The following is a 53,630-nucleotide window of genomic DNA, read 5'->3' as shown; positions in this document are numbered from 1 at the left end:
GTCCCCAACTAAAACCCTCCGATGCTTAAGTCAGTGTTTGGTTTTGAGGTCGTAAAAGCAGGTCGCTTAGCAAACTGAAAAGCTGAAGCGACCAGAAAGTGAAAAGTGGTGAAGTCAACGTACCATTACTGCACTGACTGTAGGGATATTTATAGAGAGAAGTTGGGGGTCTTCCACATGTCTCAGGTTCGCCCCGACCCGGTAAAAAGGCGCGGATCCTCCTGGTAAAATTATAATTTTGTGCCCTTTCAGGGGCAAAATTGTCCTTCTGTGATAATTTAGAGTTTTACCCACATCATTAAATTATTTACTTGAATGTCATGAGTCTGAATTTTATTGAAGACGATGTGGATTGAGCTCTCTACTTTTATGTAGATGTATTTTGGAACGACGATAGCCGACATATAATGTTTCTTTTAGTGAAAGTTAAACTTGGCTTACTAGTATATATATTTGCATTACACGTACCCCACATTCGATGTGTGTGTAAAAATATTTAAAAATTTTAAATTGGTAATATTTTTTAATGATAAGTCGGTTAATAATTACGGGTTTGTAGCTTCAGAAACATAAAAGTGTTGAAAGCTGAGGGCTATTTTAGTAAATTCATTAAAACAATATTGAAATCACTGTTATGGCCAAATTCTGTTGAAGAAAATGAATGAACTAAAGGGTAAATTTGGATATTTAAAAGTTGATACAAGAACAGAGTTTTCTTTAAATCAATTCATGCAGAATCAAAATACCGACTTTCTAAATCACAAGACTAAAATTGCAATTTAATTGGATCGTGTGCAAGTAATATGCAACTTCTCAATCTATTGGCCATAAAAAGACTAAAATTGTCAAAAATTTAGAACTTACAAGATTAAATTGCGAAACCAATTTGTACAGAACTAAAAATACAACTACCCATTAATTAATTACAGAACAAAAATTGCATTTTCTCCTTTTCTTGTAAAATTTTAAGAATTATATATAGGAGTACTCATCATTTTAATAAAACAAGCAGACAAATAACTTGAAATTAATGGTAACTAGACTTACATTGGAGATCAGTATCAACTTACTAGCAATACATTGAAAGACCTAAAAACCAAAATCAAACCACGCGGAAATCAACACGCATAGGTTAGTATGTAACTTTGCTAGGGTTTCGATAATTGGATTAAATTTTTTATTATAATTTATGTTGCATCTTCAATTTTATTTATTGCTTAAATATATTACAAACTAGCCAATCTAATTGAGTTTCTAATCTCTCATTCTAACATAACCTATACATGTCATGTGGATATAATATTTTCTTAGATAAAATTGATGACGTAATATTTGTACACATGATATGTATAGGTAAAATAAAATAAAAAATGCAATAGAAAATTGGATCCGCTATAGCTAATTGATAGTCATAAAAAATTAAAGTTTAATCATATGAAATTCAAGCACACATATTAGTATGTACGATTAGCTCAAACAAATATTTCGATAATTAACGATCCAAACTCAAAATACAGGTGTGTCAACTTTCGACTGTATAAACTATTTTAAGCCCCAAATGTATATTCCATAGAAATTGTCGTTCTTTTAAGAAATAGAATTGGAAAATAAAATGACTTCTAACATACTTATTAAAAAAATAAAAATGAAAATTAAGTACTGTACCCAACTTTTGGATATGATAAAATAGCCCACTTCCCACCAACCACTTATTAAGAAATTATTTGCACCCGTCTTGGGCGAGCCATAAAATTAATTTCATATCAATATACTCTACTTGTCTTATAATTAATAAATTTAATTGATCTATAAATTCTAATTAGATCTCAGCAAATTGAGTTTAATATATATATATATATATATCCCAGACTGAAATATTTTATAAACAAGTTACTATTTTACGTTTCATCAATTAAACCGTGGAAATTTTGGAATAGTCAAAATAGCTATCGTAGTGTTTGGATTCATTTTCGGAGTGTGTGTTTTATAAAGATAGAGAGAGAAAAATAAATATAAATAAGTATGTGTTAAAAATAGTATGTATGTTTGGATTTATTTTTAGAGATAATTTAAAATAAGTATTGTATGTTTAATGTTGTGTTATGGGGGACAAAAATTACTGTTAATTGTCAAATCATTGCCTTTTTTATGTATATATTTATGTATATGTGTGTGTGTATATATGTATATATTTATGCCAAAACAGTTAAAAACACCCAAATAAGGTGTTTTTGCAGATGACAATCATTGGGTATGTTTTGACTTATCCCGAAAATAACTTAAAAATGAAAACAAACATACTGTATAATTTTAATAGTTCTCAGCAAACAACCCAATGATTCTGGCAACAAATTGTTTTATAGGAGGTTTCGTGTTAAAACCTTAAGTATATGTCTGTGCTGGGTGCGTCAGTATAAAACAAAAAATTATAATTTTAAAATCGATAGTACGTATCAAATTAAAACAACTGTAAGACAAAAGGAAGAGGTACAGCTAGTGCATGGGATAGGCTTGTGTAATTTTCAGCGTCTATCAAAGTATCCTATGTCTTAATACTGTATCATCTGTGCCCAACAGCTAATGATATTGGCTTTTGCAAGAAATTGGAATAAACATGACCCTTGTATGAAACCATGATGTCATAAATTTAGCCGGATCTGAATTAATGTCTAAAATTGCATTTTACAACTAACATTAAGCTAAGCCCTTTGATCAGCACATACACAATGAATAATCAGGTGGTTTGATAGTGATATTTTATTTTTGTGAGTTCTCTAATTAGTATATACACGATGAACGATTAAGTGGTTCAATAATGACATTTTATTTTTGTGAGCCCTCTGATCAACATATTCACGATGAATGATCAAGTGGTTCAATAGTGACATTTTATTTTTGTGAAAGATAGGTTATAGATAAGGGTGCAAGTAAATTTCATTTTCATCCCTGACTTTTCAAACTAACTTCAGAATCATCTATATAATTTCTATTAACTTCAAATTAGATCTTCCAACGGTTTTCGACATTGTTATTTTGTCAAATTATATGATTTTCCTGAATTTCCCTTCTAAAAGTTTTAGCTTAAATCATTTTGGTCCCTCATATTTTTATTTCAATTATAATTTAATCCCTTGCATACAAATCTACATGTAAAATGTAATATTTTTGTCATGTAAATCTATATACCGCAAATCTACATGTAATATTTTTGTCAGATCTATATACCATTGTATATATAACAACTCTCAATTAACCAAAAGTAGCAATAAGAAATATGTATTTATTTAATTTTTAATTAATAAGTTATTTAAATTATTAACTATTTCGCTAATATAGGATTTCTCAAGTACGACAATATAATTTGTGCATCAAACATATTTTGTTAAAAGTTCATTTTAAAAAAGTACATTACAGCATGCTTTTTTTTAAATATGATTAAAAATAAATATATTTTCATGAAGTTAAAAGTTAATTTTGAAAAAAAAGGAGCTATAAAAAATATATATAATTGTTAGAAGACTAAATTATTTCATAAATAAGTAAGTCATAAAAACTAAATATATATATTTGTACAAAACTATTAGTCTTTTCTCCATACAACAGTATATTTCAAAAAAAATAATTTCTTAATATAAAGTATTTTGACAAAAATATTAAAATTTTGATAAAATATTCTTTTTTCTTTGCAAAGTATTCAATTTTTTCTTACGCAAAACTATTTTGACAAAAATATTAAGTTTTTGCTATACAAATCATGTGCAAGGGAGTCGATTACACTAGAAATTAATTAAAAAAAATAGAGATAGTTTTGAAGTTGATTTTTAAAAAGTTAGGGATGAAAACGAATTTTACCCGTAAGAGTACTAAGTTATAAAATTAGAAAATCGACTTTAATCCTCCACTAAAAATTAAAATTAACCGTTGCTTCTGTATATGAGTTCAATACATTAACTACCGCTAAACATGATGATAATTTTTTTTTTTATCTTAGGTAAAATAATTGCAAATATTGATTAAACTATAATAAAAAATCTCAGTTTGGCGTCGATTTTATCTGATTGTGGTAAATAATATTAATTTATTTTTGATTTTTAAATTATAATGATTATAGTATAGGAAATAATTTATTTTGTTTTGTAATATGTTACTTATGTTTTGTAGTATATTAAATGATAATCATATGTACATGCACTTGATATCTGCATCTATTTGATTTCGGCTGCAGATTGGTTTTATTAGTCGTAAAATAAACTTTGGGCTTGAGCCATTATTTTGTGATTTATTCGACTTATGTAGAAGATGAACCGATCTAAGTAAATTATAGCACGAATGATAATATTCATTATAGTTTAAAAAAGAATATCTTTTAATTCTTCAAAAATTTTAAATCACGTTTAGTGTGTTTAGACTTAAATATATTTTAGGTCTGTAATGTTGAACTTTTGCATTTTTATACTTTATCTTTTTAAAATTACAAAAAAAGTTCTGTAATTTTTTGATATTTTGCATTTTGGTGCTTCCGATGCTTGATTTTGCAAACGTCATCAGAATAAATCATGTGCGCCTCACGTGGTTCATTTAAAATTGGGGCTTTGTTATGATTGGTTCATTTTTGCCGACATGATTTATTTCCCCATTTTATTGCAAAATTCGGCATTGAAAGGATCAAATTGCGAAATACTAAAAAGTTATAGGACTATTTTGCAACCTTAGAAAAATAAAAATACCAAAATTATGAAGGGCACATGATTTATTACGACAATTTTTGCAAAATTCAGTAATTAAAAAATCAAAATAGCAAAATATTAAAAAGTTACAGGACTATTTTACAATGCTAAAAAGAGAAAAAATAAAAATTATGAAGTACCAAAATTACATGACCAAAAATATATTTAAACCAATGATCTAACTCGTTTGGTCGGAAAAAAATCACTCCATTACCTAGATGGGATTTGCCGAATCGGGAAATTGAGGGGTTTATCGGCTAATTCCGCGTATTCAATCCTTTTTGTTGAACTTTTCTGGACTCTTCCCTTTCCTTTGATCAAATTACTTGTGGCGGGTCGGATCTGGAGTCAAAAAATTCTTAATGGGTTGAATTTCGTGTTTTGACAAATCTACTCCAAACTCGATTAGTTATCATTTTTATATTTTATGATGGGATTTGGCTGGACTAATACCTCATTTCTTATAAGGCGTATTTTTAAAATAAATTTGTGAAATTTTTATAGAGCCAAAATGAATAATATTTCAAGTAATATGACACCCATAAAATCACAAATTGTATCAATATTATATATAGCATTCCATTCTATGGGTGTGATTGAACAAAGAGAGAATGGTCAGAAATGTGAGAGTGATAATATTCCAAACTAAAACTTTTGACATTATCATCTCATGATGCCCATACTTGAAACATTAATTTCAGTTCCAGTCCGAATAATGGGCTGAATATTTATACCACCTGCACTCTGCACACATTCACAACTTTATGGATATATATATACCAATTTTCAATTTTCTAGATAAGGAAAAATTCAGATGTGTCGCACAAGGCAAAAAATAGTAAGAATTATATCGAAAAGATTATATTATAGTCATTTGATGTTTAAATCAGTAAAGTTTGAATGATAGTGAAAGTCATAAGAAAATATATATAGGGTATCAAAAGTTGTACTTGGGGCATGAAAAACTAGTATTTATAGATTTCTTGAAACATACGATGTTACGTTAGCCAAAGATTAAAATATGATTAGATAATTAAGGAAAATATTAAAGACTACCAAGAAATGTCCTGCAATTGGATTTTTCTCCCCATTTTAGTCTATGCACTCATCATTTCTCTAATAAAGATAATTAAGGTAAGGCAAACAAATTTATACTATACTTGAATTTTCATATCATTTTTACTTTGTAATAACGAAGAATAAGTTCAGTTTATTATAAGGGTTAATTATACATCGAGCCCTCTTAATATTTGGTATATATAATTACAAGTATTTTTTTTATTGTTCACTAAACTATCTTGATATTTGATATAACTACATAATATTTTTTTTATTGTTTGAGAAATTGTTAATACACCTTTGACATGTAATATAATTATGTAATCATTGGATGGTAAGGTGTAAATACCAACTTTATGCTTGCTAATTTTTTCTAAAAAAAAAATTGATAGTGGACATATATTACAATAGAAAATGTAAAAATCAGACGTTGAACGGATATTATTTATCAAAATACTACAAAGTTCTTAAAAATATGTAAGCAATCATGCATGATTCAGTATAGTTCCAACAATTTAATAGAAAATTTGAACAAAATTTTAATGAAAACTAACAAAATGCATTAATTATTAAATATACATTATTTCATGAGGTATCAATAATGTTTTAAATAACAAAAGAATATTTATAATTATATTAAATTTTATGACAACTCGACATGATTTATTCTTACCTTAATCAATGAAAAAAAAAAGTTGAAAATAGTCATTTCTGTGACTAAGCTCAACAGCATAGAATGATGGGGTCAAATAGTTGAATTGGTGGTCCAATACTTCTCCATAACTTGTGAACTATTTTCTAAAAAGATGCAACTTTTGTCTAACCCCATACAAATTAAAGTTTGATTTTCCAATTCACACATAGAAATGCCAACTTTAGGTTGACACGTTACCAATCATTAGTGGTAACGTGCATGAATAGAATTAACTTTTACACAATATGGCCTATCGACGTGACTGTCTAGTTATTCATGTTGTATTGTACCGATATACTACTATTTATTTAATGAAATTTACATTTATAAAAAAAAAATTACATGATATGAATAGTTTTGTGATATATTATAATAAAAAATTAATTAATAATACAGACAAATGTTTCATATTGATGACAGTCGAAAATATTGTACGTCTTATAAATATAACTTTTTTTTCTTCTTTGTAAGATATTTTTTCATTATAAAATTATGAAACTTGTACTAATTAAAGTAAACAATATCTATGTGATAGAATAACGATTGAATTACAAGTCACGTTAATAATTTGATTATAAGACACAAAAATTACGTAATTTGAAGAATTCTCTTATATGCGTAGTGGCGTAAAATCGACTTCTTACTAGAATAATTCTCTTTGAATTATATTAGAAAAAATTATTATTGGCAACAATATTAATGATTATGGCTAAAAATCGTAATAAATAACTATTATTAACTACAATTGAGTAAAATCGATGCAAAAAATTAATTTTTTCACAATGAAAAAATTATGCTAAATATTTTAGATACTCTCGAAAAAACTACGTTCAACAACTATTGAATGACCGTGATTAATGACTATTTATTACGATTATTTATTATTAATCATACTTTGGTTATTCTTTTAATATATGTTTTGATTTCAAATTTGTAATATGATGATTAATTTTGGTAGCAAATGTATGTATTGAGAAACATGCATCCAAAGAAATTAATATGAAAAAAATTATTTTTTTTCTTCCGTTAATTTTACCCTCTATTAAATTTAGTTTGATAAGTATACTCATTAACTAATTAGTTCTGTAAATTTGCAAAATGATGAAATTAATTCCGATTTAGGATTTTTTTGTGAATTTTTTGCCAATTTTTAAAATTTATGTCGGAAATTGCACGCGCTGAATTGCCCAACCACTTATCCCGTTGTACCTTCTACATGTAATAAGTTTTGGAGGAAAAAAGGTGGTTTCTTCCCCGCCAAAACTTGTCCTACATGACTTCCAAATCATATTCAAGACCACATAATATTAAAATCTCCAAAAAGTTTATATAACTCAGCCGCCTATCACTTTTTTCGAGCAAAAATACAAATTTTCGACTATAAAAAAACTATTTGTTATCATTTTTTAAACTCACATGACTAATTAGTTAATAGGCATACTTACTAAATCTAATAGAGGGTAAAATTGAAGAACGAAAAAAATAATTTTTTCAATTAATATTACCGAACATATAATTATCTTACTTATATATGAATGCATGCAATTGATGAAGCGGATATGAAGTTATAAAGGATGATCAAAGCGAATACTACATAAATTAATTAAATGAATTGTATCCGAATTTACAATATTCCAGGACAGATTTTTTTATGTAAATACAGTATCCCCCTGATATTTCAGGGAGGTGAAAGGAGAGTGGATATATATATTAAAAAACAAATATTGGTCGGAAAAATATTACTTTCGAACCAAATCAATTATATATTAATTACATGACAAATGTATTATCATTTTACGTATAATTAATTTCTTTCTGCCAAATCTAGCAAGAGATAGAATTTTCCTGAGAAAGATTAATATGACCAACAAAGAGAAAAAAAGAAAATTCAAGGAAAAAAGACTGAGCGGAGTCAAACAGGCGAGTCGACTCGGAGCGAAGCCCGACAAAGTGGGCAGCTGGACTGAGTGGTGAGCCACTTATCCACACACTCTGAGTGAAAGCAATGGCGGCATTGCGGCAGCAATTTCACTTTGTCTCCATCTCCAAATATCCCGAGGCATATGCAGCACTCCGCTTCGCTGCCGGCGACGGGAGTCGAGCTCTTGTGCAGCACAATCGGCAAGCTGTTAATGGTAGCCGTGTCGAGGCCCCGGGTTCTGCGCTGCGGCGCGTGGGCCAACTGGACGGTGGAAGTGGGAGAGGGCGGCGGAGGAGGGTCGAAACGGCACACCCACCTGGCGTAGAGGAAGAGAAGCGCCACGAGGAGGATGACGGAGAAGAGGACGATGATGAAGAAGAGGGTGCGGCCCCGGATTTGGAAGTTGCTGTCGTCGAATTCGGCGTAGTGCCACCGGAATGGTTGCGACGATTCTTGCTGGTACGACATAGTTATCGGCCGGTGTTTGTTTTCAATGTCTGTTATTAGCTATAATAAACGAGGTGATTGTTTTACTTGGCGGAGGCGGAGGCGGAGTTAGTGGGGGAGGGAAGTCTGGAGTGGGATTGGATCTGAAGAGGGATAGGTTCTTGACAGAGTTCAATTTTCACTTGTACAAGTAGTTGCTGGAAGTTGTGCCCGAAAGAAGGGGCAATTGATGTTTCATAATTGTAATGAAGGGGAATAGAACAGTCGCTTTCGGAAGCGCGTTACGCGCGTGTGCTATGAATTGGGACTGTGTAGTCTAGAATCAAAGTGGCCTCGTGTCAATTTCTCACTTTTCCAATTAAATATCACTAGTTCAAAGTTGAAAACTTCACACACTGGGTACGATTATATGAGTGTAGTATGAAATGACGATAAATTATAAAAAATATTGGGATTGGCTGATTGGTGTTTTTATGAATTACAGTGATCAAATTGACTAACATCTTACGAGCTTAGGTAGCATATTAGTCAATTTCGATTAAATGGAGTATTTATGATGATTAGGTTTTATTAATTGAGATAGCATCCGCAAATTTATTTAATTTATAATTTAAATTTGAGTTAGAGATTATGATAAGAGATCATTCAATCCTAGAAAGTGTTGGATTTGATAAAACGAGCAAATATAAGGCTTGCAAGTAAGCCCACCAGATATTTAAGTTAATTATGATGCGAGATCGAGAAGAAATTTAAAGAGCATTATCTCATCGAATTAATGACGTATCTTGGTCTCAAATGACTAAAATATTTATAGGGTCAACTGTCTATACATATAGGGATCCATGTAATATAAATATAGTGATTCTAGAGTCCTTGAATCATGATGAGTCGGATGCAACTCAATCTCAAATAAAAATATGCGGATCTCAATCTTATTTGAGCATTTAAAATTCTATGAAAGTATTTTTTGCTACTTAAACACCTTTCTTGTCAATTCCATCACAATTCATTAGAAGAAAAAAAAAAGAAAAAAGAAAAAAGTCTTGTACCAACAATTTGGGGCGAGGTTTTTGTTGTAAAAATTGGATAGTAAACGCGAGGATTGACGAACTACTTTTTGCAGCATGTGTTAGCCAAAAACCAATGATCAATCCATGTCTTTTAAAAGGATGTCATACCTGTTCGGATGCTCTTTAAGTATATATTCCATACTTGACGCCCATTCAAAATATTAAAAAGTATACATTTAAATATACATATATATATATATGATACTTTCGACACATTTAAATAACATATATAGCACTATTAAAACATATATAGTACAAATAAAATAGTAAAAATAATATATATGAAGTTATATCATTTTAATAATATTTTTTGTGCACACAGTTCATAGTTTAATTTTGAATAAATTACAACAGGTTTTCTTTAAGTTTTTATAATTACGAATACCTTCTCGTTGTTTAAAAAATTACAAATATCTTTTGTGACAACTCATTGTAGGGGAGTATTTGTTAGGATATTTGTAATTTAAGGGGGTATCTATAACTTTTCAAAAATTGAGAAGTATTTGTAATTATAACAAACCTTAGAGGAGTCCATTGTAAATTATCTTTTAATTTTCTTCTTATTGTATGGTTATGTTGTTTCGCATAAATTATTAAAATTATAGTATTTTCTCTTAATCTAAACAAAATTAATTAGGATAAATTACAATAATTTCTCTTAAAATTAGACCTAATTATACAAATCTTCTTGCCCATTGTAAATTACACGTAAAAATCTTGAGGGAGCATTACACTGTACCTTAGTGGGATGGATTTGTACAAAATTTCGCTCTAAAAAGAAGATGTACTTATAATTTTATAAGTTGTATTTATATAATTAATCATAATATCAAAAAACGTCAGCATAATTTACTCAATTAATTTGTATATTTACAGTACATATATTACGATCTTTCCGTCGCATCATATATGTTTTAAATAAAAAGAAAGGAGCTAAAATGGAATATTACGTGAAAGCCTAAAAGTAAAATTTGATAGGAAGCGTAAAGGACATGATACAAAGAGAAAACAACTTATAAACTTTTACGATAAGATATTTTCTGAAGAAATTAGCAAGCAATATTTTCTGGGTAGATATTTTTAAAATATAATAAAGACAGCAGTGTGAAATATCTTGTTTTTGCCAATTAAAAGGACTTGGGATATATATGAAAAATCCTAACTTTCGTGTTTTATTGGTGAAAGGTGCAAATGAATACACAGAGTGAACTGTTCTGATTGGTTCCCTCTCCAATATCCGTTGTACTCTTTTTCTTTTTTTTTTTTTAAAAAAAACAAGTCGATCAAAACACCAACATATTATATAATAATCAAATAAATAATAATAATAATTCACATAAATTGAGACAATACTCACACATCTCGCAAAACTCGAACATATACTTGTGAACTTGTGCATAAATTTTCCATCACATTTTTAGATAATTAACACGTCACAATAAATTTTATTGAATGAACAAGATTTCTTAATTTTATTTGTCGTATTTATAATTAAGTCAAGACCAATAAAATATTAATGAGATACAAATTAATTTTAAAAAAATTGAAAATAGATGTGCCTCAGCCCGAAACAAGTACTGAATGTTGGGTGATCTGCATCCTGAGTTGATGGCCTGTATTAACAAATCATGATGGCACATCATGTTGTGACTAGTTTTAGGCTTCCATTTATATCCTCATCTTTTGTAGCATTGTGTCTATTTTGCCCCTCAATTGAATTAAATTCCCTCAACAAATCACCTATATGATGTGATTGATAGTGGCTTTTTTTGTTTTTTTTTTTAACAAGGGTAACATAGTCTTTCCACTACTTACATGTATGTTGATTGATTGATCGCAAATAATACAACAACTACAGTCAAGTCTTAATCCCTAGTTCAATAATATACCGTAAATAAAACATTAACCAATCATACACCTATCATAGCTTTAATCATATCACAAGAAGTAAAGGTGGCGTAAAAAGAACAAATCCCACACAGGCAATTCCACTTTTTCTTATGTCTTTCATGAATTAAAATGAAATTCCAACTTCTATTACTATATACTTGACAAAGATCAATTGCTTTTTCAACATATACGATGAACAAATTTTAGGTATAATTTATTATATTATTAATACATTAAAATATAAAAAATTGATCAAATACATCAATAATTTTAAATTTAAAAATACATTTGAAGAAAAAATGAACTATTATAAAGATAGATTTAGACACATATTCATAGGATTTGATAGACACAACTTTTATGATTATTGGTAAGAGAAATTTAAAGGATATGATGATGATAGTTTCTTTCATAGTAAATGAATTTTATTTAAGAATGTTAACTTTATCTCTCACTAATTATCTTTGTGTGAAGTAGGCTATTAAAAATGAGGAAAAATTATTTTTAGTACCCGAGCTTTAGTGTTATTGTTAAATTGATACATGAAGTTTTGCAAATGATATAATGGATACGATTTTTTTAATAAATATTGAATTGATATACGAGTTTTTATAAAAGTCGTTGAATTTTTACATAAAAGTAAAATAAATGCATATCTTTATTGAGAATATTTTATAATGACAAAAATTAACCTTTTAATCTAACTTGATTTTTATATATATATCCATTTATTTATAGCATTATATAGTCCTATAATTAAATAAACTATACTATTATACAATTTAAATGATAACAATAAGTAATAGTAAACTAGTTTAGTATATAAGAATATTCATTCAATAATTAAAATTAATATTTAATAGATTGGGTAGGAAGTGATGTTCTTAAAACTTAAAGTTCAAGACATTTTAAGCAAAAAGTAATTTTTTGGATTTAATATCTAAAACATTATAATTTAAGAAAATAAATATATTAAGATAAGACTATAACAAAAAAAATAATTTCACCAGTCTTTTCCTTGAGTTCTAATTTTTATAAATTAAATATAAAATTTCTTCTCCCATACCTATTCTTTTGTTTTTTTAATAACTATCTACCTTATTAAGGTGACTTTATTTTTATTTATTATTTTAAATTATGAACTTTTACACTTCTCAATATAATTATTTATTATTGTGTATTGTTTATAATAATAAATTATATTCTTTTTAGTTTTAAAATTGTAGCCTTTTTGTTATAAAATTAATGGCTCCAATCCAGTGTATTTTTTATTTTTTGTGTCAGTAAAGGACAAAATATTTATATATTACTATTTATTAATACTTTTATTATTACAATTGAACCGTGTTATTTATTTAGTCATAGAATGTACCATGGTAAATAAATAGATACTTAGGACTAATTTTGATTCAAATGAAAAAGCGAGAGAGAATATTTTAAGATAGACATAGGTATCTATTTGACAATTATGAAAAAACCCAAGTATCAATTCAAACATTTGCAAAATTTCATGTATCAATTTGAAATTATATAAAATTCAAATCATTTATAAAAATTCATGTACCAATTCGATAATAATACAAAAACTTAAGTATCAAAATTTTTACTCTATTAAAAATTAAAGAATATCGTTTATTCAATTTTCTTGTGATGTGACTATCATCTAAAAATATATGGATGGAAATAGAGTGAAAGAATGTAATGAAATATATATATATATATATATATGTGTGTGTGTGTATATATGAGCATTATCCATTTGGTTTTGATGCTCAAGAGATAGCATGGACCCATTAAAAGTACTTTCAAGTAAAGTTCGAAATAATCTTATTCAGCATCTCATCATATCATATTTATGTGAAAAATGCAAGCCACCCTTGTGATATGAGTAACGTAAAATAAAAAAATTTATTTTATTTTTATTATAGTACACTCTCATGCTATTTGAAATGAAGCGGAAACACCCAAGAGCCCCTAAAGTGTGATTCAAGGGCCCCAACTGCAGCTTGTTTAGCATTTGGGTTAATCACGTTTTGCTATCCGAACTATGATTGTTTTTATACTTTGACATTTAATTGTGTCAATTTACCATATTAACTTTGCAAAATTTTGCACTTTTCCATTTGTAACTATTTTTCAACCAAAATTTTCGTGGAAAAACATAACACGTAGTGCACATATGATATTTATGTGCTATGTGATGTGATATTTTTCGCATAAGCCAGTATGTGATGTTTTTCGGGCATAAAGATCAACAGAAAAAAATAGTTATTTATATGAAAAAGTGCAAATTTAGCAAAGTTGAAATAGTAAGTTGACAAAAAAAAAAATTGGATATAACAAAATATAAAAACGGATATAGTTCAAATGAAAAAATATAATTTATCCTTAACTTTTTTTCTATCTTGTGTTTTGATTATTTTGCCCCAACTGTTATTTACTTAAAATTGTTGAACCACTCCCATTTGTTTTCCACCTTTTTAGTTGAAATAAGAGAGGAGAAATGTCTTAGTCAAAATATAAATTGTATTATTATTGCAGATTTCAAATTTGTAACTTCTTTTATTAGGTGAAGTTTGAGAGAGCAACATAAGCACCAATCTGTTATTGTTGAGCCCAAAGAAGAAAAATTAGGACAAAAGTGTTAACTTTTTGGATAGGGGTTAGCAGTTTTCTTGTTAGTCTTAGTTTTGTCAATTAAGTCAAATTGATACAATTTTAAAATGAATGATGTTATGATGTGGTTGAGATTCTTATGAAAGGATGAAAATGAAAATTTTACCCGCGACACAATAACTCATCAGGTGAAAATACGATTTTTGAGGGGGTTTCTTAGTAGGTGTGGTCACTATCAATGAATAGTAGTTGGGTTAAAAAATAATATTCTTTGGTATTTATAATGGTGTTGGAAGTTATATTGTATGGTGGGTTGCATTTGTTTACCATGCGCCTCATATATATTAAATCACTTTTTTACCCTTGCAGGTGAATAGTTTTTACCAATATACATCATGTTAGTATTTTAATTTTCATTGCTTGTAACCTCTGGATATTAAGAATAAATTTTCACAATTGAAGTTAAGTTTAAAACTGGTTGTTGTTGGTTTGTGATGTCTTAACTTTTGATTTGGCAACACAAATGAAAAGAAATGAACTCAATACTGAGTAAGGAAAACTAGAATCTTCATTGAAATAAGAGATAATTACGCTCTCCTTTCTTGAAATTTAATATAATTATACATAGATCTTTTATAATTTGGGAAATAACGTAAACACCTTAAGGTTTGTTTTCATCTAATAAATAAGTCCATTCGTTACTCAAAATTCGCTGAAGTTGTTGATATTAACAAAAAAAATTGAATTAAAATTGATACTTATCTTTGATTGATTTATCACTAATTTATTGCAGGTCAAATAATTTTTTCTCGACCAAACTACCCTTACAATGTTGAAAATATACCTCCACATTTGCATTAACGCATGAAAACGTATGAGGTTAATTTGGTTATGAAAAAGATTTATTTGACTAACGAAATATAGATTTTTTTCCTGATTTGTTGTTAATATCAACAGATGAATTTCGACTAACCAAGGGATTTATTTGTTAAATAGAAGCAAATATTAAGAGTGCTAAAAATATAATTTTTTCAAATCACATCAAATTTACGTGTAATTACACAAAACCTTGATTTTCCAACACATCCAAAAACTTCATCACTATGATTTTTATGGCCTTCTCTTTGATCTTTCTTTGATTATGATGAAGAGCTGGGATATTATCCGTCTTTTTTTGTACGTTCTATTTGCATGAATTGAAGGAGCAGGGCCTTCAGTATCTGCATTTGTCCCTAGATTTTAACGCCTTCGTGTATCATTACCAAGAGTGTGCTATGTTGCAGTTGAAGTTCTTGCAGTCCTGCCCAAATAATCTAACTTTTAAACAAAGCTGACTTAGTTTCTCAATGTCATATCAATTTTAAAAAGAAACATTACATAAAAACAGGCCTCATATATGCTTTAAAGTTTAAACTCCATCAAGTGTTAGGTGTCTCCTTCAGAATTGCCAGCATGGCTATGTAGTTAGTCCGTGGGCCATGGCTTATCTTGTCTGTAATTTAAACGGTATTTTTTTTAATAATTCGTACGTCACAAGTTATTTAGAGAGTGTTTGCGAGTGCTTTAAAAAAGTATTTTTCAGCTTCTGGCTCTCTAAAAGCACTTTTGAAGTATTTGGAATGTCAATTTTTGTTTTTAAAATGGCTAAGAAAAATGTATTTAGATCAAAAACTGGAAGCACCTTGGGGGGTGTTTTTAGCTGGTTTGGTTTTTTTGTAAATAAATTCAACTTTATTTTTTACTATTTTACTCTTGTTATAATAATCTTATTCAACTTTACCCTTTTTAATTTATTTTTAAAATTGTATATTTAAAGTTGATATAAGGGTTTTCAAATAATTTAAATTTTAGCAATAATTAAATTTACACGTCTATATATTTGATTTGTTTAAATTTTTTATATTTTATGTGCTATATCATCTTATTATATTATATCGTGCACATATTATTTGATTAATTAATAAAATAATTACTTTTCGCAATCATGTAAGTTTAAATATTGTGTATGAATGAACGATTATATTACTTAGTGAGAGCATTGTTTAACTAAACATATTTTTAAAAAAACATAAATAGGAAATACTAATCGAAATAAAATTTATAATTTTTTGTGCAAAAAATAATTATTAGTGACAAACAATAAGTAAAATAATAAACAAAAAAAATAGTTTCTTTTTAACGCATAGGGACAAAATAGTCTTTCATCGATTAAGATTATTTTAGAAGTGATTTTTCTCCTAACACTATTCAATTTAATTTTTATCTGCTTTTCGCTTTTTTTAGAAACACTACCCACTTTTAATTCTGTTACAACTTTCGACTTTATCTATAAAAATTACTTTTTTTAAAAGTAGAAATTTTTACAAACACTTCTTAATCAAAATTATCAGAATTCTCTTATTCGGAAACATTTCTTCCAAGCATAGTTTCATCAAGAAACCGATTTTATATCTAAATTCACATATCTTTCATAGAAATCCCTAAAACAACCATTTAAGTTGTCAAACGAAAAGAATACTGACAAGAAGTAAGTCATACAAATTCATGCTATTAATAGTGGTCTGCAATTACGTGTACTCTTTTTCCACAAACCCCTCCTCTTTTTCTCCTCCTTTTTATCTCTTCAATGTGTTCAAGACATGGAATGATCTATAAAAAGAAATACTATATACAAAAGCAAAGTGCTTTGATGAAGCAAAGGTTTGGACAAAGATTTGGCTGTTCTTGCTGATAAAATTTTTGCTTGCAAATCAAGTTTGATCGAACCAAATTATTCACAGAAAATACATTTGCTATGTGATTGATCACTTTTCTTAAACTGTACATCAATCACACGACAAGTGTCTTGCACTTGTTATATAATTAATTCAAATTCCATCTAATCGGATCTGAATTAGAATTTTTTATTTTTGCTGCCAAACAGCGCACAATAATTTCACAACCACCTATTTTGGTTTTGCTGATCCATCAATTTCTATTTTTATTGGTTAGATCCATTAGTTGATCTTTGTCCGATTCTAAGAAACACTATTTGGATAAGGTTGTTTTTCCTCGTACATCTACCGGTCAAGTTCTGAGCACACTTGCCTCATGTCGTATGCCGGGATAGGGGGGGAAAGCTGCGGTGTTAGTTGTATCCTGTGCGATTACAAACCATATTTCCTAGTCGAAAATTTCCCTTAAACTTTTAAAAGTAATGTTAAGAATTTTAAATTTTATAATGTTATATTTGGACTGATAAATTTGAAAATATGAATATTAAATTTATAGTAATAATTTTTTTGAATTTGTTTGGATATTGTAAATTCAAAATATTTCAAATACTTAAAGTCTAAATTTAATTTATATTTGATTGAATATTGATGAATTTCAAGATTTTCTAATATCGAGGAATGTGAAATTAATTTCTCCAAATCCATCGATCTAAATTTAATATAAGTTCATTTCTCAGAACTTTTTAATATATACATATATATATACACACACTCTAACATGTGTGATGAATTCTCAACTATTTTGTAAGACATTTGAAAAGTTTAATTTATCAACCATTCCAATGGAAAAATTAAATTTGTTTATGTCGAGCCAAAATAAAAGAGAATTTTTTAAAATATATATATATATATATATTAAGTGATAATAATCTTAATTTTTAACATAATATAATTTATTAATTTTGAAAAATATTTGAAACTAGTTAAATACCTAAAATGATGATTCAGCAAGGACACGTATATAAAGTTAACTACATTTATTGTCAATAGATTATCATTATACACATCTCATTACCAAAAAGAAGATTAACGACAAAAAATCAAGACAAGTTCAATTTTTATCATCAATTATGTGTTCTAAGAGACATGTTTTCATTTTCTCATAATAATGAGTTCTATAATTTTAATAATGACTTCTCAATAGTAAAATTGTGTACAAAATTGACATAATCTAGTTACGGACAGCCTAAACATCACTATATATATGTTATCACTAAGTTGTCGTTATAGATATATTACTAATGATCTATATTTAACGGCAACATTATGTATAATCTTTATTACTATTAAAATTATTATATAGTATATATTTTAGTAATGAGTTTATATATTTTGCCACAATCTTTATATATTTTAGTAACTATAATGATATGGGACATAATCAAGGGACGTTGGTTGAATATTGTATTGCCGGGGGGTGACCTGGAGACATTAATACAAGGATTTGGGGCTCTGATCCAACAAGAGCTCAAGTTCAAGGTTAGGAAAATAATATTTTTTTATTCCCTAATTTAAGATTTTCTTTACTTTTAATCTTATAACTATGAGATTTTTAATTTTAATTTCATAACTTCTAAAAATGAGTCCTTGTGGTTTCATGGTATTTTTTCGCTAGATATTTTAATGAAAACATAAACACGTGGCGCATTTACACTTTTGGTCCTATTGTACGAGAGTATTACTTTTTGGTCTCATAACCCTAAAAAAATAACATTTTTTTTCTCATAATTCTTAAAAAATTACATTGTTGGTCCCGCACTTAACTATTACACGATATTTTTCATTAAATATTTAATGAAAAAGTGTCATGGGATAAAAAAATATTTTTTTTGTAAGTTATAAGATCAAAAATAAAAATTTCATAATCAGTAAAACTAAACACTGCCTATGTTGTTGTCTCATACTTCTCGGACAAGCCTCCACTAACGGCATATTTATCAATAATAAATTAGATTTCCTTTTGCATTTCGCCCAATTAAATTTTACGATAGGTGTATAGAACATTGACAAATACCCTTTAATTTGAGGAGATTAGTCGTTGTGGCACATCGTTTTTGCATTTATATAACTGTTTTAAAAGATATTATAAATAAGAGTAGAATATATAAATCAATACATTACATATTTATTAGTTATGTCAAATTTGAAAAGTTGAATAAGTTAGTTAGGGCATTTTTGATTTCATAAAAAATTAATGCAGCAATATCATTAATCGTTGTTGGTGAGTATGGAGTGTCTTTTCATTTTATATTAACTAGTCGTTATAGCACGTTGTCCCTGCGTGCATATAATAAATAATTGTTACGCTCTAAAATATATTTTAAATAAGAATAAGATATATCTTACATCTAAGAAAAAGAAATAAATAAACTAAAATAAATTTAGAGATATAATCGACACAAAAAATTGGTGTCAGTGATTTTTATATTAGTATAGATAGAAAGTATAAGTCATAAGATGGGAAGAACAATTTGATATGGGTTGGTGAAATACATAAGAACATTTTTAGTAATTTAAAAAATTGGTGTTGTGGTGTAAGTAACCCCTATTTATGAGTGAAAATATAATTTTTTTTATATATAATACTAATTATGTGGCACGTCGTTTTTACTTATATATAATAAATAAATTTTTATATTTTAAAATATATTATAAATAAGAGTAAATTATATAAATCAGTACATTACATTAATAAAAAGAAAGTAAGGACAAAATAATAATTCATCAATAATGTAAATTTTGAAAAATTGAATAAGTTAGTTATTTTTTCATGAAGGACATTTTTTATTTCACAAAAAAATTAGTATGCTGGTGTCATAAACCGTCATTTGTGAGTGTAGTGCGACTTTTTGTTTTATATTATTATAAATATAAATGTAGATATAGATATAGATGAGGTATGTATCAGTTTTCCACCGTGGATGGTACTTGACCCTTTTGCCCCCATATGGCCATACAAGTATGACTTTCGAGTACAAATTAAAGCAATTTCTTATAATGTTTGTCCATTTTCCAATTATTACTTTTTCAATAATAAATTTAAATAATTATTTAAAAGAAGCCTCAATTTTATTAAAAAGAAAAATAAACAGGCACATCTGGTTCGGGTCCAGTTCGGCACGATCCTGAGTTAAATTTTTTGAATTGATCCGTATTGATCCTTAGTCACCTCGGAACCACTCTGCACATTGAAAACTTTTTAGATTCTTGGAATTGTAAGCAAACGAAGAAGGGAAAAACATAGTAAAAACAAAAGGAAAAAAAAAGGAAAAAGCTCCTAGGCCTCTTGTTCCAACTTGTTGCTTTGCAATTAAGCTGCTATCTCGAATTTCCTGGCCTTGCTTTCTAATTGCGGGCTTATGGAACCAATTAACCCATGGACATTCAAATTTGATTGGAGCTGCAACTGGGCGATCCAACATAGCTGGGTTGAGAAGGTACAGGAACCTGTGGGCTGGACCTTTTTTCTTTTTTTCTAGCTTGTTTTTTCTTTTGTATTATTTTCAACAGTCACTAAAAGAAAATTTATTGTGGCTATGAATTAAAATTATGATAAAAATAATTATTATTTATGACTAAAAAAATCAACGCAAAAACTTAAATTATTCATTATTTAAAACTATTTTTTCCATTGCTCATTTTTTTGTTATGGTTTAGCCATAACAAATACTTTAGCCACACTCATAAAAACTACGGCCAACAACTGCTGCGTGACTGTAATGAATGACTATTTACTACATCTATTTATTTTTCACTGTGATAAAATGGTCCAAAAAAATCAAGTTCCCATCAACTTATGCATCAACAAATTGTGCATGGCTTTAGAGGCAAAATTCGTTATATATATTTTTTGTACAATTAATATTTTTCCAACTATTGGTGATTAGAGATTTTTATAAATTTGTATTTTATTTTAATTTATCTCCTTATAATATTGCATATGAGCAGATTATCCCTTATGGCAAAAAGATAGCAATTTATCCCCTGTCTAGGGAGGTAAAGTGTTTCATTTTAAAAAAATACATGGAGATAAACTATTGCACTTTAAAAACACAGGGGAAGATAAATTGCTAATTTTTTTTAATAAATGGATAATTTACTCATTCACAATATCATAAGGCGTTATTTGCATTTTTTCCTAAAAAAATGGGTTATATGCATAATTTTTGTTTTTTTGCGTTGTTGATTGAACCTATTGCACGTAAAATAAAATAAATATATTTATATTTTTTCGAATATCTCTAACCTTTTCTTCTCTTCAACTAATTTCTAAAATATATTTTTGCCGTTTTCCACAACCCCTAATTTAAATAGCAATTAAGGTATAATTAATTAATTGTCCTCGACTTTCACATCTTGATGGATCATCCCAAATACAAAATTTTCTACCTTTCTCACTGAAAAAGAAAAAGAAAAAAGAATATGAGAATTAGGGTATTTAAAGAAATTGTTAAATAAAAAAGCTTTATTCTATTTTGGCATTTGTTAAATCTTGAAAAAATTGTAACTTTAGTTCTAAAGAATAAGGTAGTTTACAATATTAATCTGCCACTTTATGAAATCGCTAATATTAGTCCCACACTTGATTTATTTATACTTTATATATTTGCGCTTTTATTATTAACAAAAAAGTCTAATATATAGATATTGAAAATTCGGACAGGAGTTTATGCCGTATACATTTTTTGCGTTGAATCTTTTGACACAATAAGTGGGGTATTATATATTGGTCCAAAAACCAACACAAGTACAAGTGTACAACCCCTTCAAACACATATCCATCCATCCTAGAAATTTGTGCAATAACTATCGAAAAACTCTCCACCTGATAATACTCATAAGAGTATAATGCCGCGTACCAGTGAGTTTCCGATGATCGATATCCCAAGGTTATAATTAAAATTCTCAAGATCATATATACATATATATTATATAATTTTTAATTAACAGTAAAAATTATGATAAAATTTTAATTAATCATAATTGTGCAACGAAAATTTATTAACTGTGATTTCTACAAATGATATGCTAAAAACTATTATGATCAGAGCCAATGTTGACTAGATGTCGTTAGAACATTAATTTTTGCCCATGTCAATTTTGTTTGACCACTATAGATAGTATTAATTTACAATCTAGAAATTTGCAGTATGAAATGTAGAAAAAAAATGACAATTTTAGTGGTACAACTTAGGGAGTTGGTATTTTTAATTTTGTACGAACTAATTTTCACAATTTAATCCTATTTTTTTTCATAATTTCGACAATTCTAGTCATTTTTCGCTAATTTGACTGAAATTTTGATCCTATAAATTAATTATGCAGGACAAAATATATCAACTACCCTAAATTATAGAACAAAAGTTCTATTAAATGTCACTTATTGCTTGATATCTTAATGAAGTAAATATTATCACTTCCCTGAAAAAAAAAAAAAAAAAAGTGAGACATACTAACTGTGACTCCTCACATTCCATTTTCCCTCAAACAAATTTATGTATACATAGGGGAGAGGAAAAATAATAAATGGCATTTATTTTATAAAAAATCCACAGATTTCTTTTTTTTTTTTCTTTACCCCCTAATTATTCTACCCTATCTGAAACACAACATAAACACAATAGTCGAAGCACGAATTCTTCTATCACACTTCAATGTCAAATGCCATGCTAATATGTAACTACATATATATATAATATCCGTTTCAAAACATAAATATATAATAAATCGAATTACAATGTAAAAGTATGAAAATTCACCATACAGATGGTGGTGTGACAACCAAATGTTCTACGTATACAAAGTCCGGTTTGTTTGTCGGGAATAAAATATTACCCAAAATAAAATTGTAGGAAATTTAATTGTTAGAAATTTTATTTCATTGCAATGTTGGGATAAAATAGATATATAATAGAAAAATCAATCAAAATATTTAAAGGAGATATTTGGTCTACTACACATAATAAAGGAATGGAAAATATAGAATTAAATGATCTCGTAATTTAGGTCATTTGACGTTTTCACCATTTGACTTTCTATGATGGAATTTCATACCTACATCTTTTTAGCTTTCACGATTGCAATTTTTTATTCGCCGGATTTGCTTCCAACATGAGAGGGTTGAATTCCAATCAGAGATTGAAATCGCAAAAATTTAAAAAGATGTGGGACCAAATCAATTTTTTTTTTGTTAACCCATTTTAACCAATTAAAGGACAAAAATGCTAACATAAATGGATGAATATGAACAAAACCCTTAATTTTAAAATGTTACGTAAAGGGCACATATATCTCTCCGACAATAAAGATGAACTCAATTAAAAAAATAAAAGACTAAAATCATAAAAATTAAAAAGATGTAAAATCAAAATGCTACCCTAAAACGTTAAAAGATGAAAACATTAAATAACCTAAATCACATATGTCCAAAAATGCATCTAAAACGCAAATTATAACAATAAATAAATTCACAAAGTATCATCGATATACATAAATCGATATTCTTATAATATAAATACACATATAAATAAACATAACATATATTTATATTTTTATATGGGCAAAATACTTTTTTTAATCCCATAAAATAAGAATAGAATTTATTTTGGTACACAATTATGACAAGTGTGACATTTACTCCCATAAACTCATAATCACGCGTATTTTAATCCCAAAAAATAATGTTCGTTGTAATTTTGGGACCAACGAGACGTTTGGGATTAAAAAGGCATTCAATTTTAAGTCATGTAAAAAGCCCAAATTCACATTTTCTGGGACTAAAAAGGCGTGAATTTAAATTTTATGGACTAAAAGCGTCACCTACCATATTTGTGATACCAGAAAAATTTTCCCTTATTTTATGGGACACAGAACATTTTGTCCATTTTTTGTTAATTTATGAAAACATATATTGGCGAAAAGGTTACAATTTTAATCCTATAACTTAGGGATAGTGACATTTTTAATCCTGTACAAACCATTTTTCGCAATTTAGTATTGCAACTTTATAATTTTGACAATTTTAATTTTTCAACCAATCTGATCAAAAAGTGCAATTTGCTCCCAATTTTAGTCCTATAAATAAATTAACAAAGGAACAAAAATATAAACTCTTCCAAGTTATAAGACTAAAATTGCCAAAATCGTAATTTGCTTGCAATTTTACTCCTATAAATAAATTAACGAAGGAACAAAAATCTTAACTCTCCAAAGTTATAGGAATAAAATTGTCAAAATTCCTTTAAGTACCAATGGAACTATGGAAAAGTGTATTAGCCCTAAGATACAAGACAAAAGAAATGCAACTTCCCCCAAAAGTTTACATATTTACAAATTTACGAATCAACTTTAACCGTGTCAAACCAATCATATAAGTTCAGTTAATATTACTAGGCTTGATGTATTATTAATCATATTAAGGAATCATAGTCAAGCCAATTAATTAATCACACTTCAATTAATATTAGTCTAATTGATATATAATTAATCAGATTATATAATAATCAACGACATGTATATTATCAGTTAATTTAATTTGTAGTTAATTTGGCATAGCACGTATAAAAGACATAACAGATTCAAGACCTTTAGTAATACAAGAACACAATTTACATATATATATATATCATAAGTTTCTATTCTCAGACAAAATTGCCCTTGATCAGAAGTGGATCAAGGACAACAGGAATTTCTGCAAACTTTATACCCAAGTTCTGAAGCTTCGCAAACACCAAAAGCGAAGCTAATTTGCACTTAGACAACTACAGTACGTGGCTTCAATCAATCAAAAGCACTCGTAAATTAAAGAAGACGACTACATATTCTTGAGGAAATAAGTTCAACTCCCCACTAATCAAAGAGAATCGCTTATCGAAACGACGACTCTATAGCCCACCAAATATCAGTTCATCTCCAACCCTAGCTAGTTTGAACCTGATCAGAGCTTCTTCCATTGCTTTTCGTGAAGGATCTGGACTTAAAAAGAGATATAATATATATATATATGCAATAAAAACAAGAGTGGTCTTCAAGATATTTATGCTGAGACTTACCTGATAAAAAAACATTACATTTTTCGTATCTTCTCCATCTTATAATGATGATCATCATCTACCTCCAGTTCAAAATCATGCAAATCTGCAACCTTAATTTGCTGATCTTCCAATTTATGTCTGAATTTGAACACAATTCCAACATAATCTTCAGTAATACTTTGCGTCTGAGATCAATTCTCCTTGAGAAGGCCGGTTCTTGAACAGTGTTGTATAATCCATGCAAGACCCATTTTCATGGCCTTATGATGCATAAACCCTTGATTTCAAATACTATCAAACAAGAACGGATCCCCATAGTCCCAAATGCTGCTCGTAGGATACTCATCTTCACCAGCCAGCGGCCATGGCGGAGAGGTCATGTACCCGTTCAACGACGCCGCCGGATCTGATATCGCCGGCGCCGCCACTGTTTCAGTGGGCGTGATGGATAGACTCGATCCGACAGAGCCCACGAGTGAACTTATATCATCGTAACCAACGGACTGCAAATGTTGCAAGTCCTGATTTTGTTGCTGATGATGATAAGTATCAATGTTGTTATTAGGGTTTGGATAAGATGATGTTGTCTCTGAGGGTTCCCTAATTGTGGGGTCAGACTGATCAACCCTCAAATCCCCCGCTCCGTACTGTTGTTGCACCATAGAACTCATCTGTTGTTGCGGTAATTGCGGTACTATGTTAGGGTTATAATGTACGGCAGGGTACAACCCGTACTGCACATAGTTCCCCACCACTCCCCCCGCCGTGGGCGCCAGCTGCGGCTGCGGAGTCGAAAATGTGAGCCCAAATCCTGACGGGCGAGGGAGCAAAGGGCGAAGGGTTTGCGTTGAGGACGATGAAGAGGAGCTCGATCGAGACGAGGACTGGGAAGACGAACCACCACCGTTACCACCGCTTCCGCCGCCAGAGGGTTGGAGATTTAGCTGTGCTCTTGAGCCATAAAGTATAATGGCTGCACGGTCATATGCGCGAGCGGCGTCCTCCGCCGTGGAGAAAGTACCCAGCCACCGCCGCGTCCGCTTTCTTGGCTCCCGGATCTCTGCCACCCACTTACCCCAGCTCCGCTGCCGGACTCCTCTATACCTGAACTTGCTATTGTCCGGGCCGCCTTTTCCTTTACCTCTCTTGCTAGTGTTGACGTTACTATTGCCCCCGGCGGAGGAAGTGGCGGCGCTGTCGCTGCTGGTGGTGGAATATGCTGAAATGGGATTGTAGTCATTGATGTTGTTGTGGTCGTCGTCTTGGGGAGGGTGAGAATTAGGGTCTGAAATTGCAGCACCGCTCATGGCGAGTGGCTGGTAAGAGAGGTGGCGCCGGAATTAAGATTAAAGAAAGGTTGGAGAGAGAAAGAGAGGAAAAGGTGGGAAGACTGTGGTGGGTTTTTGCCTCGTTCTGTGTTTACCCAATTGAGAAGACTGTGGAATGTGAATGCCTGTGTTGGAAGAGCATCCTCTGTAAATGGTGGAAGAGGGCGGTGGTCATGTGGACACAGGCAAATGTATATATGTACGCGTATATATACGTCTGTATACGTATATATATATGTTTGAGTTGCTCCCATATGAAGAAACATTATACATATGGAGATATCCAAATTTATTATTATTATTTTCATGTAAATTCACGGGGAAGAGCCTTACTAGTGAAGAATAGATAGGTTTACAACACGAAATACGACATTTTATTATGCTTAATAATTTATAATTGAAAATGAGAAATTGTTATGACAATTAATTAATTATATATAATTGTACAACGACTTTATGGTCACCACTAATGTTTTGTAACTAAAATTATGTTAAATACAATTATTTATGGTCAAAAAATTGAGATTTTGCATCGATTTTGTTTGATCGTAATAATAATGTTGATTTGTTATAATTTTTAAGCTATAATAATTTATAATATAAGATTTAATCAGAATGTAGATAGGTATAATTAGATTTAATATTTATAATACTTACATTAATTCACCCTTAATTAAAAGTTTTTAATTTATCTTTATTGTCCGATATAAATACTCAATTTTCTAGTCACGTTAATATATTATAATGTCAAAATGTAAAATATATAATACATTTGATAGGAATGTATTAAATAAAATGTAAAATATTGTGTTAATTTAATAGAGTACCTCGTATTTTTCCCTGTGCTTCGGGCTATCCTGCGATACCCTCTACGGTTTAAATTAAAAATTCTAAGAAAACAAATACTAAATTTTGATCCACCGTTTGAAAATTAAAATGAACAAAATACAAATTGAATAAAATAGACCATTTGCTAACATATATATAACATGAGGAATGAAAGGGACAAAATACAAATTTTATTCTATAATTATAGGATATATCAGCATATTTAGTCCAAATATTACTATTGAAAAAAAAAATCATATTACAAACGTTGGTAGGAAGATTAAAAATCCCCAAGTGTAAAACATATGTTAATTTTTGACGAATTTAATATTCTCCTTTGATATCTAGAGTACATATAACACTACAAAAAATATAACATGTAATCATGACTACATGCTATAATTATAAACAAAATAGACGTAGTAAATAGTTAGTGTTCATAGTCATACAATGGTTGTTCGTTATGATATCTGCGAGGGTGACTCAAAAAAATTTTCATAGCTAAAAGCCACGATAAATGTTATTACCATATCTTTTAGACATGGCAAATAACTTTTTCTTGATAAAAAATCTATATCTTTATATCTGTTTTATTTATCTATAGTCAATAAAAATTACTTGATATGATTTTGGTACAGAACTATTAAAATTTTAGTCAATAATAAATTTTTTTAATGTTTTTTTAAATATGTTCTCAATTATAAATTCAATATGAATGAGGACCAAAAGTAATACACTACAGTTGTAGGACAAATATTGTATCTTTTTCTCCAAAACTTTAGTGTTATTCAAGATATTATTTCTTTAACGTGCTTCAAATCCTCCCATTATCATCCCTACTTACAATTTTATCGCTTTACTATCAATGATCAACGTGACTTTAGTATCGAAACACTATTACCAAAGTCTTCCCAATGTGATTTCAAGAATAATTTGTTTTTTAAGAATTGTCACACACAGAAATTTGAGACGTACTTGCTCGTCAAAGTAGAATTTCCTAAAATTCTTTAGAAAAAAGACATTAACACAGTAAAATCGTAAGTCTGAGTATGTTCAGATTGGTATCAACTTTTCTAATTTCTAGATTTTTTTTAAAAAAAAATATTAGTTTAATTACTGCTTGGGGAAGGAACAGTGTATGTTCTGTTCTCGAGACCTTTACTTCGTGAATAAGGTAAATTTTGGGATGGATCATTAAAGGCGGCCAAGAAAAGATTTTTGTGGGCAAAAACTGTTTAATATTTATTAAGTGATGCTTAAATTCTTGTGTTGCTCTTTTCGAAATCATTAATTAAGAGACAGGTTGAGTCCTTTTCCATATTCATTGCAGTGGGTTTTGCATATACTATTCTTTTTCACTAAATTAAATGCTACTATGCCAAACTGGTGCGCCATAATAAGTTTCTAAATTAATTACTTTGCAGAAATAATATAAAACAGAATAAATAATACAATTTTTATCTGTTAATATAAGGATTGTGATAATTTCAGTCCAAGTCCGTTCATATTTTAGAGCACAAAGATGTAACTTATAGAAATTGGTAATTTTGCCAAAAATATCTTAATTTGGTCGGAATATGTCACCAGACTTGCACGTGATATTTAAAAATTGAGAATTTTTACATTTTTCAGTCAAATTAGGGTTTTCTGGACCAAAATCGTCATTTTTTCATAAATTACAGTATTTTATTGCATGTAAATATTGAACAGGCCTTCACTGAACCTGATGCAATGTTGGTTCGGGATAATTCAATTTTGGTCCACTATAACTTATAACAATTGGTAATTTGGTCCTATGAATCCTAATTTAGCCGGAACTTTTCGCATAATCTACACATGAGACCTAGAAATTGGGGAGTTTTTAATTTTCGGTCAAATTAGGAGTTTTTGGGTCGAAATTGCCATTTTTTTTTCGTAAATTACAATTCTTTATTCCAAATCTTAAATTGGAATTGCCACCAACTCTGTATTTTTACCTATAAAAAATGTAAAGAAACTAAAATTTAGAATTAAGAGATAATTGCACTCTCCTCTCTTGAGATTTTTTATAATTATATGTAGATCCCATGTGGTTTAAAAAATTACATCTATCACCATTGAAGTTTGCTTCTATATGAGAAAATTAATAAGTCACTCAATTAATCAAAATTCACCAAATTTATTGATATTAATAAAAACAATTTGAAAAAAAAACTATACTTTTTCTCGATTTACTTATTACTGACGTATTGTAGGTCAAATAAGTTTTTTTACAATCAAGTTATCCACATACGACTTTACGCGTTAGTGCATATGAAGAGGTATATTTTCAACGTTATAAGGGTAGTTTAATTCGAAAAAAATTATTTGACCTATAATAAATCAGTAATAAGTCAATTGAAGGTAAATATCAATTTTTATTTAGTTTTTCTATTAATGTAATTAGCAAATTCAATTAATTTTGACTAAAGGAGGGACTTATTTATTAGATGAAAACAAACTTCAAGAATATAAAATGTAATTTCTCAAACTACAAAAATTTATATATAATTGCAAGGGAAGAATTGCAATTATTCCTAAAATTAATTATACTTATCACCTTTGAGGTATACCCAGTGTCACAAATACCCCTCATACTTAATACCCAGCTTCCACAAATGGCTGACCACGCTACGGTAGCAAAACCTAGCAAAGTCGTCGTTAATACTATATTTCTTACGATTTACACTTTGTCAACTATGATTCTGGTTTCATAGCTAAAAGTAATAGCGTTTTTTTCCCCTTATATAGTCATATTGGGTTCTTGTTTGAAAAATTAATTTAATATGCAATTTCAGGATTAGCACATGTACACAAATTAATCTCCTATACTAATTTGTTAGATTATCTCTTACATCAAATGTATTATTATAATCCACACCCAAAAATATATTTTGAAAAAGCATTCCATTTTATTTGTTAGTCTAATTTGAAGGCAAAATAAACTTTTTTCTTCCATAACACTGGATTCAACAGTTTTCATCTTTTACTTTATGGGATTATTAAAATAGTATCAAGATTGTAAAAAATCTATACATTTAATCATTTGTTTTATGGAATTTTTAAAATTATCCCAAAAAAAAGAAAACTCGATTAATTTAATTCTATATTCAAGATTTTATAAAAATAAATAAATAACAAAGACACGTAAGATGGGCGTTTTTTAAATATTATAAAAGCTTCTGGGCTTACAAAATTTTTTTCAAACTTTTCTTAACTTTTATATTTCTTATTCATTTTGACCCCATTCGATCCTTCCTCCAATTTCTTATTCATTAAAATGTTATGCCCGTTAGTTGAGCTCTGCTAATGTGGGGTGACATTCAGGCTATGAGAAAGTCGATTTCAATACCAAATTCTCAATTGTATGGTGTCGAGTATTACTCAATACTAATTATTAAATATTAATTAAGAATGTATTAAATTTAATATGTCCATAACTGAACTTGCCTTTTATTGGATTAATTTTCTAAATTATCAATATCGATATTAATCTCAGGGGAATTAATTTGTGTTCTTATATTTCAAATTACTTAAAGTTTTGAAGAGTATTGATAGTCTGTGGTGCCCACTATTAATTTTTTCTTACTAAATACAAACACTAGTTTCACTTTATATTTATGTTAGTCTCAACACTTTATTTTTCTTATTAAGTATTAAAATCATCAAATCACCAAAATCACACATTTGATTTTGATTTAAAAAGTGCTAATTTAAAAAATTATTTTATAATAATTAAGAAAAATCAAAATCATACCATGAATTCGAAGTGCCATTTTTTTCTGCCACTGATTATTTTTTATTTATTTAATACGTGTAACCTCATATTAAAAATGGAACCTTTATAGCTTCTATTTCCCCCGTTTCCATTGGCACGTACTACGGCACCTCGAGGGCCTCGCCGGAATGGAGAAATAACGGAAGGAAGCGTGTAAATAGGATTGAGGAAAGGGGGCAGGGAGAAGAGAATGTTGATAGATTACATTTTACATATTCTATCTTATTTGAGAGCCATATGACTAAATAATCATCAAAATTTGATGGAAATTGGCCAAAATAATTTTTTGCCAGTAAATAAATTACTAAAAAGTCATTTCCTAAATAATCACAACTTGCCTTCATCCATGACATGTAGTAAACACTTAATCATCCAGTATTGAAATAATACAGGAAGGATAATGTTAAACTACGAAACATGCATTGAAATACTTAATCATCCAGTATTGAAACACAAAACTGAGTTACATCCAGGTCTTATATTTGATCTAATCTTTAGCTAAAAACAGCAAAGGACAATACCAGAGTAAATCCCAACACAATAAGGAAAAACCAATGAGTTCCCGTTTGAGAATCCAGACATTTAGAAAAGGGAAGTTCCTTTGCCCTTCTTATCTCCACCAATCTCAAAATGCTTGCACCTCTGCAAAATGAGCAACAAACAACTTCTGGTGAGTATAGAGACAGGACACTACCAGAAAGAAAATGCCCCATGAAAAACCAACCTTGATTGGGTGCTGGGAAACATGCTTGCAACCCTGGCACTGCAACCTTAACACAATCTTCTTTGTCGTTTTTGCCTAATCAAGAATGAGAAAAAGTCAGTGATTTAAGCAAGCATCCCAGTTTGATTACCTGAATACATCTTTATGATATTCCTGGCTGTTCTTTCGTAACATTCAATTATATGTAAGTTTTCTTGTCAAACAATAACTATCTCCATTCATGGTGGATTGAAGTATTAAAATGGTATATGAAAAATCATTTTCACCTTCTTGTGGAAAACAGGCTTGGTCTGGCCACCATAACCTGACTGCTTGCGATCATAACGGCGCTTCCCCTGAGCAGCTAAACTATCTTTACCCTTCTTGTACTGGGTGACCTTGTGCAAGGTGTGCTTTTTGCACTCCTTTGATTTGCAAAAAGTCTTCTTTGTCTTAGGAACATTCACCTGGAAATACAAAACCACAAATAAATTAGCATCCAAAAGCGCATGAATTTGACAGCTTAGCAGATTCACAAACATCAAATACACAGCATCCTTTTAAAGGAACCTAATGCCTCCTTACCACTAGACTAGCAGATACGTGAACTATAACCATTTTATAGTGAGAAAAACTAAAGGACAATTCAACAAAAATAGAAAGCACCTAAAAAACAATAGGAAGACACATTTGACTCGCAAGCAACCACGCGCACACGCACACAAAGACAAAAACATACAAACATACACACGAGAACAATCATATCCAAGTGACCAGATGCAACACATTACTTTCATGTCATGAGAATAAAATGAGAAATCACATTACAATGACAGCATCATCCTAGATATCAAAAAGACCATCATCATAAAAGTGAACAAGTCCAAAACTATCCAAAACATAACGTTATGTCCAAAAGGCTTATAATAAAGTCCAGGCAAGCAAGCATGGTATCCAAGTCAAATCCATTGACCCGATTCAACAACAAATAAATCAAAACACTGTTTCAGCTTTCAGATATCTATCCAATTACAATGCGAATGAAATCTTATAGCACGCTTATGCAAGGTAACATGATAATTGTTTTAGGTGTATACTCCATATCTGAACACCAAACTTAAACTTTCATTCCCAAAAACATCCAACTTCATTTCTGCTCAAAGACCAAAAAGCAAGCCCTAAAATCCTCAAAAAGACAAAAGTAAAGTATCTCGGAGCCGAAAATTGATAAGAACAAAATAATACACTCAACTCAGCATATTCAAATCGAACGCTTTTGCCTCCAGACTAAACAATATTACCAAAACCGATCCATGCCAAGTTTTATAACTCTTAACACGAAAACACTACCACTGCTTACAGTACGTTCCACTAATTTCAGAAACAATTTCACCATATAATGACATATTAAACCATCATCTAACCATAACACATGAGGAATAAAATGACGTACGGTGCAATTAAACGAAAGTAGAGCATAAAGAGAGAGACATTACCATGGCTGCCGGCGGAGGAGTAACGCTGGACTACGGGCTTTGGTTTTCTGCGTAATGCCGTCTGAAACCCTAAGCCTATGTTCGGTTTTGTGTTTTGGCCCATCTCTAGATGGGCCAAAACACAAAAAAACCTTATTTATTTTTGTAATTTGCACACCTACATTAGGTGTGTCATTTTAATTTTAAATATTTTTTATTTTTTATTTTTATTCTTTAATCTTTTCTCTCTCTTGAATTTTGGTAATTAAAAATATTTGAATAAATTAGTTGGGAGTTTAAATAAAAAAAAATGAAGTTATATATACATTATATATATATAACACAATAAGTTAGAACAAAAATAAGATAATAAATACATCAGCTAAAATATTGAAAATGGGGTTTGATTTTATTGTGTGTGTATGTGTGTTTTTTTTTTTTAAATACAAGCATGAGAAGTTCATTAAATTTACAAAAGTCATGTTTATGTGTCATCGATCAAGTAATTATCCAATTCAATTAAAATGATTTTATTTTTTAAATTTACGTATAATGGACCAAATTGCTATTGAAATAAAAAGCGATGGACTAAATGATTTTCTATAAGAGAGTAAAATTTTATAGGGGTAATAGAAAAATCACCAATCTTAACGAACTAGTGTAAAATAAAGGGATAATTACACTTTTCTTTCCTGAAATTTGGTATAGTTACACGTAGATCCCATGTGGATTGAAAAATTTGAGTATTTAGGTGATGCGGTACTTTATTTGTTAATAATAAAGGAGTTGTTCACCATAGACCCTGATTTCATGTCAAGATTGTTGACATCACTTTATGTTACCAAAATTGACAATGAGAAATTTGCCCGTGTGTTGTTGTCCGATATAACCTCTATTATTATATACTTCACAGTAATGATGCTCTTATGAAAAAAAATATAAGTAGTAAGTGATTGTTTTTTTTTTTTTATAAATGACTAGCAAAATAAACGCGTCTTGCGCGTGATGCATAACTCTTAATTTTTCAATATTGATTTTTTTCTTTCTTCTTCATTAGATAATATGTAAATAAGTAAAAGGATTTTAATGAGAAATTTGTATGGAAGTATTGATATCCAAACGTGATGATTAAAATGAACTCTAATTCAATATTTATATATTCAGCTCTTCAAATTGACGGTGAATATTAATTTGAATGGTGTGGTGGAAAGCTTTCACAAACTCTCTAAAATGTTATAAAAATTTTTAAACTTTTACATAGATCTAATTTCTAAAACATCTCTCAACTTTTATATTTGTCTAAAATCTTGCACTCATTCCATGCTTATATAAAATATTCTAAAATTTTTTAACGAGAAAATAACATTTTTCGTTCTATAATTTAGGGTCTTTTCATTTTTGATCTCATTGATTACGGGATTCTCACTTTTGATCATGTAACTTTAAAAAAGTAGCACTTTTGGTCTCATGGCACATTTCTGTTAGATATTTAACGAAAAATGCCACGTGACCACTAAGTGTATGGAGATCAAAAGTGCTACTTTTTGAAAGTCATGGGACCAAAAGTAAGAATCTAGTAATATATAGAACCAAAAGTGTAAAGGCTCTAACAGCCACGTGTGATTTACTGTTAAAATATTTAACGAAAATATATCATCTGACCAAAAGTGGTATATTTTAAAAGTTACAGTACCAAAGTAATAATCTCGTACCCAATGAAATCAAAAGTGAAAAAGCCCTAAATTATGCAACAAAATGTGCAATTTCTCCTTTTTTAACATTTTTTTATTTTATATGGCATTTATAATGTTTTTAGATTTAATCTCTATTCTGTTGCAAATCTTTTAAAACGGTCATTTTTTAAGTTGTTCATATATTTTCATTTTTCTATTTTCTTTAGAAAATAAATAAATATTCTATCGATTCAAAATATTTAAAATTAAAAAACATTAAGCAACGTACCTAATATAAGAGAGGGAGAGGGAGATGAACCCCATAAATTTATATGAAATATGAGTACATGTTACTCACACTAATTAGAACGTGAGTATGCAATTGCTAAGTCAGTTATAAGGGATAATTTTATTTTTCTTATTAAAGTATACTCTATTTTTAGTTTTAGTAGCCTAAATTTTTAAGTCATCATACTTCTATATTTTTAAAAATACAATAATTTTTTTCTTTGTATTTTTCAAAATGAAACAATTTATCTTCTTAGATAAAGAGGTAAATTGCTTTATTTCAAAAAACACAGAGGGATAAATTGCTATTATTTTTTCATAGAGGGGTAATTTATTCATTTGCGATATCACATGGAGGTAAGTTGCAATAAAGTCATTTTGGAAAAGTAAAATATTATAGAACCATTCTCTATATATAATATATCTAGATATTAAATACTTCTTCAAGTATTTCAAAGATTAATTAATTTAAAATTAATTAAGTTTAACTAGTACTCAAACACCCGCTTGACTTGATAAACACAAACTTTTCCAAACTGTGCATCTTAAATTGGTGAAGAGGTAAACCTGTCTTAAATATTAGGGCTATCTGCAGAGCAGGACGAGGTTTCACGAAATTCATTGGTTTCGCTTTGCAATTGATGTTGAATACTCGTCTTGAAAATAATACGTCTCTAACACGTGTTGAACACATCATTTTAATATATAGGGCACATATTCTATTGTATATGTTTTATGTTGGTGTCCGTAGGCGTAGATTGTAAGGGAGCATATATGGAACAGAACAACTTCCCTCCAACGATACTACAGAAAGCCTGTCTGAATTCTGATCCTTGTTAAAGCCAAAAAAAGGAAGAAAAAGGCTTAGCCAAATCCAGGGCAGGCATCATCAGCCCACAGTTTCATTTCATCATCAGGACTTAGGGTCCCACCAGCTTTCACTATTTCCAACGCCATCTACCTCTGTTCTCCACATGCTCTTTGCTGCTGTTCTTTTCATTCTGACAGGCTGCTGCTGCCAGGCTTGGATTCCTAAATCCAACAATCATACATTTTCATGCATAATTCACTCTTATAATTCCACTCAGTATTAATATATTTGTATATAATAATACATTCTCTAAATTTAAGGTCATTTCAATTAATTATGTACGTGTGCTTTCGATTTTTGTACTAGTGATGGCCTGACCAATTCTTTTTTTCCCATATGATATTAAATCGATGTTTCAGTAAATTACGTAATACATAATTTGATTAATAATTTAATATAATTAAATAATAAAATAAATTATAAGAAATACTCAAAATAAGATAATATTAGAAAAAAATTACTATTAATTATAATTTTATAAGATAATATTAAAAAAAAAGCCCTAAATATCTACTAAGCCAGCAATCCCATCAGCGCAGGACTCGATTGCCTAGCTAGCAAGAGCACGCCAGTCATGGGGCACATGATCTTTGAGTTGGGTAAGGACTTTTCATCCCCTTTTATCTCGTGTAATGATGATTAATTTAACTCTTCTGCAAATATATTTGAAATTTCCTCAATCCACGTGAGTGAAATTCCGTCCGCCATAAGGATTCATCCTGGAAAATAACTCGACCAATTGGTCTACTTATGAACCAATGGGGATCGCTCTGTTGGGAGGACACAAGTAGAAAAGCGACCTTTGCAGGATGTTTTTCCTATTCCAACGGTCTAGCTCTATAGCTAACACCCCCCGGGGGGGTGGGGGCTGATGATATCCCTCTACATTCCCTATACCGGCCCGAGGCATACCCATCAGCCCGACTAGCTCATAAGCAGGAAGGTAAGGCCCATAAAGCTGTTTATCTTATCTTTACTATTAGGCCCAAGGAATAAATCTATTATGAGCCCGACAAACAATCAAACAACTAGGTGGATACGTCTGCCATCACATTGGCACATGTCACCCTAAATATCTCTAGCAATTTCTCAACCATTCGATGGCAACCTAGCTGTAACCAACAAGTAACAGAATTTCGGAAAATTAGGACAGACTGGACAAGATCAGTTAAAAGGTCATAAATCCTTCAAGATAGTCGAAATCCTGATATTCTTTCTCTGTTATTTAGCTAACACGTGTAGCTATCTACTGACAGCAGATTCAGACTAACTACCCTCCTGATCCTACTCCATGAAGGCCTATAAATAGAGGCTTATGCAATCATTTAGTAATATTTACTCTAACACTTAAACTCTTACTCTCTCTCGTAATTTTGAAGGTATTTTAAGCCCACACTTTACCTCCACAGGAATTGTATCTTACCATTTTCACATTTTATCATTATTTCACATCACTTCAAGTTTTTCTTTTATTTTTATTCAATAAATTATTAGTAACTTAAGTATCAAAGTGCTAACCTCTATTTCACATGTTAGTCCTTGATGATCTTAGAATTTTGAAGGTCTTCGATCTTTGTGGTGAGACTAAAATTGTTGCACATCATTGGTGTCGTCTATGAGAACGCTTGAATTTAGATGTGAGAAATGACAAGTTCGGATAATGGAGGTGACAATGCATCTCTCCCTGCTGTAGTAGTTTCAGCTATCCCATCTCAAGAGCAGGTCGTAGGGGGACACAGTGCCCCATTTAGATTTTAACCCGATACCTATACCTCCTACCGTTAGCTCATTGCTCGTTGAGCATCTCTAATCGATCATAGTGGAGACCATCAATGCAACTCTTTGAAGCTCCTAAGCCAATGGAATAGGATAATCCTCCCAGCAGGAAAAGAGCGAAGCTCCAAGTGAGCAAGGAACAAACGAATAAGTTCGTGTGTCTCCAACAAAGTGGCCCTATACCCGCCAAGCCTCTAGTAAATCTCGGGAGACAACACTCTCTCATGAAAAGAATGATGGTTTCCACCAAGGGTTAAGGAAGGAGATCCTGCTCTTGGAGCGTGGTATTTCTTTCAATGCTGACATCATGGTAGAGGAGCTCCTTTCTCATTTTAGGGCGCCTACGCACCTGCCCGCTTACAATAGCACAATTGACCTTATCGAGCACATGCATAAGTTTCTAAGTGCAACACTGCTACAAAAGTATACTGATGATATTAAATACTGTATATTTTTTATTACACTAATCGATTCTGTTCAAAGATGTTTCGACCAACTTTCAGCTAGATCAATAAGATCTTTTGTAGAATTTTTTTAGCTCCCTTTTCTATACCAATTCGCTAGCAAGAATAAGTGCCCAAAGCATACTAATCATCCGAGTTGGTCCTAAATCGGTTGGTCCATGGAATAAGCCAATTATCAACCTATAAAGCTATTTCTCTTATCTTTACTAGTAAGCCCAAGAGTAAGTCAATTGTCAACAAAGTCATCAACAACTAGGTGGACAAGCTATCAAACAGGTTGTCAACACATTGGGCATGCCACCCTAAATATCTCCAATAAACTCTTAATCATTCGGTAGCTGATAACTAGCAAGTAACACATCATCAACGACTATGTGGACTTAATTCTACTTAACAGGCTCCAGACTATGAACTTGCTCCTTGGTGACAGGCTCCAGCCTGTGACCATGCGGATAAGTTCCGGCCTATGCTTCTCTCTGATGAGCTCTAGTGCATGTGAACATGTTGACAGGCTCCGGTCAATGACCCTACTAATGGGCTCTCTACTTTGACCTGCCCTACTGAATAATCGTCCTACAACAAATCAAGCCTTGTACTACTCTATAAGCAAGTACATACCTGCTCCACTGAACAAGTGGCTTGTTGTAGGTCATGCAGCAAATCCTACCAAATTCGCTTGGGTGGACGGGAAAAGCTATTGCAGATTTCCCCTACAACAACAAAGGACAGACCAAGTAGCCTTGCAAAATATTTCCACTGAGTCAGCACAACAAGAAATTTTTCAGTTGTATAAAGTTCTTAAAGCAAGAATTTTGCCTAATAGGATTATTCTTTCTAGCAGTCCAATACAAGCCTTATACTACTGCAGTGTGGGGGCTGGGGAGTGATGATGTCTTACACTACTGCAGTCTTACACTAATTTTTTTGAAGCCTAAAGCAAGGAATGAGCCCCACCGATCAACACCGCAAGCCCAGCCATGCGGCACACAACAAAAGTTTCAAGCCCATATTTTGTGCACTTAAAACTAACCTAATATGGTTCAAAAGCAGGTTTAATTCAATAGAATAAAATCAACAAACAATAGGGATTTCATTTCAGATAAATTTTCCATATTTTAGGCCATATCATATTAAAAAATCTCCAGCTAACTCCCCCTATATATATTTGCAGAATCCGACCTGTCAATAGGTAGCAACAAGCTCTCAAATTTTCAAGTGGACTCGGCAAAACTCGATCAAAGAGTCATATATCTAAATCTAGATAAGTCCGAATCATGATCTGATTCTTTTGTTGGATAGCCAACATTCATTTCCAATGGTATGCAGATTGCGCTAACTAACTCCCAGATTCTACTCTCAAACCTCCTATAAATAGAGGTTACAGTGCAGTCAAAATGGTAACATCAAGTCATTTATACTCCACACTTTTTTTTCTCGGTCAACAACATGGATATTCACTCACTTCTCACTTTTTGTACTCCGCAAGCTTACTTTAGATTATATCTCGATATTGTATTACTTCACTCCAATTATTACACTATTTTCTTATAGTAATTCCAGTATTTCTCGTCTCTTTTTTTGATAATTCAATACTGACTTGAGTGCTAACCCTTGTTTTGCAGATTAATCATCCCTTGATCCTAAAATTTTCATAAAGATTCATCGACTATCATGGTGTTACTGGATCTCCTACGCACCAAATATTATTTACCATGATCGAATAAAACTGATGAAACGTGAAGTTTTTACCAATTGTTGATCAACATCCGCCACAATTTACTTATGACAAAATATTTATCACGATTTTAGTTGTATCGAATTATAATTAAGCCTTGCTTGCATAACAACAATTTATAACTAATGTACAATCATAGTTAATTAATATTTACTAAAATTTTTAATATTTAGCTATGGTAATTATTCATAATAAAAATTATATGTTTTAAAGCGAAAACAACATGAAAAGTCTAATGGTTAGCCATGACGAAAGTGGAATAAGATACATTGAAAAGTAATATTGTCATTTTAAGAATTAAATAAGTTATTAGAGCGGCCATTCCAACAAAAGCACAAAGTAATATATGATTAGTTAATTGGTAAAATACACTTATTCTCTAAATTATACTTGATGTAACGCTCACTTTCTAAACTAACAAATGTAACACTTATTCTCTAAATTTTTGGACAATCTTGCCCTTGTATTATATATAGTACAAAGAATTTCTTTTTCTAACAATTTTTTATTTTAAGTTCAATTAATTTTTTTTAATTGGAAATAATATCTTTTAATTATAATGAAGTAATAGAAAATTAATAAATTAAATAGTTTGAATGTTTTTATGTTTTATAGACTCAAAATTAAGTAATGAATAAATACAGAAAATACACAAAATAATTTCATAAGAAGATTTTATTAATTTTGTAATAAAATTAAGTTATTAACTATTTATTCTTTAGATAAAAATGAGTAATTAAATCGTTTTTTGAATATATTTTCTTTAAAAATATGATAAAATATTTATATTTATTCATTATTTTCTAAAAATTTATTTAACTTTTGATTAAACATATATATTTGTCATTTTTTTTAAAAATATATATATGAATTGTTGGTTGTATTATATTTGTTGTATCTACTATATATATTTATAATAATACTCTGCTTGTAATTTAAATTCTTCCCTTATTAAAAAAATTAATTAAAAAATAATTTAATGATGATTTAATATAAAAAATATTAAAAAAAATATATATATATATATATATTAAAATAATATAATTATTCAAAGCATAAGAGATATTTTAGTGCAATCAAAAAAGTAAATGTTATATTTATTAATTTAGGGATAAATATTACATTCAGAAATAATTTAGGGTGAAAAGTTTATTTTACCCTTAGTTAACTTATGAGGCACTAATTACAATCTTCAAGCCCACAAAAGAAATGTACCAATTGATCAGTTTCAGGTCAAGCTGTCATCCTCTCATCGCGACAGCAGCTTTAGGAAACACAGAATCTCGACCAGAACAGTAATCCCAGCAGGTTGGAAAGCTGCAATTGCCGGCTTCCCCATATTCCTCCACTCTCCACACTCAACCAAGATACAATTATTAAGGGATAATTATATTTTCTTTTCCTAAAATTTAAGGTATTATACGTAAATTTTTTGTAATTTGAGATATTATATTTAACACTTCTAAAATTTACTTTCGTATGATAAATAAGTTTTTTCATTAATCAAAATTCATTAAATTTACTGATACTAACAAAAGAATTTAAAAAAAAATCTATATTTCTCCCAATTGACTTATTATTGATCTATTGCAGGTCAAGAAATCTTTTCATGATTAAATTAGCCTCCTACATTTTCAAATGTATGCATGTGAGGAGTTATATTTTTACTGTTATAAGGATAGTTTAGTCGAAAAAGATTGTTTGACCTGCAATAAGTTAATCTAGAATAAATATCGATTTTCATTCATTTTTTTTTGTTAATATCAACAAATCCAATAGATTTTAACCAATGGAGAGACTTATTTATTAGATGGAAGCAAACTTCAGGGGTGCTATATGTAATCTTAAACCACAAGGATTATATATAATTATTCTAAATTTTAGGGAAAGAGAATGTGATTATCCCTATAATTAAAAGAGTTAAAATAAAAGACTGATTTGATTATGTATTAAATTTTAGAGAATTCAAAGGAAATGTATTTATCATTTCTTTTAATACTGTAATCTTAAAAAGAGGTTGATTATTAGGTATGGAACAATTATCACTGACATTAAATTATGATTAGAAACAGAAGAACTTACATGGAGTTCCTGAAATTTAATATCTACACTATTACAAAAGAAAATATTTTGTTGTATCAATTTTTAAATACCCTAATTTATCATTTATTTTATTTTTTTCCTTTAACAAAATTTGGTTAAATTAGTAATTTCAATATCTTTTAATAATTTTACAATTATATTTTTTATTTTTTTTAACTACCCACTACTCCACAATTATCTCTCAACTTACATCTCCATATTTATTATAATTTATAATTATAATATGTTCTTTTCACAAATTTCTGTTTTCTTATAATTTTACACTAAAAGTTTTTTTATATGCTCGTGGAAACGTGTGATGACACTAGTAAAAAAAAAAAAAGAAACTCATTGATCATACTAAATTTTTATTGTCCCTTTTTACCCTTTCATTCATTTTATTCTTTCAAACAAAATAGCCCATAATAGTAATTTTAGTAGTTTTTAATTATTTTATAGTTACAATTTTTCCCCTCAATTTTTCTCTATCATGTTCACCATATTTTTTGAACTCACAAACTTTCATAATTTTAATAAACCATATTACAATTATTTTTTTTCTCTCTCGTATTTTTCATATTTATTTTTTCTTACAAGCTTCAATATTTTTAATAAACTCATAATTATAATTTTTTCTCAATCTTACTTTACCCCTTGCTAAGATTTTAATTCCTTTTAGAAATTATATATATATATATATATAGAAACTAATGTTGAACAAACATTACTATAGAAAAGATAAAAAAATTTACAATCTGATATTGGACAGATTTTATAATTAAAAAAAATTTAAAAATTTTAAAAAAATATGTAAAATTATAATTCAGGATCCAAAAAGATATATTTAGGCAATTGAATACAAAATTCAAATAAAACGCTAATGGAATCACGGCAATTATTGGATGAATGCCATTATTATGGATAAAGTCAATAATGCGATCAGAATTTTAATTGATTTTCATCAATTTAATAATTTATCAACTTGGATAGATGTTTTTGTCCAAAATTATAAAGGCGTCAATTTAAACGTGATACTATTTTTATATATAAATGCAGGCATTATGTGTTTTATTTTTCACATTTCCTATTTATATGCTATACTTTCATGTGAAAACAATAAATTCACATTTAACTACATCACATAATTAAATAAAACTATATTATAAAGAGAAATGGAGCATATAATGATATATATATCAACGAGGTTTAGTTTAGTTAACGAAATTGATACCCCATGACTAGGTTCGCGTCCATCAATGTTGGTTTTTATATGCTTTAATAGCGATTCGTTGAATGTTAGTGTGTTCTAATTTCTTGTGTACACCAATCATAGGATTAATATTCCAATATGATTCATTTTTCATTCTTATTTAATTCCTAAATTTATTCTGTTCTCGCTTAATTCCATTTTTTTATACCAATATTGTCCTTAAAGAAGTACGTATAATTATATCAAATTTTAGAAGAAAATTGTGTAATATGGTAATTATTCCTTATTTATAAATGTTCTAACTGGAAATAATTCATCATCATTCTGAACCCAACTAATGACATTTGGGCCAAATGGACTCGGGCGGCCAATTCCTCGACCTGGACTGGAAGTGGACCTGAGAGCCCACTGTGCATGTGAGTAAACCATAAAGGTTTCGTTCCTTTTTGACTCAAAATATCAAAACCATAAAGCAGATATATATGTAGCTTTTTCATGTTTGAGAATTATTTTCTCAGATGATTGTGTTATAATGCCAATTTAGGTAGCTACTTCTCTGTTTATAATTATTTTTTATATATTTATCAAAGATTAAACTTTTATTAAATAAAAAATAAAACATTAAAGTAAAGCAAAGTTTTGTTTTATTTTTCTTTTTTCTTTATTTTTTATTTTGGAAAAATTCTTTTTTTCTTCTATTTGATTCCACATAGAACATTAGAATCAAATGGTCATCAAGCACAAATGTTACTCAAAAAATACAAGTACAGATCTACTGCACTAGATGGGACCGCTAAGTTGACTTTCACCGAATTTGCCGCATTACATACCGGCAACAATATGCAGTACTTGTCGCAGCAAACCGGTCCCACCTGGACCGGCCTTCCCATCCCAAAATCCACGCTCTCCAGCCCCAGCCTTGACCATTGCGTCATGATCAACACCCCTGTCGAGTCAACACTCGTCGGGCTCGAACTCACCAATTCCACCACCTCTTTCACGTACTCCTCCCCCACTCTTTCCTTAGCCCTACGCACCAATTCCACCGCGTATCCCAAGCCCTTTACGTTCAAGTCTCTAACGCATATCTGCACGCATCCTAAAACGAATGCGTTGCCGTAGTAGCCATTGGGCAGGCTCGACTCTATTCGTTTGCGTATGTTTACGCTGAAAACGAGCTTTATTATTTGATTGGACGGTAGGTTGAGTGCTCGCGCCCAGCTCCTCCACACGTGCGCCGAGAGCGCTTCGAACGACGTGCATGGAAATTTCGTCCTCTTCTTTAATTCTTTTAGCAAATTTTCGTCGAACGTGACTGAAGTAGGAGTCAATCTTTCTCGAACAAAACGAGAACTGAACCCACAGAGATCGGGTACGCTTTTGAACTCTGGATGACTCAGTGGGTTACCACGAGTCGACCCGAATGCAGCCGGGTTCAAGAGGTGACGACCCCACATCGGTTTCGGGCTCAGCTCATTGAAACCGCGCTTTCCGATGGCTAACTCCGCGAACGAGTTGAGGAACTCGCCGCTGCCAATGCCGTCGCACAAGCAGTGGTTAAACCCAACTCCTAGCGTGGCGCCCCCATCCGAGAGCCACGTCAGCTGCACAACAAGTGGTGGGGCCCCCATGAGGACATCAGCCACGTGTAGGGACAAGAACTTCCTCCACTGTGCCCTACGCCTGGGGGCTCCGTCGAATTCGGAGACGGTGGAGTCCGAGATGGCGTCTATGAACACCGCGCCTTGACCTCGGCAGACGACTTCCAGGCCCAGCCCGTCAACCCGGTTTCTCACCCTCCCAGCTAGAGGGTAGTAAGGCACGAGGGCCCGGCCCAAGGCCGACTTCACATTCTCGGTGGTGGCTGCTCTATCCAGCCCGTGGCGTGGTTTGTAAACAAGCAAATACTCGAAGGTGAACCGCACGAAAAGCTGGGAGTCCAAAGCAGAGAGCTGGAGAATGTGGTTTGGAGTTGGCTCTGAAGGGGTGATCAAAACAGCGTCGTTTACATGCAAAGAGCTTGACATTTTAATTTACTGCAACCTTTTCCTCACGGCGAATATATACACACATGTACTTACATATATATTTATATATGGAGGGTGGGGTGGGGTGGGGGAGAATTGAGGTTGAAAGGGTGCATTATTGGGCGATATAAAGAGACAGGGAAAGGGGCGGTCGATGAGAGTGATGGGGGGTTTGGGGGGGGGGGTGAGGGTTCTCTTTTTCTCATGTACACTCTGTACTGTGAAAGATTTGTGCAAGATTCTGCAGGCATGACTTTATGGGGGGAAATGGATTATAAAGAAAACAAATGTAATAATATATGTAAAACAGGTCGGATTTTGCTTTGTGTCTGTTGGAGCTTAGTGTAAAAGTTGGTGGAAAATAAGTCATCGACTGAGGGGCGGCACATCTGATGCTGGTGTGGTTTGCTGTGTATGAACTTTAATGTGTTAGTGTTCAAGCGAGTTCTGGCGCCAGGTATTAGATTATATTCTGTATTCTAACAAAGAAAGATACGACTGAACTTTCTTACAAGATAACCACTTTATTTATGATCAGTAATAAGTTAATTTATTTAAATAGTTTTTCTATATTCCATTCATGTCCATTATAAATAGTATATAAGTTCAAGTATGTACATATATATTGAATGGTTGTTTAATAAAAATGCTCAAATTATAAGATAGAAGAGTTATTTAGTATTAATATTTTAACAATTTCTCAGATATTCCTTTTCGAAGAGTAATTCATAGTTGAATTTCAGGATAGGATTGAAAGTATTTTTGTGTTCAACGAGTTCGTAGGCCTGAACGGTGATATTTTTTGTATTGTTTCTTTTTTTAGTTTTGATATCACAATATTTGTTTTATTATTTAATATTATTTGTATTTCGAATTCTCTTGAACCTTTCTTAAATGAGACGCTGATCACTTCAAGAATTTGTTGGAATTGCTTTTGGCTGTATTTATATACGTATTGTTGATGTTTGAATTTTTTTCAATAAAATATTGTCCTCTTCGATCAGAATCACACATTTTTCTTTAAAAAAAACAACTCATAATTCGAAAACAAAAATCTTGAATTGAAGTCCTGTCCGGCTTAAATTCTTCACTTTCATTTGAGATATGAAATAATATTAATTAATAATACACTGAACGTCAACATCAGCTTCCTGTGTCTGATTATTGACTTTGGGTTATGGGGCACATGCAAAAGAAATATAATCCTTATCTTAATAATGTCAATCAGTCATGCTCTTTCACAGTTGGTCGTGAGGCCAGTCAACTGTGTGTATGTGTGTGATGTCTTGTTGGAAGTGGACGTGTTTGTTTAAGTATATATCAACACTTGAGTCAAGAGCTTTCGAAAAGTTAATAATATTACATGAAACCTGAGAATTTGAACTTATTAATGTATGCTAGTCAAGGCAGAAAGTGGGAGTATGGAGTTTTATACATAATTTAATACGTAAGTTATAATTACTTTATTTAAAATATGATATACTTACGAATAACTGTTGGGGGAATTTATTTAAAAAATGCAGGAAAAAAATAATTAAGTATTTTAAAAAAAATTAGAAAAGTAAGTGGCACCGCGATTACTCACCGCGGTGCCACAATTTTTATTTAAAAAAAAAAAAGAAATTCTTTATATCACTGCGGTGACATTGTTTTTCAAAAAAAAAACTTGAAATTATTTGTGGGGAAATGTTCGTCTCATCAAGGGGAGTAGAACGGTATATTTGATGGTTGACAAGTCGCCATGATAGTGCCGAAATTTTAACGAGAAGTTGGCAGCAATTCGTCGTGAAATAAAATAAATTTTTTTTAAAAAAAATTGTGGCACCGCGGTGAGTAACCGTGGTGCCACTTACTTTTCTGAATTTTTCTAAAACATGTTACTTTTCTAATTCTTTTTTCTTGCATTTTTTAAATAAATTCCCCTAACTGCTCATTATTTAAGAAACTATAAGAATTCATCTCAAATGCAAAATAGTTATGTGGTTTCTAGATGTTGAGGTGAAAATGCTTTTGTTGTTTTTTTAGAATATTCTAAACATTTGAAAAAAAATATTGAAAAAAATAAGGGTGGTAAAGTAAATAGTCGATAAGACATATATTAGTCAATAAAAATATTTTAGAAATTCTAGAAATATGTAAAATGTTATAATTATAATTCAAAATGTCATTTTGGTCAATTCACCATAAAAATTAGATGAAAACATGAAGAATATTACTGGAACATGGCTCATTGTTAGAAAAAAAACGTTTAAATTGGGGCTATTTATATCTTTTCAAATAATGAGGAATATTTATAATTATAACAAATTTCAAGAAAGATGGTTGTTCCCTAGACTATAGTTGACAACGATACAAAAATTATGAATCCATTGCTATTAATTACTGTCAAACTAAAATCAATATGAAAACTTTATATTTTTATCACGATTAATGAGTATTTTTTTAATTTGTAATTATCATTAAAATATTTATCATAATTTTAACTATGGCTACTAATTTTATCGTACTTGTAAAAGCAATAACTAATGAACCATTAAAAACTGTGATTAACTTACAGTCACTGCAATTTTATATTTTTTAACTATAGTAAATAAATGTAATGAAAAATTATAATTCTTGCATCTACTAATGTTGAATAAAGAAATAAGCTACACACAACCTTATCTCTGTACTGGACACCACAGTCCCAATCCGACCTGATTGTCGCACTACCACCTCAAACAGTGTAACTTATTACGAACGTGGTACATCTTTCTCATGCAAATTGCTACAACCAAGTGGCGTCCAGCTCAATTTATAATTGAAAGGTGTAGAATGTGCAAACCTTTTTCTGCTCTGCATACTGCTTCTAGCATATGTACATTATGGATAATACAGTGCGGTTTGTTTTATCTTTAAAAAGCGTTTTATTGTAGAGATAGAGCATTGAAATTTGTTCGAATCGGAGTTTAGGGTCTCGAGTTAATTAGGTTTGTCGAACTTGAGAACCAAGAATAGATTGTTAATTAGGTTTGTCGAGAGGTCTCGAGTAAAGATCTTTTAATGTGTAAATTGATTTTTGTGAAATCATTGGGAATATAAGCATATTTTAGTCAAAGTAATAATGATATTTCGTGGTCCTAAATAATGAAGTGTATTTATAGGGCTAATGTCTGTATTTGTACGAGTCCACGTGGTGTGATTTCGAACTTCCAAGTATATGATGATCGACGGTTATGGTTCTGGGTCGGTTAGGCAGGGTGCAACCCGAATAGGGAGGAATGCGGATCCTTGTCCTGTAAAGGTATTTTGTCTTTGTAGCAAGGTATATCGATTTTTCATTACCCTTTTCGATATATCATATCAATCGTATAGTCTTTAAGTAGTCCGCAATCATCAGACAAGGAGTTTAACAAGCGCATCTGCATCCAATTTTCACATACATGTGCAAAAATCATGAACATTAACAATAACTTTTACAACGATATATGTACCTAGTAATTTTACGACGAACAACATGACGCAAGTGTTGTCCACATATTTACGACAAACTTTGCAATGAACTTTTAGTAAAAAAAAAAAGAACTATATTTGGTATCCACACCAACTCTCTTTCGCCCCAATTTTTTTGTGCAATAAAATATTTCCTTTTAAGTAAATAGTAAGGGATTTCATCCTAAAGAAGCCCTTCTTGTTCGGGACAATGGTGTCATAACACATATTTGCGGCTTAAATTTCTTGTCTGCGTAGACATTCAGCATCATCAATTTCAAAATGAGAAACTATACATTAAAACTAAAAAATTCCAAAATGTCATATATCTACACAGTGGAAGTTTATTAAATAGTATATAGACCTAAAAATGAATATATTATATGAGGTCATGACATAAAGATTGCTTTTAGGAATATTATATGAGGGAGAACATTAATTGAATCAAATACTACATTGGATGACATTCTTGGTGTCATGTGGCAGACCTAGGCCAGAATATTTGATTTGAAATTTTGAGGTGATTACTGTTGACTTAGGAAACCCACCTCTATGCATAATAATAAACAATTATGGCTAAATAGTTTTTCCTTCGGTGGGTTGCGTCCTAGATTCTGTATTCCTGAGCCAAATTACATTTTTAGTTTCACAGTACAGGAGACACAATATTATTAGAGCTCTATTTTACAAATTTTTTAAAATAATTCAAAATTTAAAAATTTCGATACATTTAGGTCTTTATTTTACGGAATTTTTAAGATGTCCTAAAATTGAGAAAACTGTCGATACATTTAGCCATTTACTTTGCGAGATTTATGCGACGAAATGTGCCAAGTTTTATCAATTTTAAGATTATTTTAAAAATTCTATTATAGCATAAAATTAAATATGTTAATTTTTTTTAATTTTATAATCATTTTAAAATTCCATTAAATAAAAAACTAAAAGTATTAAATCAATTATCTTATAGAATCAAAAGTGTATTTTACCGTATTCCTTCCAAGTACTAGAGTTGAGGCAAAGGGGGCTGTTTGGAATATTACTCCTCTATTGTTCTGTCTGAAAAATGTATGCACTAGAGGAATATTGTCTCTGCCTTTTGTCTGTTTGTTCGACGACATACCTATATATGTTAATTACTCCTAATTAGTCCTACCAATATCTTACTTTTAATTTAATTAATTGGGAAATTTTCTAATTTAGCATAAAAAACGATGTTCGCTGATTGTGGCAAGTACATTCTGTTTGTAGAATTTGTTTATATATAATTATTAATTATAATAATTAAATGAATAATGTGTTTAAGAGAAGTACATCAATTAAATTAAGTTTAGGTGATAAAATTATCATATATATTTAAAGATTGAAACTAAATTTTCTTGTAAACCTTGCGGGAAGACTTGTATTTTTCATCCGATAACTTAGCTCTGTATATTTTCAATTTCATTTATTTATTGAATTCTTGAAAATAGTTCTATAAATCTAAAAAATTCTCACTTTAAGTCCCTCTACCCGAATTAGAAAATTGCGCCAACATGTCATGTGCAAGTCACATAGCTATTTTCGTTAGTAAATTTGCACGTCTTTTTCTTATCAATTTCCTAATTAAATTTGACAGCAAGACTGAAAATGAGAATACACGTTATGGAATAATTTTCGAAAATCTAGTAAACAATGAGATTGAAAAGGTATTATACCTACATTATGAGACAAAAAAAATACAACTTTTTCTAAATCTTGGTAGTGCAAGGAATTAGCTCTCCGAGTTTTCTTTGAAGATAATGATTAATGATTAAAGATTACTGTATATATTTCGTGGAATCTTAAAATTTATATATATAAATCATAGATCATTATGTGAGAGAAGTTTAAGAATAATAAGATCTTACACCATCGTAAGGATCTCTTATATGTTTAATGAATATTGTCATAGATCAAATCTAATTATGCTCGAAAGAACGTCACCTCGGATGGGAATAAAGTAGAGATATGGTTGTCTTATGAAACCCTACATTATCTTGATTTCCTAAAGAAAAACAAATACTATGTAGAAATGAATCTTTTGATAGGAACCCTTTATGTCGTAGACAAGATATGCTTTCATGCACACGTCTTCACGTGATTTGCTTTTTAGCTTAAAACAAACAAACCATGTTTTATATGTCCATTAGACTTCATCAAGAGATTTGCTTTATCGTTATAACCAAATCTTTGTTTTAGTCCACATATTGATAAAGGAGTGGGTAAAGTTCCGTCGAAAAAAATATGATTCTTTTATTCCGGATATTTAAACTTCCTCCTTCAAAGTCTGGTGTAATTATATATATTTTGTTATTTGAAAATTTATATTTAGCATTCTTAATGTTTGCTTCTCTCTAACAAATAGGTCCAATTATTAATCAAAATTCACTGAATTTTTTATATTAATAAATAAAAATTGAATGAAAATGGATATTACCCTCGATTGACTTATTGTAGGTCAAATAATTTTTTCTGATTAAATTGCCCTTATAACAGTAAATATATACCTCTTCACATACATTAACGTGTGAAGTTGTATAAGGATAATTTGGAGATAGAATAATTTATTTGACCTGCAATAAATATGAATTTTTCTCTTTTTTTTAGTTAATATCAGCAAATTAGTGAAATTTGACTATTGGAGGAACTTATTTGTTAGACGAAAAGCAAACCTCAGGAGTATTAAATGTCATTTTCCAAACAACAAAGGGAATTACTCATCAAACTTCAAGAGAGATGAGTATAATTGATTTTCCTTTTTATTATGTTTGATTATATTTATATCTAGAAAAATAAGTTGGTCCAAATAGGCTCAAAGTTCAAGAGTTTGCAAATCTCCAAAGGAACGTAATGCCTAAGGTGCCTTCTAGGAGGCCCAACTGGGTTGAGGGCCCAAGGTGCCCCCAGGAAGCCCAATCCGTGCAGCGCCCCCAGGGAGTCTAGGACGCTCTAAAAAAATAAGTTGGCGAAAATAATTCCAATGGGCCCAAATCGGAGAGGGTTCAAATCCAAGAAGGCCTCACAGCCCATAAGGAAGCTTAGAGACTTGAAATCTTTCAACTAAAGTTAAAGTCTATCTCACATGGCTTTCACAAATAGTCTAGGTGGCATCCACGTAAACTATTTGGAGGCACACCTCATAGAATCAAATAAGGACGGCAGCCCCCTCTAGGACAGTGGCGCCTCCAACCAAAAGTAACCTATAAACCGTAAAAGCTTGGACCCAATTGGGAGAAGACATCTCCTCAACCACCTTCCAAAAAATTTGGGAAGACATTCTTATTCCTAAAAGATATCTTCATCCACAATGGACTCTAATTGCCCCTCGAAAATTATAGGTCTTCAACTACTAAGAGATAATCCTCCGCGGAATCCAGGGGGTGTTCCAACCACTCGGGACCCTTATGGAATCTGTGGGGATTTCAACCTTATTTAACCACTTTGATATAATACTTTACCAAAAATCGTGATCTTTTTTTCAATCAACAAATGGTTGCCTAAGGAGCTCCCTGACGAGAGGATATATTTTGAACTTGAGCCTATCTACTACAACTGAAAACCTTCATACTACCACTTTAGGCGAAATGACCATTGTAATTTCGTATTGAGAAAATTATTTCAATATCAACCTCTCATTTGTCACAAAAATCGAGTAATAATACTCTTTTCATCACTCATTTATACTCTTTATCACTAATTTCATTATTTTCCACTCTAAATGGATTTGAGCACCATATTCCTTTTTGCACACATCAATCACAATTAAAAATAAAAAAATATAAAAAAATATTAATTAACCACATGTACGTAATATGAAAAATCATGATCTCTTTATCTGATAAATTTTATGACTCATAAGTATATTTTATCCAGCGAAAATGTACTCTCCTCGTAACGAGTCATATATTTTATCCAGCGAAAACGTACTCTCCTCGTAACGAAAATAGCTCGTGCATGCACATATGGTTGAATTTTAGTGCAAGACCTCTTTATCTGATATATATTTACAAGATATAAGAAAAAAATGTTGAAATACAAAAAAATTACGTAGTTTATATTTACGATCGTTAAGTTTGAATATAATGTTAGATTAGGCTTTACACTGTAATGATACTGAGAACGATTGCAGATAATAAGGCATGAGGCAATAATTATACCGTTCTCCATTAAGTTTTGGATTAGTTACATAAAAACTTTATGATGTTTGGGAATTACATATAGTGCCTTGATGTTCGTTTCTGTTCAAGAAAATAAATCATTCAATTAGTCAAAATTTTCTAAATTTGTCGATATTAGAAAAAAAAATGAATGAATGAAAATCTATATTTACCTCCAATTGACTTATTACTAACTTATTGCAGGCCAAACAATTTTTCAAATAAATCACCCGTATACATAATCGAGGGATCTAGACCGAAACAAACATCATGATTCCTAAAGGCAATTTTTCAAACTATACGAAGCATACATGTAATTATACCAAATTTTAGAAGACATCGATATAATTATCCAATTCATTTTTAATTTATTAAAACTCAATATATATATATATTTATATATACTCCATTAAATAGTTGAAAATAATGCCCGAATGTTTCTTGTCAGTCTATCATACATAATTTCACGATAAGATGAAATGATACTATCGTTC

The 53,630-nt window shown here is 30.2% G+C and overlaps 4 protein-coding genes across 4 annotated transcripts; all 4 read right to left on the bottom strand.

Moving 5' to 3' along the window:
* Positions 1–8,055: 8,055 nt before the first annotated feature.
* On the bottom strand, positions 8,056–9,146 carry LOC148788505 (RING-H2 finger protein ATL66-like). Its single transcript, XM_088879482.1, has one exon. It carries the CDS (start codon positions 8,867–8,869, stop codon positions 8,393–8,395), a length of 477 nt encoding a protein of 158 aa, XP_088735608.1. The 5' UTR covers positions 8,870–9,146; the 3' UTR covers positions 8,056–8,392.
* Positions 9,147–24,783: 15,637 nt separating this feature from the next.
* ABI4 (Integrase-type DNA-binding superfamily protein) lies at positions 24,784–26,669 on the bottom strand. Its single transcript, XM_088879353.1, has 2 exons — positions 25,250–26,669; positions 24,784–25,167 (listed from the first exon to the last, which is right to left on the bottom strand). Exon 1 carries the CDS (start codon positions 26,536–26,538, stop codon positions 25,516–25,518), a length of 1,023 nt encoding a protein of 340 aa, XP_088735479.1. The 5' UTR covers positions 26,539–26,669; the 3' UTR covers positions 24,784–25,167; positions 25,250–25,515.
* Positions 26,670–31,581: 4,912 nt separating this feature from the next.
* LOC105158001 (large ribosomal subunit protein eL42) lies at positions 31,582–33,519 on the bottom strand. Its single transcript, XM_088879418.1, has 4 exons — positions 33,383–33,519; positions 32,174–32,353; positions 31,908–31,982; positions 31,582–31,825 (listed from the first exon to the last, which is right to left on the bottom strand). The coding sequence occupies exons 1-4, from the start codon at positions 33,383–33,385 to the stop codon at positions 31,766–31,768; spliced, it is 318 nt and encodes a 105-aa protein (XP_088735544.1). The 5' UTR covers positions 33,386–33,519; the 3' UTR covers positions 31,582–31,765.
* Positions 33,520–44,087: 10,568 nt separating this feature from the next.
* Positions 44,088–45,668, bottom strand: LOC105160979 (HXXXD-type acyl-transferase family protein). Its single transcript, XM_011078527.3, has one exon. It carries the CDS (start codon positions 45,485–45,487, stop codon positions 44,195–44,197), a length of 1,293 nt encoding a protein of 430 aa, XP_011076829.2. The 5' UTR covers positions 45,488–45,668; the 3' UTR covers positions 44,088–44,194.
* Positions 45,669–53,630: the final 7,962 nt, after the last annotated feature.

This window comes from Sesamum indicum, linkage group LG4 (genome assembly GCF_026168435.1).
Source record: "Sesamum indicum cultivar Baizhima isolate 11 linkage group LG4, ASM2616843v1, whole genome shotgun sequence".
NCBI classification, from domain to species: domain Eukaryota; kingdom Viridiplantae; phylum Streptophyta; class Magnoliopsida; order Lamiales; family Pedaliaceae; genus Sesamum; species Sesamum indicum.
The sequence above is the reverse complement of the archived record's forward strand: the minus strand, read 5'-3'. Positions and strand labels throughout refer to the sequence as shown.

Excerpts from the sequence above, each read along its gene's own strand:
- LOC148788505 (XM_088879482.1), bottom strand. The coding sequence starts at position 8,869 with ATGTCGTACCAGCAAGAATCGTCGCAACCATTCCGGTGGCACTACGCC.
- ABI4 (XM_088879353.1), bottom strand. The coding sequence starts at position 26,538 with ATGAGCGGTGCTGCAATTTCAGACCCTAATTCTCACCCTCCCCAAGAC.
- LOC105160979 (XM_011078527.3), bottom strand. The coding sequence starts at position 45,487 with ATGTCAAGCTCTTTGCATGTAAACGACGCTGTTTTGATCACCCCTTCA.
- LOC105158001 (XM_088879418.1), bottom strand. Across the intron at positions 31,983-32,173 it reads AGCCTGTTTTCCACAAGAAG|GCAAAAACGACAAAGAAGAT; the intron begins GTGAAAATGATT and ends ATTCTTGATTAG. Across the intron at positions 31,826-31,907 it reads TTTCCCAGCACCCAATCAAG|AGGTGCAAGCATTTTGAGAT; the intron begins GTTGGTTTTTCA and ends CTCATTTTGCAG.